Source organism: Setaria viridis, chromosome 2 (assembly GCF_005286985.2).
Source record: "Setaria viridis chromosome 2, Setaria_viridis_v4.0, whole genome shotgun sequence".
Classification (NCBI taxonomy): Eukaryota; Viridiplantae; Streptophyta; class Magnoliopsida; order Poales; family Poaceae; genus Setaria; species Setaria viridis.
This window is the reverse complement of record NC_048264.2, coordinates 10834442-10903636: the sequence shown is the minus strand read 5'-3', so window position 1 is coordinate 10903636 and position 69195 is coordinate 10834442. Positions and strand designations below refer to the sequence as shown.

Genomic DNA, 69195 nt, shown 5'->3' with positions numbered 1-69195 from the left:
CCCTCCACCACTCTCATAACATTTTCACAGACAAGCCCCTCCACCTGCAGAAAGAATTACAAATAGGTCCCTGGTTTATTACAAATCAGTCCTAAACCTCCTGTTTAAGCCCCTAATTCATGATTAACCCGTCATTTCATGCGCCAAGCTTCCTCCAATTAATCCCAAATTTCACCACTTCATCCTCCGGAATACTTTCGCCGATCCATATCCAAATTTCCCAAAAATAATCCTTCTACCTAATTTCCGTTCGCGTTTTCTGTTCGGAGCTCACGATTAAAAACCGATCTTTCTTTTATTTATTTGTCTGTCCGTTTGTGTGTGCCGTAGATCGCGGATTGCCTGAGGAGGATCCCGAGGAGGAGTTTGACCGCGAGCCCGAGCCCGAGGACCAGCAGCACGAGCCGGAACTCCCGGAAGGCTTTGAAGACGGCAAGTCCAATCTCACCCTTTGATGCATACTTAATACCTAATTTTTTTCAAACACACCCTATTGGCCTGTTTTGTAAAATGCATATTGTTTTATTGCAAGACATGGTTGGATAGCCACCCCTTGATTGTTATGAACATTCCTTGTTATCCTATGGTTATTTCTAAATATGACCCGCTCTATTTAGACGATAACCACTGCTAGAACGCTTAGGAAATTGCTACTTAAACTTCATTCACTATTATAATGGTTTACTTGGAAAATAAGTGTGTGTGTGTGTGTTCAATAGGGAAAAGTGGTTTTCCAGGTTCAGAGGAAAGGAATGTGTAGACGAGATGGATGGGTGTTTCTTGTGTGAAATGCCAGAATGTTGTGCTCGTACCTTAGTGGTTGAGCAATGTCGGGAGATATCCATCTTGTCATGGTTAAGGACCGAGTTGATGTGTCATCTTGCCTAATTCAACCATCGTGCAACCACTCGACCGTTGTATGGGCAACGGCTTAGCATAAATCCCACTAGCTGAACTGTTAGTCTTCAGGGGTGCTGGTGAGCAACGGGAGCCCATGGAAAAGGAGTAAGATCTTGGTGACTTAGGTCCCGGTTATGGTCTCGTGGACGAGCCGTGAACCCATTGGGTGCTCCCGTGAGGACTAGCCAGTCTCACCTAAGGTGGGTAATGGCTTTGTTAGGATCCGCACCGGCACTAAGGTGATCGTGCTGCGGTACCCTACTTGTGGGAAAAGTGTACAACCTCTGCAGAGTTAAAACCTATCCGGGTAGCCGTGTCCATGGCATTGGACGAGTTACGGCGTGGTCACATAACTAGCACTTGGGCATGGATGGTCACGGGTGTGTGTGTGTGTGTGTGTGCGTGCGTGTGTGTTGGATTTTCGGAAGTGTCCGGCAGTTGTGCCGTGAGCTATGATGGACGGGGAGTCCGATAGCAATAAAAATTGGATCCTTTGTGTAGGATCAACCCCAGTCAATATTTCAGTTACTAAGGGAAAAGCTTTACCAAAAACTTGTTTGAAAACAAACTCGTGCATGTGTTGAAAATCTGGCTTTATTGCAAATGAACCTTAGCCTATCCTTGTTATATCCTGTGCATATACTTGTTTGTATCCCCCTCCGTGGATGGGGTTGGACTTGTTGAGTACGTTCGTACTCACCCTTGCTTCGTTGCTACAGAGGAAGACCCGGACTTCATCGCTGAAGACCTTGAGTAGAGGTTGTGTCCGCACCCAACGCTGCCTGGGGTGTTGGCCTTCCCAAGATGCTGCTGCTGCCGTGTAGTCCCGAGTGCTGTCTTTTGGCAGTCGCTTGGTTAGCCGCTGTTGTTTATTTACTTCTTATCGCTGCGTGGCTTTCACGCCCGCTCCCTCGGGAGTTGTACGGTAACTGAATTATCTGTCGAATAAATGTGTTATCAGCCTCCTGGGACTGATATTTGCATCACATTTAGTCTCTACTTATGTGGGGACGCTTCACCATGGCGATCGATAGATCGCATCTCCGCCCCAGCAAAGCACCCTTCCACGGCATCGTGCCGGGGAGACGGACAATGCCCCTCGGGCAAATCGACTTGCCCGTCACCTTTGGGAATCCTTCCAACTTCAGGAAGGAGACCCTCACATTCGAGGTGGTAGGTTTCCGCGGAACCTACCATGCCATCCTAGGACGACCATGCTACGCCAAGTTCATGGCCATCCCCAACTACACCTACCTCAAGCTCAAGATGCCGAGACCCAACGGGGTCATTCACTATCGGCACGTCCTTCTAGAAGGCCTACGAGTGCGACATAGAGTGCTGCAAATATACCTCGGCTATCACTGCCTTGGAGGACCGCGCGGTCCAGCTCACGGAGGACGCCAAGGACTCGCCCGACTCCAAACGATCCTCCAGCTCTTTCGCAGCCACGGAGGGCATAAAGGAGATCCCTCTCGGCCTCGACAGCTCCGACGGTAGGGTGGTGCGCATAGGAGCTACCCTATCCCCCAAATAGGAAAGTGCGCTTGTCGACTTCTTCCGCGCAAATAGCGACATTTTTGCGTGGAAACCCTCAGATATGCCAGGCATCCCGAGGGAAGTCGCCGAGCACTCCTTGAACATCAAGGTTGGATCCAAACCGGTGAAACAAGGACTGCACCGCTTCGACGAGGAGAGGCGCAGAGCCATCGGCGAGGAGCTTCAAAAGCTTTTGGTGGACGGGTTCATCAAGGAAGTGTACCACCCCGAGTGGTTAGCCAACCCTGTTCTTGTACAAAAAAAGAATGGAAATTAGAGAATGTGTGTTGATTATACAGGTCTTAATAAGGCGTGCCCGAAGGATCCCTTTCCTTTCCCGCGCATAGACTAGATAGTTGACTCAACCTCGGGGTGCGAAACCCTCAGCTTCCTCGACGAGTACTCCGGCTACCATCAAATCGCGATGAAAGAGTCCGACCAGCTCGCGACCTCTTTCATCACCCCCTTCGGATCATTCTGCTACGTCACGATGTCGTTCGGCCTAAAAAACACGGCGGCTACATACCAGCGATGTATGCTCAAGTATTTTGGGGACCTCATCGGGCGAACCGTTGAGGCCTACGTAGACGACATCGTGGTCAAATCCAAGCTCGGCGACCAGCTCATCCCCAACCTTGAGCTGGCCTTCGAGAGGCTAAGAAACAAGCACATCAAACTCAACCCCGAGAAATGCGTTTTTGGGGTCCCGAGGGGCATGCTGCTTCGCTTCATCGTCTCCGAGCGCGGCATCGAAGCCAATCTGAAGAAGATATCGGCCATCACCAGCATGGGACCAATCTGGAACCTAAAGGGAGTACAGCGCGTCACGGGATGCCTTGCGACCATGAGCCGCTTCATCTCGCACCTTGGCGAACGAGGACTCCCCCTCTACCGACTCCTGAAGAAGACTGACCGCTTCGCGTGGACCGCCGAGGCTTAGGAAGCACTTGACCGGCTCAAGAAAATCCTGACGAAGGCCCCGATCTTGGTCCCGCAGACCAACAAGGAACCACTCCTGCTCTACATCGCGGCTACGACACAGGTGGTAAGCGTTGCCCTGGTGGCGAAGCGGGAGGAGGAAGGGCATACCCTCAAGGTGCAGCGCCCGGTGTACTTCATTAGCGAGGTCCTTTCTGACTCCAACCCCCGTTACCCCCAAATCCAAAAGCTCCTGTACGTGATCCTCATCACGAAGAGGAAACTGCGCCACTACTTCAGCTCTCACCCTGTGACAGTCGTGTCATCCTTCCCCCTTGGCGAGGTTATCCAAAATCAGGACACGATGGGAAGAATTGCAAAGTGGGCACTCAAGCTCATGGACCAAGGCATCACCTACGCCTCCCGAACAGCCATTAAGTCCCAGGTGCTCGCCAACTTCATCGTGGAATGGACGGAGGTCCAGACACTATCGGCACCGGTGGAGCAGGATTACTGGACGATGTACTTCGACGGGTCACTGATGAAAACTGGCGCCAGAGCAGGCCTGGTCTTCATCTTTCCCCTCGGCATGCGCTTAAGGTATATGGTCCGCCTCCATTTTCCCGCATCTAACAATGTCGCCGAATACGAGGCTCTCGTCAATGGGCTCCGCATCGCCATCGAGCTAGGCATACGACGGCTTGACATCCGAGATGACTCGCAGCTAGTCGTCGACCAAGTCATGAAGGAGTCAAGCTGTCACGACCCCAAGATGACGGCGTACTGCCACACAGTCTGCCACCTTGAGGACAAATTCAACGATCTTGAGCTCAACCACGTCGCAAGATGCTTCAACAAGGCAGCCGACGAACTGGCAAAGGCAGCATCCGGCCGGAGGCCAGTCCCTGCCGGCGTCTTTGTCAGTAACTTGCATAAGCCCTTGGTCCGCTATGAAGAACCAGGAGAGGCCGGCAACGAGCCACCTATCCCGGACCCGGAGGCTGACCTCTCCTACCCCGAGGTTATGAAGATCGACACAGAACCGGCAAAAGGGCCCGACCCTCTGCCTGACTGGAGAGCTCCGTACCTCGACTACCTCATCCGCGAGTCACTCCCGACGAACAAGACAGAAGCGCGGAGGATTATCCATCGCGCCAAGTCCTTCGTCATCATCGACCAAGAGCTCTATAAGCGAAGCCATACCGGGATCCTACAACGTTGCATCCCCTCCAAGCAAGGAAGGTCACTGCTCCATGACATCCACGCTGGGGCTCGCGGTCACCATGTCGCACCAAGAACCCTCGTCGGGAACGCTTTCCGACAAGGCTTCTATTGGCCGACGGTAGTAGCCGACGCCACCCGCGTGGTACGCACCTGCGAGGGATGCCAATTCTACGCCCGACAGACTCATCTGCCTGCCTAAGCACTCCAGACCATCCCCATCACGTGGCCCTTCGCGGTCTGGGGTCTGGACCTTGTCGCGCCCTTCAAAAATGCACCCGGGGGCTTCACCCACCTACTCGTCGCTGTCAACAAATTCACGAAGTGGATCGAGACTCGATCGATTGCGCAGATCAAATCCGAGCAAGCGGTGCAATTCTTCATCGACATTACTTATCGCTTTGGAATCCCCAACTCCATCATCATGGACAACGGCACGCAGTTCACCGGGAAAAAATTCCTCAGTTTCTGCGATGATCACCACATCCGTGTGGACTAGTCGGCCGTGGCACATCTCCGTACAAACGGACAAGTTGAGCGGGCCAATGGCATGATACTCCAGGGTCTCAAGCCACGGATCTTCAACCGCCTCAACAAGTTCGGCGGCCGATGGGTTGCGGAACTCCCCGTGGTCCTATGGAGCCTGAGGACGACCCCCAGCAGGGCAACCGGCTTTACCCCATTCTTCATGGTCTATGGGTCCGAGGCAATCCTCCCCACTAACTTGGAGTATGGGTCGCCGAGGGTCAGAGCGTACGACGAACGAGGGAACCAAACATGCCTCGCGGACGCACAAGACTAGCTGGACGGAGCACGAGACGTTGCCTTGCTACACTCGGCCAAGTACCAGCAAGCCTTGCGACGGTACCACAGCCGTAAGGTACGGGGCCGGGATTTCAACGTCGGCGACTTAGTGCTCCACCTCGTCCAGAGCAACAAGGGTCAACACAAGCTGACCCCGCCGTGGGAAGGTCCATTTGTCATTGCGCAAGTAATGCGACCAGGCACGTACAAACTAGCGACCCACAATGGGCAAATCCTCACCAACGCTTGGAACATCGAACAGCTAAGTCGCTTCTACCCTTAATTGTCATTTCTAAAACTATATACGTACTTCCACTATTTGTTTATGAAAAAAGCTATTTCTGGTCATTTTCGCTAAAGTTTTCTTCCAAGCTAAGGAATATCCGACCCTGGCTCTCGCCCAGGGTCGAATATCCCTCAGGGGCTGTCAAGGGCTCTGGCCCAAGACACTTGGCGTCTTCTCAAAATACCGCTTTTTTCCAAACCGACCCCCTTCCTAAATGTTTGGGCGCGGGAGGAGAAGAGTGTGCGAACGACGCTCGGGCAAGACCAATCAGACTGCGAGAAACCTACACCTCCGACAGCTACAGTGCCTTTGCTCATCGGCGCTTCCCGACCCATCCGACTCGCATTCTGATCTTTCCGAACCTAAAAACATAGAAAGAGAATCGAAAACTTTTTTCGAAAAACTGCATAAACAAAAAGGCCACTCTGGCCAACGCAAAAGCAAGTTTAGAGTTACTTAATCCTTTACCTATTTTTGGGGCACCTCTGCCCAATACAAATTTTCTTCAAGGACGCTCAGGCAGGACGGCCTCCTCCTCCAAGAGCCACGCCAAGGCCTCCGCGGGGGCAGCCACCAACGCGTCGACCTCGTCCAGCTCAGCTTCAGTATAGCCGGAGGCGTAGCCCTCGCTCATCAGCTGGAAGTTGAGGCCGGCGTAGTGGGAGCTGAAGATGCCAAAGGTCCGCTTCACGCCGATGCGGAGCGCGTCCCGAGCAACCTCGCGCGCCCGCCGGTACATCCCAAGGACACGAGCTGCCAGCGAACTTGTCCCCTCCTCCTGGACGACTCCGAGGTCTTCGCAGACCATGCCAACGGCGCTGCGCAGGTTGGCGAGCTCGATGTCCTCCTCAAGGGAGGCGGCTCTCAACCGGGCAAGGTCGCTGTCAAGGCCTACCCAAACCACAAAAATGAATCAGAACCAGCGTTGCGTGCCGGGACAAACAAGAAAAAGGATGACGAAGTCCTTACCATCGGCGCGGACTCGCTGCTCGCGTTCCCAAACAAGCCCTTGGGACACCGCGGCCTGAAGCCCCTGCATTTGCCGCCGGAGCTGGCTAACCTCTTCCACAAGATTGGCCACCACCCGCTCGGCCTCGACCTTCCGACCTTCCTCGAGGTCGCACTCCTGCCAAGCCGCGTCACGCTCTTGGCAGGTCGCGTCGCGCTCCTGCCAAGTCGCATGGTGCTCGCGCCGGAAGCGCTCGACAGTCTTCTGAAGGGTTTCGTGCTCCTTCTTAACCCGGGCGAGCTCCTCAGCATCTTGGTGGGCCTTCTCGGTGGTGACCCGGAGCTTGTCCTCCGCCCTCCTGGCGCCCGCCTGCGCCTCCTTCTCCTGCGCGCGCACGTGAGCCACCGTTCACCAAGGGCGGCGGCAGCCTGGTGGGCGGTAGCGAGCTATCCAGTCAGCTCCCTGTTCCATCGCGCCTACTCAGAAAGGCGTTCCCAGACCCCCCCTCTCACGTCGGAGGAACTCGGACTTCCTCCAGCTGCAGTCCCTAAGGCCTGCAGGACGATCTGTGCTTGAAACTCGTTTGGAGAAAAAAAGGAGCAGAGAAGGGAAAAATGACCGCCGAAAAGGACACCATACCTGACCGGCAGGGGTGACAACATCGCGCAGCCTTCCCACCGCAGAGGACAGGGTGGCATGAACATCTTTCGAGCCCGCCCTGCACCTCCAGCCACCTCTCCTGCTCCCCCCACGTCATCAAGGACGAAGAGGGGCTTCTACGGGTCTCCACGGGGGGCCCAACGCACGGTCGGTCCTCCCGACGCGTTAGGGTCACCTCCGGACCTAACAACAGCAAGGGAGGACTCCTCGACCAACATCGGCGGTCCCTCGACCGACGCCGACGGCCCTTTCGGAGTAGGCACCACTACCTCTGTCTCTGCCCCTAGGGCAGGCGCCGCCGTCTCCGCCTCCACCACCGGAGTAGACGCCGCCGTCACCTCCACCACCGCCTCTATCTCCGCCCTCGGGGCAGGCGTCGCCGTCTCCACCTCCACTGTCGGAGTAGACACCGTCGTCACCTCCCCTCGGTCGCCACCTCGGATGCCGCCTCCACGGGGGGCGCCACGGCCTCACCAACGGCGGCGCCGCTCACGCCCGGCAGAGCCATGGTTGGTCCCGCCGAGGTGGCCAACAACCTGAGCGCCTTCTTCGGCGCCAGCGGCAGGATGGTACCACGCGTAACGCTGCGCGTTAGGCTCAGATGGTTGTACGGGAGGACACGAGGATTAGACTGGTTCGGGCAGGAATAGGCTCGTATGGCTTAGTAAAATTCTTTAAAAAATGTAGAAAAAAAATTCAACACTGAGATTCGAACCAGACCTTTAGGATAAGATGCACACATCCTAACCAGTTGAACCACAACGTGGTTTGTTGCATGCTTCTCGGAATAATTGTACTTGTTTTATTCGAAATGTCAAGAGGTATAGGGTAAAACTGCTCGGTGCCAAGATCTACAACGCCAAGCTTGGCATCAAGTTTGGCGCCACGATGGCTGGCGCCAAGCCCCCCACCACATCGGCATCCGCGTTAGCAGCTGCGCATGGACCTTGGTGTTAGGATGGCTGGCGCCAAGATGTGTAAGCTTGGCGCCAGCGTGGATGGCGCCAAGCTAAGGGTCCAGATTTTGAAATGGTTCCACCAGGGGTGTATTTGTGAGAATCTTTCAAAAAAGGGCCAAAAAACAAAAAAGTCGGCTCCAATTGCAACTCACATGTTTTATCAGAAAAAAGGGTGGGGATTTTTTTATGCGTATACTGAAATTATGTTGAGGCAAGGTTGGCTACCTCGATGATGACGGATTGAAGGAGACTCAATCAATCGAGGACAGGATCTTATGGAGCGCTCCGGGCTGGAGGTAGATCAGCGCGTTGGCGATGAGCAGCGCTGCGGTCACGAGCGGCGCCCGCGCGGCTGTACTCCATCAGCCCCTGGAGCGCCAGCAGGGGCAACATCTCCCTCGACACCGAAGCCGCGCCGCCAACCTCTGCTCATGCTCTCTGCCTACTACCGCGGGGGCCGGCACGCTCGTCCTCTCTATTGACTACTGCCTCCCCCCCCCGAGCACCATCTGCCGGCCGCCATCAACGATGCGGCCGCAGTCCTCCTCTGGCTCCGCGGCCAGATCTACCCCTTCCCCGACATCGGCGCCGACGACGCCGACCCCTGGCTGGCCGAGCTCACCGACCTGGGCAGGGTCTTCGTCATCGGGGAGTCAGCGGAAGGAAAGAGGGGTAGCGACAGCGGCAGGCTTTGGCGCAGGGGAGGAAAGAGGGGCGGCGGCGGGCTTGTCGTATGGGAGGGCGACGCGCGGCGGCAGGCGCGGGGGTGAGGGGAAAGTAGGGGTGGCGAGGCAGCGGAGACGGCGGGCATGGGGTGGGATGGGGGCGGGGGCTGAAGAACGGACGGAAGGAGAGGGTGCGGGACTGCCGAAGGAGATCGGAAGGTCAAAACACGCGTTGCGGGTGGCGCGGATGCGTGTGGCATGGCGGTGAGGAACGACGGACGCAAGTAAAGGGACGGTTCAGAGGGAAGCTGCGGGATCGGATGGAGGGAGAGGGCTACGGTGCGGAGCGGGGGGGCGTACGAAAAAAATCCCCTTTTCACTTTTTTTTAAGTAGTAGAGAAAACCGAGGATGTACTAAATTTGAGGGAACTTTTTAAAGACTACAATGCTTTTGCAGTTTATTAACCTTTCTATTATCTAAACCCTGAACCAGTACACATAAAACTATTAAATTAAAATAAAAGAACTTTTCATCCAAATGGAAAAAGAAAGGAAATTTAACGATGCCATAATAAAGGGCGCCCACGGCCACATCCCGACCTGGTCCTCAAAAGATTTCGAAATTCCAATCGGGCCCCCAGTCTTTCGATTTCCCCTTTGTCCCTTTCCTTCTTCCCCCCGCTCGGCCGCTCCACTCTCTTTCTCCCCGAAAAAAACCCTAAACCTCCGCCCCAACCTCGCCGCCGGCGATCTCCGCCGCCGCCATGTTCGGGACCCCATCCTCCTCTCCCCTCTTCGGGACCCCCTCCTCCACCCCGGCCTTCGGGACCCCCTCCACCACCCCAGCCTTCGGCACGCCTTCTTCCACACCCGCATTCGGTGCGACGTCGTCGACGCCCGCCTTCGGCACCCCCTCGTCGACGCCCGCCTTCGGGACCCCGTCTTCGACCCCGGCATTCGGGACGCCGTCGTCGACGCCCGCGTTCGGGACGCCGTCGTCGACGCCCGCGTTCGGGACCGCATCCTCAAGCCCAGCGTTCGGCGGGCTGTCGGCTTTCGGGACGCCCTCGTCGACCTCGGCGTTCGGCGCGCCATCCTCGACGCCGGCGTTTGGTGCGACTCCGTCGCCCTCGCCCTTCGGGTTCCAGCAGCAGGCGACGCCGTCCCCGTCGCCGTTCGGCTTGCTAGGGGGAGGGGGCGGTCAAATCACTACCCAGATGGCCCCCGTCGCGCCGCTGCCGCTCTCCCCGTCCGACCGCGACATCCAGGTACGCAACGGTTGAATCCCCCTCAAATCCGCCTTGAATTTTGAGGAGCAAGTAGTAATTGAATGTGTTGTTTCTGAATTAATTCAGGCTATTGTGGATGCGTACAAGGAGGACCCTGGGAACCCCCGGTATGCTTTCAGGGTGAGATTTCTTCTAGTTACGCTCTCCTTTGTGTTGCACGAGATTCGGGTTGATGCCAGCTGATCTGTTTGTCTGTTTTGATCTGTGCAGCATCTGTTGTTCAGCGTGACAGACCCTTCGCAAAGGGTGAAGCCAGTTGCAGCATCAGATGTAAGTAGCTGTATAGATTTGTTAAGTAATTTGCTAGCCGTTTTTTTTTGTTGCACTGGTCTCTGATGAAATTTCTTTTCCTCTTTGTGGATGCAGATTATGTGGGCGGAAGCAATGGGGAAGCTTGAGTGCATGGACAGTGCAGATAGGGAGAGGCTGTGGCCTCAGCTTGTGCAGGGGTTTAAAGACCTTTCCCACCGGCTTAAGGTTAGTGTTGGAAATCTTGCTGATATATGAAATCCTAGATCAGTTTGGAATGGCATGTTCTCTGACCATTATAACGAATAGTATTGTGTTCAATCTGTAATATTGACAGGTGCTGCATATTTTTCTAATCAATGTTGTTCATGGTTTCATTTCTCTGAAATTCAACCATTCTGGCTGAGTGATGTGTTGTTTTGACATACTGGGCTTACTAGCTGTGTTACAACCAAGAAGGAAATCAGATAGGTAGCTTGTAGTCTAAATAAAAAAACCAACCAACCATGTCATGTTATACATTTCTATGTGTTTACTGTATTTCACTTCTAATTGATTGTTCACCTATAGTTATTTGTCTAATTAGGTATAACATCAGAAAATTAAAATTATAATCGTCTTGAAAGAATAATAGATGGTGTAGTCTGTCATGCCATGAAGTGTGTGTTTGAAATATGGGCATTCTCCACACAACGATCCATTGTAAATACCATTAACAAGTTTTGTAGTTAATCTTTGTATCTGCCTTTAGTCACCTTAAAAGAATTATCCAATGATATATGATTAATAACCTCATTATAGATACCAAATACGTGCGTGTCACTTATTCCAAACCTGGGCACGATGTCAAGTATGAAACCATACAATAAATGGTCCTGTGGTATTGTGGATCTGGGTAAAGTGCCAAATTGCAGTACCTGGGACCTGACGTTGCTCAATATAGTAATTGATTGGACTCTGTCCTTCCAATTCTTGTAGTTATAATTAATTTGTCTGCAAAAATATTACATTTTGCAAAGGTCGGAGAATATCTGCTCCATCCAATTTATGACAGTGAAAAAAATGGAAACAATATATGTAAAACATTTGATACTCTTTTAATAATTAGGAAATACAGGAGTACATTATTTGATAGAAAGCAACCAATATATCTGCTTCCTTAACTATGTAATGACGTGTTTAGGATGTTATTATGTTAAATCGGTCATTTGAGCAACTCATATTGGATATCTTTGTGTGTCAGCTTTAGAACCGCTAAAGTTATACAATTTGGCGAGCTTTAACTAGAGCTTGATAATTTCCTGTAATTCTCGAATGCATGTTAAGTCTTGACCAAGATGAATCTTTTTTGCTGTACATCAATGGCATCAAATACTATTTGTTTACTTCATAAGAGTTCCTCATATTTGTAATTGCAAATAACAAATTAATGAATTATACATGTACAAACTTTCATAAAAATTCTGGTATCAAGTATAGTATATTGTACCATAATCTCGATATAAAATGAAGTGTTCTGATTGAACATACTGATGTCTCTTGTCTTCACTGCTGTTTGCCAGTTTATATTATTTTTATCCATTCTACTTTGTTCTTTTACCTCTACCTTGTTTGCTTATACTCCTTGCAATTCAAAGAGGTGCAGTTGTTGTGTGTGTTGGGGTGGGTGGGGCACAGAATCACATTGCCCATATCCGTCGGCTGTCTTGATCTAGTTACGAAGATGCAAAACCTCAAATAGTCCTTAATTCTCCCCCACATTGATCAAGCAGTTAAAGTGCAGTTGCACATTTGCATTAGATATTCCTCTACCTGCAGTATATACATATATGTCTTCTATATTCGTGGCATATATTCAAATCTTTAATGGATCTTATTTGTCTTACCCTCTGCAATGCTCTGGGTGAAGCATGCTTTTTCTTTATTGTATTTCTGCCTGAAGATATTTGAAGTTCTTATAGTTAACTTTGCAATCTTTTCAGTAGTTGTGATGGTACTATCTTTGCCATTTTCTAACTTTCTTTAAGGTTTTAAAAATTTAGGCAAGCCTTAGTATTTTTTTTTTACCTTTTCAGCTTCAAGATGAAGTTCTAGTTTCAGATACTGATAGATTGAGCATGACTCACTCTAATGTTAAAAAGGTATGGCTTTGAATGAGTGTTTTCATATGCGCTTCCATGAATCATTTATTTTGCCTCACATGTTTTTAATTGCAGCTGCAAAGGCATTTCCAAGCTGACACATATCCATGGATCCAGCGATTGAAGCAGCAAGAACTGGTTATTCAGAGACGTCTTTTAAGGGTGATATTTTGTCTCCCTGTTTGTGGGTGCCAATTCACTTTTCATGCTTAATTGCTGATGTATCGAACGATTATTTATTATTATTATTATTCTTTTGTGAACTTTTAAAAGTTTGTTAGAATAGTGGAGGCGTTGGAGAATAGGGGTTACCGCAGTCCTTTAACGACGGAGGAAGCTGACTTATATGAAAGATTGGTTGCAATGTTAAAACGGGTTAGTTTTCCCCCATCCATTATTCCTACTTTTCGGCTGATTAAGGATTTTTCATCAATCTTTCTTAATATAATGATACGCAGCTCTCCTGCGTGTTCGAGAAAAAAAAAAGGATTTTTCATCAATCTTACTCCTCTGTTTGTAGCTAAAAGGACCTAGTGCTGATCTGTCTAGGAGAGTTAATACACTTCTTTCGACGTCACGTCTTCTGGCTAGCACTGGTGGTGCTGGTGGTCCTGTATATATTCCTAATTCGGCCAAAGTTGATGAACGGAGTGTTACGGAGCTTCTTGAGGTGAGTAGTGCAGTTTTATCATTGTCCCTGTTAGATAGCCAGGTCTTGTCAATCTGACTTGCAACTTCCTGCATCACAGGCCTTACAGCAACAAACTGAGGCAGTTGCCAAGTTAGGTAATGTGTTGAAGAGGGATATCAGGGACCTGGAGATCATCCAGTCAGAAGACACAGATATGGCTGAAGACAGTGTCGGGCGAAGGGCACTGAAGATATAAGATCGAAGCAAGGTCTTTGACATAGCTCCTATAATAAGCAGAGGGAGATGGAAGGGGAGATCCATCGCCGTGCAAGGATCCGACCCTCCAAATTGTTTGGAGTATCGGCTAGGCATATCTACTGTGCAAGTGGTGCAGGCAAGCTTTGATTATGCATTCTTTTGGAAGCTAACCATGGTCAGGTAGATTGTGTGTCATAACGAGGTGGTATTCTTAGAACTTTGGCCTCGCTCTAACTACATTTGAGTGTCGAGTGTTTGTCATGGTGGAAACTGCACCTTGAGCTGCTGGGCTCTGGTAGCTTCCCCCCGGGATGGTTTCGTTCTATGGGCTGAGCCCTCGACCATGAGTGGATGTAATGCTTGTTGTAAAATACATTCTGGATGCTGTAGATCAACCATGGCTGTAGCCTTGAATGTTCATGCATATTCCTGCTTGATTTCAATTTTTGCTATCTGAAGAAAAAAAAAGGATCTTTGCAAATGTGTATATACTCATTACAAAAATGAACTGCAATTGTAGTAGCTATTCTCAGTGTATGCATCTCCCGGGCACCCTCCACGAGAACCCCCGCGCGCCGCCGCCGGCGACGCGCGCCCTGTACTCCTTCCAGTCCTGGAGCACGTTCCTGAGGTCGAAGAGCTTGTTGTCCAGCCCGACGCAGCAGTTGGCGTGCATGGTGGCCACCCTGCCCAGGTCCTTGCCGTGCTGGCAGAAGCCCCCGAACACCGCCGTGTCCAGGAACCGCACCCGCGCACCGATCCGCGGCGGCACCCCCTCCTTGACGATCCTGTCGAACACGAACTGCTCGTGCTTCCCCGGGAACCGCGCCCGCGACGCCTGCCAGTGCTCGTAGAACGCCACGGCGGCCGTCGACGACCGGACGTAGAGGAGGCCGCCGTTGGGGTAGTTCCCCGGTGAGTCCGGGTTGCCGACGAAGAAGTCCGACGACATCACCACCTGCGCCTCGCCGGCGGCGGCGGGGAGGAGGCGCGGGAACGGGGACCGGAACCAGAGGATGTCCACGTCCGTGAAGAGGAAGCTGTAGCCGAGCTCCAGGACGCGCTGCTGGAGCCGGTTCCGCCGCCACATCATCTCCAGGTAGTCGCCCTTCATGTACTTCTGCTCGCCGGCGAAGTCCATGCCGGCGACGCGGAACCAGTAGCAGAAGGGGTGCACGGCAAGGCAGCGCTCGTAGGCCTTCCCGTCCATGGCCACGATGAGGAGGTGGCGCGGCAGGTCCGACGTGCCCTCGCCGTGCCGGAAGCTCTCCAGGAACAGGTCCAGGAAGGAACCCGGCGACGCCCACGCCTCGTTGATCGCCGTCATCAGCACCGTCTTGTCCGCCGTCGCAGCTCGCCGGAGCAGGTCCGCGAGGTCCTGGGACGGGGTCTCCTCCTGCTGCTGCTTCTGTCATTCATGGTGGGAAGGACAAAAGGATTAATATTATACTCCTAAATATTATACTCCTACCTTGGCTTCGAACGCAATGAATCTGAAACAAGATCAGTAAATTCTGAAGCAAGCACTCTCTGATTGACTAGAGCTAGTTCAATTGTTCTTTTTTCTTTGGCCTCCACTTGTTGTTTAGTACGATATAGTTTCAAACAAATACTAGTAGTGATCATCTTGGTTGGATTGTAATCCTACCTTGCATCCGGCACATGGGAACACTGTCCAGAGCAAAGTCCATACAAAACACTCTTGGGAGCAACAACGATAAGGACGAACAGGAGTGATTGATTGGGTGTTAGTGTCAACTAAACATTATTGGCACTCTTCAATTGTGCACACTAACCCCTCACTGATTTAATCGTTCTTTAGAATAAGAGCGTTAGCTAGCTACTAGCCATGTTACTCTGGTTTGGTGTACCCGATTCAGATTCAGTTGACAATTGGCATCCATACTGTTCGAATGATATGACTTCTAAATAGGGATGGTATGATAGTTTTGCTAGTAGGCTTGGTATCTGTTAGGTACACTGGTAGCCATAACCAGAAGTTGAATTGAAACAACTGGGTTAAGAGTGCTGAATTTTGTACACATACTCAATTTGTGTGTGACGTGCCTGTTGTGCCTCGTGTTTGGTAGAACATTAATTGGACTAGTGATTTGTAATAATTTCATTTGAGACGCCCAAGATAAGCTGATGGATGTGAGCACAAGCTCGAAACGAAGATTTTTCCCGTCTTCAATTAGCAGTTGTGTTTTTAGGGCTCTACAACTACAAGATAATTCAGCTTTTTTTTTGTTTTGTTTTGGGAATCCAATTATAATTAACTGCTAGGTGTCGCAGAGAAATGATGGCGACAGAGGAAGACGAGTCACCTGCTGCTGCGTTGGAGTTGAATTCGCAGGCATCACAATCTGCGGTCGCTGCTTTTTCCCCGTGTCCCGGCCTTTCTCCTCTCTTGATGCGCCGTCGCCATCGCTGCGCGTCACCACCACCTCCTTGGCGACACCTTCTTGTTGCGTGGGGTTGAGGTGCAGCACCTCCCGATCACCAGCGGCGGCGCCCGCCTCGGCTTCCCTCCCACGCTGATGGTCGTCCCACCGCTGCGGCGTCGACCCGTTGGCGGCGCCGAGGTCGCGGCAGAGGGAGGTGTAGAGGAGGAAGAAGGCGGTGGCGAGCGCGGCGCCGAGGAGGAGCGAGGTGGCCGTCTTCATTTTGGCCGCCGTCGCCGGCCGCGCGCTTCCCCCCGCTCCCAGCGACGACCGAACCAGCAGCCCAGCACCCTGCGGCCTCATCATCATCATCACCCGCGGCTATATAAGAAAGAAAGAGGAGCCGGCGGGCCGCGGTGTCATGTGCCGCGGCGGCTGCGATGGAACTACGGATTATGGAAGCTAGCGAGCGAAATGATTGGCGGGACGAGACGAGCGAGCACCGAGGAGAGCCGCGGGCCGGAGGGAGACGGAGGAGGTGGTGGCTTCGCTGGGGTTGGAGCTGGAACGGAACACGAGCACTTGTCCGGGCCTCTGGGGTTGTTGGTTGGGAAGGCAACTCTGACCTGATCGAGGATGCGTGTGGGAATGGTGCGCCCGAGAGCGCGGGGGCGGGAGCTAGTCGTGGAAAATTACACGGCAGGGCAGGTGAGTCGAGGACGAGCGCGTCGACTCCGGCTTGGATCCCCCGGCGAGTGGGGTCGTGGCGGGCTGGCGGCTCCCGGTTGGGACTCGGGGAGTGCACGATACCTGTCAGTCTGGCAACAAGGCACGTGAATTGGTGCCTCAGTGTTCATTTAACAGCCTCATCACACCATAAGGTCTGTTCAGGATTGGGGATTTGTCTTTGGGACATGCATGGTACACAATTTGAGGCCGGACATTGGCAGACTGAACTAGTGCATTTGAGGCTGCAAACTGGAACCACTCCGATGCATTTTTCTTGGTCTCGATACAAAGAAATCCAACCTACGCTTCTCTGATGGCTTTTCACATAATATCTGTAGAAGGACAAAAATGAGCTACAAACTATGAGCCCCCGCCAGGGTCAGCCACGGACCTGGATTCTAGCCTGTGATAACCGGTGTCGCGGTTACCGTACATAATGCCAACCCCCATCTTGAAATGCAACGCATGGCGAAAGATTCAGGCTTCCAGCGCATTTGATGCCCTTTGGCAGTGGCACGCTCCAAAGTCATCACCTCCCAATTCGAGGAACTGCTGTGTTTAGTTCTGTATAAGCCAGGCTCCTGCCACCCAGAAGATGATTTCGTCGCGCTTGGTAGCACGGTGACAATCTGAAACAACAGAAAAATAAAGAACACATTACTTCTATTCAAATTCCTAAAGGCAAAGTTGGGGGAGGGAAAATGTGAGCTTAATAACAAGACTGCTAAAATAAATAAATAAACATCAGTGATGCGATCTCAATTCTCAACTATGTATAACTGTGCACAGCTAAATCTGCATCTAAAATTGCAAAGACTGCAACATAAGCTAAGTAAGCCACTGTATCAATGGATGGAAATATAAGCCTAATGACACTACTGACTGTACATAAAAGTGCACCTTGGCTCACCTAGGAAAATGTGTCTACTAGAAATTCATATCCACAACATACCATCAAACTGAAATTTTGAGAAGTGGGAGTGAATATAACGTTGTTAACACCAACAATGAGAGTTTTGTTTTGGAAGTTGATCGGATATGGCACTTTGTTGAGGGGCTAGTTTAAGTAGCCTTGTTGGGCTCATGTCCTATTCTTTACTGGCGATCGTGTAATTTTCAGAAACCAAGCCACAACCCCTCTGTTCTCCTAAGTGAGACAGAGTGAGTTTTTGTATTTCTCTCTCTATTAATACAAAGATACACAGCTCCCCTGCGTATTTGAGAAAAAAAAGGTGTGGCACTTTGGAAGACAGACAACGGTGGGCTATCACTACCAAAAATGGGAGAAAATGATTGGCTATCACTACCAAAAATGGGTAAGGGTAACATTACAGCATAAGAAATTGGTTTGTCTTATCAACTGCAAATTAGTACACTGACTCTGAAGATTAGAAGTTGCAATGTGAACAAGTTTAATTAATTGGAGTAAATTAGGAAGCCTAATTCTAAATTCTGTCCTAAGGCCTGTTTATACCCTGAAAGCAATTCACATTCTGTAAAAATGTAGTAAGTCCTTTTATCTTGGTTTACTAGCAAACAAATCATCAACAACAGGCTATTGGTTTCAACATTACATAATTTAGCAGAAAATTGGTATGAGATTATTTACTGCTGGATAACTCCTATTTGTAGGATTTGAATTGAAAACCAGTCTTCCTCACATAAGATGAATAAGAAAACCTGGAACTCTATGCGACTCCAGGTATTCAGAGTCATGTGAGGAAGATTGAGCTATTAGATGGCAAGTCAACCTGGAGTTAATCTGTGGTGAATAACGAATTTTCTTGTTTGGGTCTAGCAAAGCACAGTACAAACTTTCAGGCAAGAAACATGTAATGTATGAAAAATGGAAAACAATGTGCAGTTTTGTAACTCAGGGTAGCAATCCTTCTATTTTAAAGCTCATATTAAACAACTTCAGATTTTGTTTTTTATGACATATTTTAAATCCAGTGAGTAAACGGAAACATAGTAACACACAAGACAGGGAATTTACCACACGGAAGAAACATTTTGATCAAGGGAGCTTGGCATTCATGATGGTTGGCAGGAAAAGGTAACCATGGTTTCCAGGTGATCAAAGGGATACAATTAGGCAGTAGCTGCATTGGTTGTGCGGTATGACTGTATGAGTGATATGTACAACCATCACTTGCCACCGAAAGTAATACTCTCACAAAGGAACTCAAGACACTGCTTTGTATTTGCCAATCTAGGGAATATATGTGATGATGATTTGGAACTGAAGGCCAATCATGGCAATATATGTGATGGTTAAAAATCTGTGTCGCTTCGTGTATCCTTGTATGTTGAGTGGTTCATCTTCTAGCACAGTAGCACTTGCGCAAACTGCTTCTTTAAGGACATCCTTTTTTTTTTCCTTAATCCCCATGCTTCATAGTGAAATTTCATTCTAGAGTTTACTAATGAACTCCATTTTACACCAAAGCAGGAACCTTTCTTTCCTGTCCTACAATTACCAGTTTACTCCATGAGTTCCTCTGTGGATAATATGTCCAGATCACTGCAAGCATCCATATTCCTCATTTGTTCAGTCAGTTCATCCAAAACCTCGTAGATTTCTGGAGCTAGTGGGTTGGACCTATCCCCAACAAGAAAGGGGGTAAACCCATTACCAAGATCAGCCCATGCTAACCCAGGTGCTTTTGTGACACCCAGGTCCCTCATCAGCTTTCTGACCGTCGCTAGCTCATTCCAGCAACCTGCAGCTGCATACATGTTAGCAACCAGAACATAGTGCCCAGCATTCTCTGTCTTCATCTCCAAGAGCCTCCTTGCTGATCTTTCACCTATTATTATGTTACCCTGATCATGGCAAGCTCCCACTAATGCTGCCCACATTGTGGATGTTGGAGGGAAGGGAGTCCGATTAAGCAAATCCTCTGCCTTTTCCAGTAATCCGGCACGTGCATATAGATCAACCATGCAAGAATAATGTTCCATCTGGGGCTTTATACCAAATGAATGAACCATCTTGTCAAAAAGTTCTTCTCCTTCATCCACAAGCCCAGAATGGCTACAAGCAGAGAGCACAGTAACCATGATGATGGCATCTGGCATGATCCCACTGTCAACCATCTGGTTGAAAAGGCGCAGGGCAACTGCCCCTTTTCCTTGCATTCCGTATCCTGCGATCATTGAAGTGTAGGATATCATATCACGGTCATCCATGGTATCAAAGACATTTTGTGCCACCGAGAGCCTCCCTGACTTGGAGTACATATCTATAAGAGAGTTCCACAACAAACAATACCCTTTGAAACCATGCTTAACAATGTGGGTGTGAAGCTCCCGCCCATGTTGCAGATTAGCAACACGAGCGCAGAGTGCAAGGTAGGTGACAACAGTAACATAATTAGGCTCCACATCACTGCATACCATTTCACGGAAAAGCCTAGAAGCCTCTTCTGCATCATCCGACAATGCAAAACCAGCTATCATCGTATTCCATGTCACCAGGCCTGGGCACCTCAGCATTTTGAACAGCATGAGAGCACGCTCCATATCCTTGCACCTGGCATACATCGTGATCACCGCATTGCTCACGCTCTCGATTCTGTCGCAGTGCATGCGGACTGCCACTCCATGTATCTCCTTCCCAAGCCTCAACCATCCTGCCCGCGAGCAAGCATTCAATCCAATCACCAAAGTCACAAAGTCAACCCCTGCACCACCTCTTACCATATCACAAATCAACCGAACTGCTGCCTTATAATCACGCATCTGAATGTAACCGCCGGCAATTGTGTTCCATGTCACCGAGTTCACTTCTGCACCCTCAGCCCGCATCCGATGAAATAGCTCCACCGCCTCTCTCCACAGCCCAGATGCAGCATAGCCGGAGATCATCGAGTTCCACGACACCACATCCCTGTGGCCCATTCCGTCGAACACCGTGCGCGCGGCGACGAGGTCCCTGCACTTCGCGTACATGGACACCAGCGCGTTCTGGCAAATCAAGTGCCCGTCCATGCCGGCGTCCGCGGCACGCACGTGCACCGCCCGCCCGAGCGCGAGGTCACCGGTCTCGGCGCAGGCGCGGAGCACGGAGGGGTACGTGAAGGAGTCCGGGGGCACGGCGTCCTTGCCCACCATCTCCTGGTACGCTGCAAGCGCGTGGCGCGGGAGACCATGACTGAGGCAGGCGGAGATGACGACATTGTGTGGCTGGGGGCACGTGGAGCCGGAGGCGAGGGAGGAGGCGGCGGGGAGGAGGGAGGGGTGGTGGGAGTATAAGGAGACGAGGCGGGGCAGGAGGAGCGGGTGGCGGGAGAGGCCGAGGGAGAGGGAGAGCGCGTGGAGCTGGAGGCCGAGGCGGAGGTCGGAGCGGTGGAGGTGGAGGAGGGAGGCGATGGGGCGGAGGAGGAGGTGGGTGGCGGCGGCGGCGGGCGGCAGGCGGAGGCGGAGGCGGGAGAAGGCGAGGAGCGGAGTGGGGAGGAGGCGGAGGGCGGACGGGTTGGAGAGGGAGGCGAGGAGGGAATTGACAGAGTCGTCGCGATCGGCGGCGCTAGGATTTGGCGGCGGCGGCGGCCGTGAGAGCGCCGCGGCGGCGGACATTACTGGAGGTTTTGAACTTGGTACAGAATCGAAGTATGGACGCAACGCAACGCTGGAGACGTGCCAGCCTCCAGTGTTTTATTTTTTTTATTTTTTTAAAATGGGCAGCTGATTCGAATACTACCTCCGTTCTTAAATAAATTACATCATTAACTTTTTTCATTTATTTGACTATTCATCTCTTCTACAAATATTTTTGCAAATAGATAAATCTTAAAGTTAAATATAAAGTATATTTGACATAGATATAATGATCAAAGTTGGAAAAAAAGTCTACGGCATCATCTATTTAAGAACGGAGGGAGTACCAAACATTTTTCCCCTCTCAAATCCTACAATTGCAACGATACTGCTTCATCTATAACCGATTAATTTTGCATATAGCAATGCCAAGTAGGATTTCAAGTGGCCTAATAAATTATTAATGCACCAATGGGTGACAGTTTCTTAAATCATTTCTGTACTAGAGTATTTCTAAGTATTAAGAAAAAACCTTAAATAATGAAATGCAAAATATAAATATAGAATGCACGATAAATTTTGTCTTAGCATGTCTTGCATAAATGTTGAAGGAAAAAAAAGCAAAATTAGTGGTTTGAAAAATGTGGAATTCGTATTTCTTAGGAAAATGTTGAATCACCAAATAAATGTTGATTGAGCGTACCTCTAAATAAAAAATATTGACTCAATGCTTAAAGAAATATTTTTTTTGACCAAAGTCAGCAGAGGAAGTCCCTACCTGTGTTTTTATAATTTCTTTATTCCGGACCCGTATAATTTGCTCCCACGGGGAGTCGAACCCGACTTTACTAGGTGCTACTCAGATGCTCTAACCACTAGGCTAGAGACTCTTTCGCAAAAAAAAGAGTAAAGTGTGGTTGGTCCTTAAACTTGTTTGGTTGTATCATTGAGTTCCCCTTATTCTCAAAATGCATATCTAGCTCCATCAACTTAAGCTCGGGTATCATTTAGGTCCCTATACTCTCAAAATGCATATATCACTCCCTAAACTTCGCTTTGGGTATCATATGGGTCCCTAAACTCTTGAAATGCAGTGCCATCCCACTAATAAAATATGAAAGATCAAATTTTATACTTTAAAGCAAACCGTTACTTTCATTGGCACATTTCCTGACTTGTTTTATTGACCCTTCAGGTTCTCTCAATATTCTCAATATTCGTCCAGTAATTTATCTTATAAATCCCTATTTTAATTTAGTAAGTGTACGAGTTATTCAAATTTGAATAATCTTCCGGAAATAATTTAGCACGCCTGTCATGAGCACCTAGCAAGTTAACATATTGACTCCAAGGCAAAAGATCATCAATACTTTATTTTAGTACAATTAAATTACATCTATGTAAAAATAAGTTTTTATCAATTTAATTGAGATGACAATGCTTTCAGAAAGTATATGGACCTAGATGACATTCGAAGCCAGTTTTGGGAGCTAGATCTGCAATCTGAGAGTATATGGACCTAAATGACACCCAAGCCCAAATTTAGAGAGTCAGATATGCATTTTAAGAGAATGGGAACCTAAGTGATACACAGTTCGACAAATTTAAGGACCGACCATACAAATTACTCAAAGATAAATGGTGATGAGCAGGTTCGCAAAATGTTGAACCAACGTGGTTTAGAAAATTAAAATCTTGAGCCGACAAAAGAAATGTTAGCCTAGAATAAAATGTTGCGATAAAAATGTCTACACAATGAGAAACAATTATACCTCACTAAACTTTGCCAAGTCTACATTTGACACAAAAGAAGAAGGAATTATAAATTGTTAAAATTGTGCCAAAAAAAAGTTGGATTGTAAGGTCCCACTAAAACAACAATTACAAGTATGTTGAATTACAAGATAATACTAAATTAATAAAATAATTATTAAGTCAATGAATCTATAGAAGAAACATCAAAGGAAACGTTGAATCGGGACTACCTTCCCACAACACTTGGCCCAACGAAGGACGCATGCCTGGGCCGGCCCGTGCCAGTACCGGAAGTGATAATAAAAGTAGGATCCCGGTGGCAGGGCAGCTATGGTGAGGACCGACCTGCGCACGGGAGGCCAGGTCGTGTTCTCCCGCGGATTAGGCTGTTAAGCGATTCTGGTAAGACAAATCTATCTTGTTTTATTTATTTCTCCGATTTGGTTGTGTAGTAGGAATTGAATCTGAAAAGCCCCCGCTGATTAAGCTGCTTGCTTAACCAAGGCCAAACGCCAAGCCACCATGGCTGCTCCACCTCCACGGAGAGGCAAGGACACCACTAGGACAGCATGGCCATCATCCCTCTCCCTCCTCCTGCCGCTGGTTCTCGTCCTGCTGATCACTCTAGTTCACTCGCGGCCGCAGGGGCTCACCTCCACAATCTCCGGCCAAAAAGGTAGAGCTTTTCCGATTGATGATCACTCCCCTCATGTCGATTCGTTTTCCTCTTGTTTCCTCGCAGGAATCTCGTTCGTTTTCTGATGCTTCGATCGATTTAACCCGTGATTGAATTAAGGTGATGCAGGCTCTGAATTTCGGGCATGGCGGAGGGATGCAATCAGCTGGCCGGACAGGATGACCGATCTGGCGCCGCCCGCGCCCAAGCCCAACAGCAACGTCCCCGGCGGGCCCTTCGGTTGACGGATCAAGATCAGGTTTCATTTGTGATATGCCCAATGACCATCTTTTGAAGATCAGTATATCGTGCTACGAGGATAGCAACTCGCATGATATTCCTCCATGTGTGTGTGCATTTCTTTTTTTTTTTGGCTATTTTGTTTCCTTGTAACGAACGAACTGGTGAAACTTAAGCATGCATGTCTGCAACGGATCCTGTCGCTGCAAAATACAACTTCTGTTCGTGAGGATACAAACGCTGATGATGTCGATACATTTATGTGGTCGATTTCTATCCTACTATCCAGAAATTAGCAAATGCTCCGGCTATTTTTCTTCTTCTTTTTTGATTGATACACTCCTCTTCCTGTACTCCTATATGGTACATTTGTCTTGTTCTCCTGCCAAAAAAGCGCCATTTTTTCTTTTATATCCAAGTCTGTCTGCCCACGTTGACGACCTTTGAGACGAGATTCCGATCTAGTCACTGTTTTCACACCAAGAGCCATTCCACAATGTTTGACTCAACGAACACAATACGTCTATTATTTCTATCCACGACGAATCTGCTGTTAATCAATGTCAGGTGTGGACCCATCTCAATCAATAAAATACATATACTAGTCCTTTGGTGGCAGGTGACGTGTCCGGTGGCAACGATGCGTCTGTCATGATCTTATCAGTTTCATGGTGCTCATATGACGCACAATATGAAATGTGCTACGGCTAGAAATCTCAAGGACAACAACCGCGTCTATTATCTTTCTCATTCTAAATCTCCATGACGGCTGTGTTGCTATCAATAGTATTGTAATGGGAGCTATAGGGACTAAATAGATGATGTACTCCTTCAATGCTACCGAGCCTTTGATATTACTATATCGATTTGGCCTATATATCGAACACATTTATCATAACAACGTCTCGGTGGTCGGAATCAAAGTAGTATGTTTCAACATACAAAGTCTTGGCTAAAAATAGGAAGTCCCTCCCCAATCAAGCACATAGTGATGAGGTCCTGTACCACAGGTACCCCAAGGACTCGCAAAAAATAAAAGCCAAAAAAGCTCAATAACACATTGGGCCAGAAGCAGCCCAGCTAGCGCAAGGCGTCGACCGACTTAGTAGGGTCGCACCAAGAAGTCACCTCCAACTTTAGGAAGGGGTCTGCCCCCCCCCCCCCTCCCCCTGACTAGATTAGGGATCGGGCGTCCCACTCGAACGTGGACCCCGCAGGCCTGGAGGTCGTACCCCCGATGGGACAACAACTCAAAAGTTTGGTGTCAGACCTTACAGGACACTATTCACCGTACCACACTGGTGTGGCTTGTTTCACCGAACACGCGATTGGGCTTGAACAGTGCCACCACATCATCCTTGACCCTAGATTCCACCACTGATGAGATAAGATGCTGCTACGCAGGAGATGAGATAAGTCCACGCTCAAACACTGACCGAGGGAACCTTTCCCTCGCTCTGAGGGCACATGCCCCCAACTCTTATGTCTCCTTAAATTATTCAATGCATTTTGAGCCTTATTATAGACGTATCTGATCTCACAAAGAATCATGTTTAATTTTTACTATTATTAAATTAGATCAGGCTAGAAGTTTTTACTTCTATGGATAAATTTTGAAACTAGAAATGCTTATAGATATGGACGAGGAGAGTATATATATCGTTTCTCAGTAAGGCAAGTATTGAAAAATGCACGCCGCAGTTCCGTTACTTATCCTGCAAGGGCTGCAGGTTTTTGCCAAGCTATTTGTTTAGCCTAACAGCTGTACGATAGCCCATAGGTGAGCTGACGTGGCAAAGGACTTAGAGATAAACGAAACGAAGCACCCGGGGAAAAAGGGAAAAAAAAACGAAGCAATCAAGAAAGGCAATCGACTCGGAACCGACTCGGGCTGCGCGCGCGCAGCTAGATAGCTTGGGGCTAGGGCCCTTTAAGGAGAACCAGGCCCCCCTTCCCCTTTCCTTGGCCGCTACTCCGATCCGCCGCGGTTTTGCCGTTTCCAGACAATGGCCGACGAAGCCCTCGCAGCGTTCATGGACGTCACCGGCTGCGGCTACGAGGACGCCTTCCACCGCCTCGCCAGCTGTGGCGGCCACCTCGGCGAGGCCGTCAACCGCTTCTTCAACGTCGAAGCGGGGACGTCGGGGATCCTCCGCTCCCCACCACTGCCGTCGCTGCCGCAGGTGATCTCCGATTCGGAGTCGGACGACGACGCGGCGCGCGCTCCGGTCCCGGCGGCCCGCCCTGACCGCCCCGCGCGCGTCGGCGGCGCTCGCGGGAGATGGCCTTCCGGTTCTGCTCCGAGGAGGGTGTCGAGGTGGGATAGCGAGACGAAGGGAGGTGGCGGCAGCAGCAAGAGCAGCCCCCGCCGCCGCCGTGACATGGAGGCGGGCCGTAACCGCGACCGCGTCCAGAAGAAGCGCCGCCGCGTCGGTGAGGACGATGGCCCGTATCGTGGCGGCAGGGGAGCGGGCGACGGCGGCAAGAGCAGCGGTCGCGGGCGGCGCTTCCGTGATATCTTCGCATCAAGCAGCTCCGATGGCGAGGAGGACAAGGTGGAAGCCAACAACAGCCGCAACCGCCGCCGCCTCAATCCCAAAGACGACACCTCCGACGGCGAGGAGGATGTCCAAGTTATCAGTAGCAGCAGCAGCAGCAGCCGCCCCAACCGCGGCGGCAAAGCTCCCACCTCCGGTGCCGCCGCCGTGAAGAAAGAGGACGGCAACAGCAGCAGCCTCCGCCGCCGCTTCCGCGAGACCATCCTATCCGACGACGACGACATGGAGGTGTACGAGGCGCCGCCGCCGCCGCGGGCGAGCCAGTCCGAGAAGGACGAGCTGTTCCGGGTGCCGCACGGGCTGACGTACAAGGGCGGCTTCCACGACGCCGTGGCGCACGCGGCGCGGCGGTGCCGGTGGCTGCTGGTGAACGTGCAGGGCCGCCTCGACCTGGCGTCGCTGGCGCAGAACCGCGACGTGTGGGCCAGCGACCTGGTGGCGCAGTGCGTCAGGGAGCACTTCGTGCTCTGGCAGGCCGACGCCGGAGACGAGGAGATCATCGGCGGCGAGGGGGAGGAGGCCACGAAGGTGCTCAGCTACTACAAGATCCCCCGCGCCAAGCTCCCCGTCGTGGTCGTCGTCGACCCGGTCACCGGCCAGGCCGTGGGCAGGCTGCACGGCACCGACCCCAACGACTTCCTCGTGTCCATGGAACCCTACACGGACAAGAAGCCGGCCTTCCCTGTCGTCGGAGCTGCCAAGAAATCCACTGCATCAGCCGGCGCGCAGCAGAACGATAAAATACCGGCGGCAACTGCTGCTCCGACGAATTGGCAAGGACAGGCACCGACGGTGAGAAAACCGGCTGAGCAGCCGGTTGCGACAGCGGTGGCGGTGGCACCAACGAGTCAGCAGCCGGCGTCGGTGGAGATGAAGGTCTGCAAGCTGAGGGTCCGGCTGCCCGATGGCCGGGTGGTTGCGAAGGAGTTTGGGATCCAATGTGCGGTGGCGGAGCTCTTCGCGTATTGCCGGTCAGAGATGGGCGCAGGAGCGGCCGCGGCGAGGCCGTTCCGGCTGCTGCGCTTCGTCGGCGCCGCAAGGGTGGAAATCGGTAACGACGACGCCTCGTTCGAGAGCTTGAGGCTCCACATGTCAACTGTCTGTGTTGACCTTAGCTAATAATCCTTTTTATAGGAGTTTTAAAGGAAATCTAATATAGCAATTTTGTATTACATACAATTCATTCATAACATTAATATTTTTTAAATGGTACAAATCGTACAGTTATCATCGAAAGATTATCAAAGAGCTTGAAACGTGCACTTTGCCTCGTGCCGCCAGCATGTTAATATAGGCCAGGAATAGCCCCTGATGTGGCTTACAGAGAGGGAATGATGCATGTTAGGAAGGATCTCGAACCATCACGTCCTAGCGCAAATAACGGCGATGGCTCCTTCCAGGTTGTTGCCGTGATCACAGATTACACGGTTCCTATCTTTGGCTATCCTAACTATGGCAACAACCTGAGACCCACCATATACTTTACAAGTATAACAGATTTGTCTAATAATCATATCTTTCTTTGGTTTTGTGATTGGTTGAGGGCTGCTGACTGCCTGTCTTTTGTGTGGTGAGTGGTATTGGAATTCTACAGATCACAAGAATCACACAGTAGTTGATTGGGTTGTTATGAGCTCATGTATACTAGATTAATGCACAATTGACAATAAGTAAATTCTTGATTGCTTCATTAAATTTAGAGTCACTACGGGAAACCTCAAAGTCGCCGAGTGTAATTACTTCGCCGAGTGTATTTTTTCGGGCACTCGGCGAAGGACCGGTTTGCCGAGTGCAATACCAAAAACACTCGGCAAACATAATACACTCGGCAAAGGACCGGTTTGCCGAGTGCCGCCAAAAAAACACTCGGCAAACACCAAAAAGGCACTCGGCAAAGTTGGACACTCGGCAAACTGACGAGCACGTGACTTCCCCGTGCCGCCGCCGTCGCGAGTCCGTGACGGACGTTAAGCTTTGCCGAGTGTCTACGGGGGGCACTCGGCAAAGCCATTAGTATGCCGAGTGTCGTGATGGGACACTCGGCAAAGCCAGTAGTATGCCGAGTGCTAGGGGGCACACTCGGCATACTATAGGGTTTGCCGAGTGTCTTTTGACACACTCGGCAAAAATAATTTTTTTTTCCCTCCTCCACCATCCAAACTTTTTACACTCTACATGTATGGTATTTGGCACTGCATGGTAGAAGGTGGACTATTTTTTGACCTGTTTGCTATATTTAATCAATTAATTTCATTTAGACGAGGTGGACTATTGTGCAACAGACCACAGCTAAACATGGCGCCTCCAAGAGCTGGCAAGTCGTGGAGGAAGCCTAAGGCCGATTTCGTTCCGACGAGGGCCCAAAGGAGGGAGGTTCTAGAATGGTTCCAAACATTAATGTTCCCTAATGGCTATGCAGCGAACTTGAAGAGGGGAGTGAATTTAGCAACTATGCGAATCAACGGGCTCAAGAGTCATGATTACCATATATGGCTTGAGCGCCTCCTTCCGGTGATGGTTCGAGGATATGTCCCTGAGCATGTGTGGCAGGTGCTAGCGGAGTTGAGCAATTTCTTCCGCCGGCTTTGTGCGAAGGAGTTATCTCGTACCGTGGTTGCAGAAATGGAAACAATGGCGCCTGTGTTGCTCTGTAAGTTGGAGAAGATCTTTCCTCCAGGCTTCTTCAATCCAATGCAGCATATGATTCTACACCTCCCGTATGAAGCACGAATGGGGGGTCCTGTGCAGGGTCGTTGGTGCTACTCAATTGAGAGATGTCAAAAGGTTCTTCGAACTAAAGGTAAGAATAAGTGCAAAATTGAAGCATCCATTGCAGAGGCATACATTCTGGAGGAGGTGTCAAACTTCACATCGAAATACTACGCAGACAACCTTCCTAGCGTGCATAATCCACCTCCTCGTTACAATGCCAGCGAAGATGAATTAAGCCTTAGCATTTTCCGAGGGCAACTCGGAAGTGCAAGTGGTGCGACCCGCAAGACCCTTAACCATGAAGAGTGGCGCTCTATCATGCTGTATGTGTTGACCAACCTATCTGAAGTGGAGCCGTACATGATGTAAGTCATCGACAAACTTGTTTCGACGTATTAATGGTATCTCTTGCCTAAACGTATCTTTCTCGTTGATATAGGCAATTTCATCGTCAATTCTGGCGTAAATCAAGGCAACCGGCCCCGCACGAAGCTGAGACTCTTCTTAAAGAGGGTGCAGGAAATGGAATGCCCGATTTCATTTCTTGGTTCAAACAGAAGGTACAATTTTATTTCTTCGAACATTCTCGTTCTCGTGCATACGATTAATATAACGAACCGCCCTGTTTGTACTTGCAGAGACGAACCAATGCGTCTATGAATGTCGAGTTGAGACAGGTTGCCGATGGCTGTAACTATAGGGTCAGGTCGTTTGCCGGTTATGACGTCAACGGATATAGGTTTCACACAACAAGGCACGAGCAGAGTCGGCCCAATCGAAGAACCACAAATACCGGAGTTTTCACGCCAGGCTCCGATGGGGTCGAGTACTACGGAAGAATTGAAGAAATATACGAACTCACTTTTCATGGGTGCAAACCTCTTAATCCAGTTATATTCAAATGCCATTGGTTTGATCCATCTGTCGTGAGACGGGCCCCTAACCTTGGGCTAGTCGAAATTCGACAGTCATCCAAGTTACCAGGAGACGATGTCTATATTGTGGCTCAACAGGCCACGCAAGTTTATTATTTGTCATACCCGTGCCAAACCGACAGCCGTCTTAAGGGTTGGGATGTTGTGTACAAGGTATCGCCACACGGCAAACTACCTGTACCAAACAATGAAGATTACAATATAGATCCCGACACATACGAAGGAGAGTTATTCTAAGAAGATGGGCTCGAAGGGAGTTTTGTGATAGATTTAACCGAAGCGATCGGAATGGAAGTAGACAATGAGAGGGTTGCTGCAGAGGACGGTGGAGACGAGGTTCAGAATGTGAAGGACTTAGAATTACTTCAACGATTACAGTTAGCTAATGACAGTGATGACGACATTCCTTCTTCGGAGCACGAGCTTGACTATATCGACACGCGTGATAGTGATGATGAGACTTATGATCCAGCTAATCCCGATCATGATGATTATTTCTAATACATGTATGATTCGTAATAATTTAGCTATAATTTAATTATAATTTGCATATATTTGTAATTATGTTTTGTTTGCCTATGCTGACTCGTGTACTCTTTTTAATTGCAGGTCATTAAGCAATGGTGGGTGGTATCAGGAAGCTCACGTCAATTTGCGAGAGACTGACCGCGGCAGGGACTGGTTCAGGGTCAGGGTCACGTTCAGGGAGCGGTCGAGGGAGGCGTCGAGGCAGGCCTCGACGTAGGGTTGAGGAGGAGGAGGAGGAGGAGGTGGTCCAGAGGCCTCGAGGGAAGGGTAAAGCGGCGAGGCCCCCGTCGCCTGAACCTGAGGTGGAGGAGGAGGAGGAGGAGGTACCTTCCGCACACGCCTCTGGGGACGAGGAGGCGGCGGCGGAGGAGCAGCAGGAGCAGGAGGGGGACGGGGAGGCAGGGGATGCTCAGTCCAAGATATGGTTGCGAGGTCCCTCATCCCTCCCGAAGCGGCCGATACCTGAGCATTTACGCCCGCTCATTAAACCGGTTGGGACCAAGTAAGTAACTTTAAATATTCTTAATATTGTTCTTATGTTGAAAGTTACAAAAACTAATAATTCATATTAATGACTTGTGCAGGAGTTGGGTTAAGCTCAGCGGGGGTGACCACAACCGTAAGGCCAACGGGATCCTTGGCCTTTTGTGCAGGGTTCACTTCCCTAGCTTGGTGGTGTACGCCGGACAGCTGCAGCCGGCCTACACGTGGGACCACTACATCGCCGCCCCCGACGTCCCTGATCGTCAACAGAGAAGATTCCCCAACATAGCGGAGCGGGTCAAGGCCGAGCTGTGGGTAAGTACTCCTCGTACTAAATTGCTCAATACATCAGCTACTTGCGACATTCTTGAAATAATAACTGTATACGCGTGTATATGCAGGACTTCTATAGATGCCAGGAGGGGTTCGAGGCCAAGGCGAAGGCTGTCTGTGATGTAGCCGCCAAGAAGCTCGTGAAGGACATGCATTACAAGGCGCGCATCCAGGCCATCATAGAATTCAACGCTCAATACAAACGTACGAAGGTTAGAAAAGAGGAGGCAAGAACAATGAACATGACTAAGGACCAATTCATGAGGGTAAGTAAAGAACGTTGATGCTTACTATTTCTGATTAATTAGGTTTATTTTCTTGTTCCATATGTCACACGTTTGATGATGTAGGTGCCTCCGTGGTGGTGTCGTGCGCATATGCCGTGCTGGGAGAGGATGGTCGACGTGTGGTTGGAGCCCGGGTGGTTGGAGAACCACCTTGCTTGCCGGCAGCGGCGTTTGCAGATGCCGACTGCACCACACCATCAAGGCAACCTAAGCCTTGATGAATATAGAGAAAAATGGGTACGCAACTTCAATTCTTTATTGTAACCTTCTGATCTACGTAATTTTTAATGATTTTGTATTTTGCCGCAGTCGGCGTCACATGATGGCCGACCTTGCTTCCAGCTCAAGGCATGGGTCCTCTCCAAAAAGGGCAAGGCGACGGCCGATATAGATTTCAACCCAGACGACCCGTCCGAGGCGTACAGCCACCCTAGCATACACAGCCGCGTCAACGAGTATACAAAGATGGCTAGGGAGGTTCACGGGCCAGACTTCGATCCGAGCTCCGAGGACATTGATGGAGAAATCGTGATGAGGGTGGGAGGAGGCAAGAAGCATGGCCGATATTGGATTGGCGACGGCGTCATCGACATGGCCTCTACTCCCACTCTCTCCCAGATCCGAGCTAGGAGCACGGACTCGAGCCCGGCGGTACGCCCACGACCCACCGCTGCACAGTTCCAGATGGAGGCTCTACAGGTTCTTTCTCTTCCATTCATCGTTCGTTGTTGTTATACTTTAGCTTTGCATTATAACATTGCAATGAAATATTGTAGGCCCAGGTGGAAGAATCAAGGAAGGCACAAGAGGAGATTAAGGCGCAGATGGAGGCGCAGATGGAGGAAATGCGGCGGAGGATGGAGGAGGAAAACCGGATTAGGATGGAGCAGATGTTCCAGTACATGCAGAACTTTGCTACGAGCATGGGACAGCCTTTGCCTCCGCCACCGCCGATGATGTTCCCTCCGCCTCAGCCACCTACGACTACTCCTGTGAGTCACTTGACACATTGTGCTTAAGATTCAATAGTTTAAATTTGACAACTTTAGATGTTACCTCAGAATGTCCTATCCTATGTGCAGAATCAATCGGCGGCTTCGAATAATGAAGATCAAGATTTGTCGCAGTGGTCTCCTTGGCCTCCACGGAAGTAGACTTGGTTGTGAACAATGTGGAAACTAAATTGTGAGAAGAACTTGGATTTATGGATTATTTCGTGCTTATGTTGAATTATGCCTGTGGTGTTTATGAATTATGCCTGTGGTTGTGAATTATCCATGTGGTTGTTTATTACAAATGCCTGTGATATGTGTATTGTGAATTGAGAGGGGTCCGTTATACGTGGCAAAATGTCGAAAAAGGGGGGGGGGTTCTGGTCACTTTGCCGAGTGTTACACTCGGCAAAGAGGGGCCTTTGCCGAGTGTTTTGGACTTAACACTCGGCAAAGGGGGCGTTCCCAGGTGCAGGAAAGGTACCTTTGCCGAGTGCTAGGGTCAAGGCACACGGCAAAGGGGCCGGCTTTGCCGAGTGCCTGGGGCCCGGCACACGGCAAAGGGGGCCGGCTTTGCCGAGTGCCTGGGACCCGGCACACGGCAAAGGGGGGCGGCTTTGCCGAGTGCCTAGGACCCGGCACACGGCAAAGGGGCCGGGTTTGCCGAGTGCCTAGTGGGTGACACTCGGCAAAGGCCCGGTCTTTGCCGAGTGTTGGCACTCGGCAAAGACCCGGTGTTTGCCGAGTGCCTCCCATCTGGCACTCGGCAAACCCGCCGTTACCCCGACGCCGTCATCCCGCATTTCGCCGAGTACATCTTTTCGCCGAGTGTTTTTTGGCCGTCGGCAAAATGTTTGCCGAGTGCTCGAGTTTTGACACTCGGCAAACTAGTCTTTGCCGACACAAAATTTGCCGTGTGCGCTTTGCCGAGTGTTACACTCGGCAAAGCCTTTGCCGAGTGTTTTAAGGCCTTTGCCGAGTGCCTGGGGCACTCGGCAAAGGTTCTGTTTCCCGTAGTGAGTAGCATGTTGAAAGAAGTGAATCATTGCCTCTTATCTTCATATGACTTAAATAGGAATTGGTACATGTTTCTCATGTCTCAAGCAGTCTCGTAAGCATTAGTCTTCTGTTCATCTATGATTTACTAATGTTGGAACTCTTAAGAGAAAAAAAAAAACTATACAGTAATGTTCTGGAACTCGGGAGTAGCTTTTCCACATTCTTGAGCACATGCTGATAAATTGCTACACTTTTAGTTCAATGTGGTCACCAATGAATATGGCAGAGTAAGTTTTTACTATATACCTACTTGACAAGGAAAGGAAGCACTAAGCAAAGTTTTCTTGTGACCGCGTATGGAGTGTGGATCCTTTTTAGAGCCACGGACCTTGCGGGCTGGGCGTCGAGCCAGCGCATGACGGGCCCCACGCCGCCGCCGGCGTCCTCCTCCTCCTCGCCGCCGCCTCCGCCGCCAGCGTGGGCGGCGGCCAAGACGGCGTCGTACGGAGCGAGGAGGCCGGAGGGCACGACGGGCTTTCCGTAGAGCTCGCGGAGGAGGGCGCAGGCCGCCGGGCCGTCGACCTCGCGGCTGCTACGGCAGACGAGGAGCGGGCAACGCCGTTCGGTCTCCCAGAAGCGGCTCATGTCGGAGGTGCCGGACGCGTTGGGGTGGAACCCGCCGGCGATCCTCTTGGCCTCGTGGAGGTGGAAAGCGGGGGTGGACGACGCGGACGGGATCCATGGCGGCGGGACGGTGAACTGCTCCGGCGCCGTCCTCGGGTGCGCGTCGTTCGCCGCCTTGGGTCCCATGAACGCGACAAATGGCGCCGGGAAGATGAGAAACAGAGCGCACGGCACCTGCAACGCATCAACGATGACGTCACAATCATAACCAGCCATCATACGAGGATCGGAGTTCGTCGGCGACGACGTGCCTTGTGCTGTTCGGCGATGGGTGGGAGCCAGTTGTGGGCGAAGTCGAGGATGATCCAGTCAGGCCTCTTGGCGTGCCCCTCCCCGCCGGCGCCGGCGAAGGCCTCCGCGAGGAAGGAGGCGACGGGGCCGGCGAGGCCGTCGAAGGCGAGCTTGAGGAGCTCGACCTTCTCCGGCGGGACGTCGGCCGTGGACTCAGCGCCATCAGGGAGTCCATCCACGGCCGGCAGGGGCAGGGACACGAGGCGGATGCGCGGGGAGAGCTCCCGGGGAAGCCTGGCCACGTTCCTCGGGGCGGAGACGAAGGTGACGAGGTGGCCGCGGCGCGCCAGCTGCCCGGCGAGCTCGAGGAACGGGACGATATGGCCGAAGGCGAGCCATGGGAACACCACGACGTGGAGGGGCGGTTCTTGCGTGGATTCTGCCATGACCATGAATGGTGCGCAGCTGCATCCTCGAGGATCTAAGCTAGCTGGAGTCTTATTGCAGGAGCGGGAGCTTGCTGACAAATGCGACGCCATTTGGCTTTGCTTGTATAAACCAACTACGGATTCGATAAGATCACAAGAGAGATTGGCAATCGATTGCTTAATTATTGTTATGTTGAGATGATTGATACATTTCAGTGCCCGCGTCAATTATGCTAATTCTTTTTTAGTAGCGTGCAGAGAATAGATCAAGATTTTAAGACTCAACCTTTCTAAAGCTACTTCATCAGAACACAAATAACACCAGGTGTTTCCAGTTGTCCTAAATCAAATCCTTTTCTTAGCTTTGATCAGCAATAGCTAAAAATATAAATAGTTTTTACAACACAAGGTTGATGTCATTAAATTCGTTACGAAAAGTAATTATGTATTTGTTTCTATTTAAAATATTATTATATAAATTATATTCTAAATTGTTGATGTCCCATAGACTATAGTACTGTGCATATATATTTTGGTGCCCTTGAGACGATAGAAGCAGGAACATAGATTATGATTGCAATTAAGGCAATGGCCCCGCTGGGTCTGGGTGTGACTATTTTCATGTGCTTGAATTGTTTTCCACTCGCATAGAAGACATCTAGATCAACACCAAGGGACACGCAAGCTTACCCCCAAAAAAAAAGTACAAGTAAGCTTACCTGCAAATGTAATCGACTACATTAGGTGGCCCAGGAAGCAATAATACCCATGGCCATGGGCCGGTGGGAGAGCTGGACCAGGCCAGGAATATGAGAAAAGAGGAAAAAGAAAGTGGCTTAGCCCATTAGGTGGGAACTAAGATAAATGGGGAAAATGACTTATGGGCCAGGTTTAAGAAGAGTTTTGGCCTAGGTATTAAACCAGAAATGATTTTAGAACTTGTTTCAATGGTTTTGGAGCTTTGGGTCAATTCGGATTCGAATAAAATTCTAATATCGAGGAGTTTCTAGAAGGTTTAGAATTTGGAGCTCACAAATCTAACACACATGTGCGATTTTTATGCAAGTCAATTTCGAAAAATAATTTTTATTTATTTCTAATTAATTAAATAGAGATAATTACTTGGGATTTGTTGTAAAATTCAAAAAGTTACAGAACGACTCACTAAACGAGTTAGTAACTTGGAATATATCTACTAACAGAAAATCAATACATGATATGGTTATTCAAACTTTTGTGTGGGTCTTCACGTCTTCACTTTGTTCCAAAAAAGATATCCCAAATATGTCCAGTTAAATCCTTCCTCGGCTGTTTATGTGATGTCCGATCATAAATCCTTCCTCTACCACTTCTTCGAAGGGAATATTAAGCCTATTTTCATGACTTCTGGCGGTAGAACAAAACATGGCTTCTTCTTCGGTTATTTATGCGATCTAAAGTTTCTCTCTTTTAATTTCACGGCAGTAGACAGTCATCAATAATCCGTTTTCTTATCTGGATTCTTAATCAGATAAATAAGTAGCAGGTTATTTGCTCCGTCGAATTTGAAAATTAGTCTTTTGTTGTTGGATAACGATAGTCTTGTTTTTTTTTTCCGCAAGGGATTCCCTCTACAGCCAATGCCAAGGAATTGAAGCTGGACAGGGCCCTTCGGGTGAGTCTACATGTCGCTGAAGGCGACAGTTCTCCTCCTATCTCCTGAAGAACGGCCCAGCAAACGACCACCAGGACGTCGGCATCTTCACAAAGCTGACACCGCCGGCGCTTCGAGCTTTCCCGTGCTGCCTCCTTCTTCAAATCCCGCCGCCGTTCACGCCCGCGACACCCTCCAGGCAGGCCCGTACCTACGTTTTTTTGCCTGGTGCAAAATATAAAGTGGAGCCTATATTTATAAAATGCAAATAGCTAAAATGCACGTAAGTCCTCATGTAATACCATAAGTATTCATGCAAAACGATTAAATGACGAATCTTACTTACTGATAAGTTCTTAGCTTCCATTAAAAAGCATCATTCTTCTAGTATTCTTCGAAATAGGCACAGTATTACATTACTTGCACCTTCTCAGCGAATCACGTGATCACGCCTTCACGCGGTAGCTTCTGTTGTGAAGAAGTCAGGCCTGCCGTCAGAGCCCCAGAGGTGGAGTCGCTGCCTGCATGCAGGCTTGATTGCGGCGGTAGCTTCACAGAATCGCAGTTCGCGCGCAGCTCGGCGAGACGGCGACTCGGCGAGATTGCGGCGGCTGGCGGCGCTCACGTGATCTGGCGATTAGATTTAGATTCCTAATCGGCAGACGTCAGGCGACAGCGGCAAGCCAGGCCTGCTAATCGGAGTATCAGTCTATCAGACGGTTATGGACTCCTGGTCCGGCAACACGCAATGAGCCAATGACCCAACAGATTCTCCAGGCCAAAAAATCAAAAAGTTGCATGCAGGCCTGGTCCGCTGGTTGCATGCAGAATTGCAGATGCAGGCAGGAACAGAGTTATAGAGGCCACCAAGCACCAGACTACTAGAGGAAGATCGACACATGGGGGACCCAAAATTTTGGAAGCCTGGTGCAGTCGGCCCACTTGCCATGGGTGATGTACGGGCCTGCCTCCAGCAACTCTTGTCGTCAAATTCGACATCGCCGACCGCCACCACCCTAACCCAACTTTTTCGGGGTGTCTTCGTGATGCCCCCGTCGCCTTCACCGCCCACCAGATGTCCTCTACCGCCGGCAGCTGGCGCTATATGCCGTCTTACCACTCCACCCACAACCCATCATCACCGCCGGTAGCCGCCGCCCAAGATCCTCCCTTGATACCCGTGGTCTCGCCGGAGAAGCCTCTACCCAAGCAGCTCCGAACCCCGTAGCGCCTAACCCTAGTGCAGCGGCGAGGTGGCGGAAGATGCCGCATTGAGGAGGAAGAAGCGACTCGTGAAGGGAGGAGGAGGCCGGCCGAAACGCGCGCTGGCCCATCCATCATCCTTTAGGTTAGGTGACAGCTGCTTAATTATTTGCATCATATGCGATACATAGATTTCCCCGGGTCCTTCTCCTGGACTTGGCGGCACACAAGTTGGCCGGATTCAAAGCCTGCAGATTAAACAAAACGAACAGATTTCAGTTCGGACTCCAACGGGAATATCTAGAGTCATATCGCTGAAAGAATAGCAGGCCTACGGGAGCCTCAACCCGTTCCTACCTGTTGCGTGGAGACACCTGTCTCGCGTGGATCACCCTGCGCAGCGCGTGTGCCCGTGCCCGCGACCGTGTGCTGCATTTGAGCCTGCCGGCCGGCTTCACGTTGTTGGTTTTGCCGGCTCCTGTCCTGTGCCGTCTGTGCCTCTCCTTTTTTTTTTGGCCACACTTCGTTTGTTTGGGCTTCTTTCCATCTTTTGCTTGGGCTAGGCTGCCGCCAACGTTCTCTCAAAAATAAAACACCGCACTGCTATCAATTGCTAAGGTCAGGTGCAGGCATGCAGTCTATCAGAGATAAAACAACACACACACGACCTTGCGCACGAACTTTCAGTAATCACTATCAAAGCAAACAAACTCATCAGAAAAAACTATGCTATACATTTCCACAACAAAACAATAAAATACGTGAACAGGCGTCATGGTATCGTTGATTGATCACTTCAGTTTATACACAGCCACAAAGAGCACATGCAATATCTGTCTCCTTCGCGGGGAAAAAACACAGTAAGCATGACATTTGGCAAAGAGTTCGTTGTACCTCCACACTCATCTCCCTTACCATATTTACATAAGATGTGCATGTACAGCCTTCTACAAAGACAGGCGCATCAAACTGAGAGTCATGCACCAACATGCTATTGCTTCATCTGCAGTCCCAGCCTCCTATAACAACGAATAAAGATTAGCTCCTTCAGGCTGCATCATGTAGACACCACACCATACTGGATTAGCACAAACCCATCCATGCTTATCCAGTGTATAAGCTGCCTTCAAGCACCACAGCAAAAAAAGACGACCTCACCAAGAAGAGGACATGAGAATAGGACCAACTGATCTACGGCCCACAGGCATATGTGTATATAGAAGACATTCAGCTGACCATAAAGCAGCCACGTTGCATCGGTAAATGACGAGGCCCATCACGAACGGGCCACTCACGATGATATCACCGGTGAGGCCCATTTGGAGAAAGCCCAGTACAACCCAAAAAAGATCGATCCTAGCCATTATCTCTATCGAACGGGGGGAGCGTCGTCGACAGGCGCGGCGTAGCGCGCCCCTCTACCTAGTCAAGCAAACCGACCCTAATAACTCCAACTCCTGGATGTGTTCTCTATCTTGTTGCTCTGCAGCTAGCTTTCCTGTTCATTCATGAAGCACGTGAATCACATAAGTGGAAGCTACAACTCTGCTTGGTACAGTGCCAATCATATTAGAATTTGCGAACTGAGCTACGTAAGATTTCTTATGGTGGAACCTACCTACCAGAATTCGAGTCCTCGACTTTAGCACTACTGCTCACATTTTCCTAGATTTATTCTATGATTTTACCAGGTAGGTGACATGCCTGTCGACAGCGAGACGCTAGTGGTAACTTCGTCAATCTTGAGGATTTGCCGGCTCAGTCTCTCGAAGATGCTCATAGGGGTAGGATTGCATGCGTGTGTTCTTGTGCGAGCGTCCGCGTCGGTGGGATTCGAAAAAAAATCATATTAGAATTTGTTTGAAAATAAAACCGTCGTGGTATTGTCCAGAACTACCGTGAAAAAATAATGACGGAATATATTTTCACGATATTCATAAGTAAGCCTAAGCTAATGTACCAATCTCTAATATACGAAACGCGGGTCGATTCCGCGCGCGGGTAGCGGGTCCACGTCGCCCGTTAACCAGCAAGCCATCGGATTTGCCCAGCTTGCGATGTTGACCGTCCGATTGCGGGTCCATCCGGATCCCCGCCCGTTAATCGTGCACCCGCGCTCACGAATCGTCAGGAACCCACCCGTCCCCTCCGCCCCTTCGCCTGCCGCGCCGCCCGCCCCTCCACCGGCCGTGCCTCTCCAATCCTGATTCCCGCATGCCCGCGCGTCCCTTCTGATGGACCCAATACGATGTCGTGGCCTGTTTTGAAATATTGGGGGCACTTTATTAGCGATCTGCTATGGATAGATATGTTTTTGGAGGAAATTTTTTTAGGAGAACCCCAATACATAGTTTTGGGGAAGAATTTTTTGGGATACTCTTGGAGTTGCTCGGAACGGAAGGTGGAAAATAAATGGAGAAAGAAAAGGAAAAAAATGAGAAATTGTTGATTATGGGTTAAACATATTTTTAGGAGATTAAATATTTATTAATCATTTCCATTTCGTATTGTATTATAAATTGGGAGAAAATATAAAATTCATCTATCAATACTTAGGTTCATATCGTACATTGGACCCTTCCATTCATTCATCAAAATATAAGAGATGTCGTTCTGCTAAATATTTTTCAAAACGATTTTATCTCCACTACACTAAAGAAGGAGGAGCTAGAGACAGAACCATTTTATTTGGAGGGGAGTCCTACCAAATTGGCCGAAGTATCGGAGTTGCTACAGTAAGGGTGTTGGCCGAAGTATGATATGCAAATGTAGCCTCGATCACTCAAATCAGCAAGGGCCAGGCGCTTGAGAGCGTAAGTGGCACAAGGAGCAGCTGCAAGTAGAAATCAATGTCGCCCCTGTTGACGGGTCCCTGCAATAATCAGCTGGAGCGAAGGAGTGTTCTACGATAGGCACTTGGGAGAGCAGCAGCCAGTTCTCCCACCGTAGATATTTCTGTCTCTTCCTTGAATATATTGAGCAAGAAAAACTGGTAGAAATATCCAATGAACCAGTAGAAGAAGATTATACTCTCTAGTAGAAATAACACTTAAAAGTACAGCATCATTACATATTTCCCAATAACACTGAAAAATAGTACCAAAAATATATCTGGGCGCTCCGGAAACATGCCGCCGCCGCCGGCGGCGGGCTGCTCCCGGCCGGGTTCGAGCGCCGCGTCGCCGCAGCCGGGCGCGGGGTGGTGCGCGCCGGGTGGTTGCCGCAGGTTCGCGTGCTCGCGCACGCCGCGGTGGGCGCCTTCATGACGCACGCCGGCTGGAGCTCGCTCGTGGAGAGCTTCCTGCTCGGGCACCCGCTCGTGATGCTGCCGCTGGCCGGCGACCAGGGCCTCACGGCGCGGGTGATGGCGGCGAGGCGGGCCGGCCTGGAGGTGCCGAGGGCGGCGGACGACGGGTCGGTGGCCAGGGACGACGTCGCGGCGGCGGTGAGGAGGGTGCTGGTTGAGGAGGAAGGGGAGGCGTTCGCGCGCGCCGCCAGGGAGTTGCAACGGGTGCTCTGGGACAGGGAGACGCAGGAGGGGTACGTCGATGACCTCGTCCACAACTTGTTACTCCAACGCCGCAGGGAATAGGCTTTATGGGCCAAGGAGCTTCACTTGTGTGTGTGCAATCGTTCTCGTTTACTTTGGTGTACTGTATAGTTTCACCTTGCATGGTGTTTATCTAGAGTACTGTTATTTTTTTTAGTAATCCCTTTTCTGTCATTGCAATTTCTCACAATCCCTTCTCTACCACCATCAGTGGCACAGGTGGCCCCATGTACCACTGTGACATGAATGGCAAATAAGGGATAGAAATATTTTGCAATGTAAAATTGGCGACTGCCCTTGTTTTTATTTGCAATAATTTTGTATTTAAAATATTGATGTATGTTGTGCATGAAAAAAACCCGCCTCGGTTCAAATCCAATGACCACACAGGTGGTTATTTATCTGTAGATTTTAAATAATTTGATTATTAACTTCTTACTTGCTTCAAGTTGACGATAGAACTTGAGAATAATTAAAACCCACTAACAAATTATGTCCTTGCTTGAGAACAATCCGAAGGACAGGCGGGAAAGATGAGATTGTGAAAGGATTCACAACATCACACACCACAGCAGCACAGCTTCATGTTCAAAAAAAAAAAAACAAACATCACAGCTGGGAAAGAAAAGGGGAAAGAAAAGGGGAAAGAAATACCAGCAGGAAAGGGGGATTTAATTCAGGCAAGTGGGCTGTAGTCCAATACGGGTGTTGGGCTGCAAACGGGTGCAACACACAACCCAAACATGCATGGTGCTTAAACATCAGGTGAGCCCGTGTTACCGATGAAAGTGGGCTATGGACAAAATTTCAGCTTTCGACTAGGAACAGTACTGTCTTAAAAAAAGTGTAATATTTTGAAAGTATTTTTTTTTATCATCTACAAAAGTTATTTTGAAATATTCAAAGAAATTACAGTCGAAACTAAAATGTGTCAACTACATGTATATATATGTATCAAAAGTTCAAAACAATAGATATTTGGAGATTGGAGGGGAGCATATTGATTTTTTTAGGTTAGTCCTCCATGTTTCTCGATCTGTCACCGTCGCCGCGATTCCCAGACCACCACCCATATCGATTGATAGACTTGTGCAATCGTCCCGCCGCTCGTGGACACATGTATGCGAGGACCTCTAATTTGGCCTTTCTGCGCATAGGTTTCTTCCTGCCGACACATTTCTTTGTCACCTCCGCACTGAACTGAAAGTGAATGATCCAGTTAAATTGGAACTCACCTCCTCCTCATGTATAAGCAATCAGAGCAGCCCAGCATCGTAAGCACACATGCACAGTTATTCGGGTCCAACACGGAAGCAGAAGGCACCATGGACACACAGCAGCCTCTTCTTCCTCTGGTGGTGGTCCCACTCCTCGTCGTCCTTCCTCTCCTCTACCTGCTCTTGTCGTGGAGGAGGAAGAAAGGAGCAGCCGATGATGGAAGGAGAGCTCCGCCGCCGGGGCCCCCGGAGCAGCTGCCGGTGCTGGGCAACCTCCTCCAGATCGGCAGCCGGCCGCACCGCTACTTCCAGGCGGTGGCGCGGAGGTACGGCCCCGTCGTGGAGGTGCGGCTCGGCCGCGTGCGCACCGTGGTCGTCTCGTCGCCGGAGGCCGCCAAGGACCTCCTCCGGACCAACGACCAGCACTGCTGCAGCCGCCCCAACTCGCCAGGCAAGTATATTGGCTACTGATGCCGAATTATTATGTTCTAGTGTCTGTAACTAGCAAATTAACGTACGTGCTCCGGGTCGAGGTCCATTTTGAGATTAATTATACGGTGGTTATCCAAATTATTGAACTTGTTTTTTATAAACGTTTGACCAATATGAAGAAAGAGAAATTGGCATCCAAAATTTGCTTCCACGAGAAATATAATCTGGCACCGGACCATGGTCCTTCCCAACCGCATCCATTATTGCCATGCTCTACATCATCCAACCCCTGTATAGCTCTTGCTGCATTAGTGTCTTACTTTTCTTATAGTCAGAGTAAATTGAAGTGGTGCACTTGCCTTATGATTGCGTAGAGTTTAGTCATTACGGTAAAATATGAATATATTCGTTGTTTTTTCATTTTTTTGGCACTACTAGATAAATGATCTCTCATCCTGAGGCTTAGTACTGGTCACCTTTTGGCTTGGTACTAATGCTAACATTAGTACCGGACCTTCCGATGAGGCCTCCGTGATCTCCTTTAAGGTCACGCTTTAGTACCGAGTGGAGCCTCCATCCGGTACTAAATCTTCACCTGGTACTGAAGCGTGACCTTTAGTATCGAGTGGAGCCCCCATCCGGTACTAAAGGGTTTCCCGTCCACGTACCGCAAGAACTTAGATTTTTTCACATGATTCCACGCGCCGCCTGCCCCCCCCCCCCCCCGCCCCCTCCCTTATCTCCTTCCGCTATCTTTCTCTCCTCCCCACTGCTATCTTTCTTTCTCTCCAATGCTATCTTTCTCTCCTCTATCTTCTTCCTTCCGCTAGCTAGATCTCCTTCCACTGCCTCCCCTCCCCTCCCCCCTTCGCGAGCCCCTCACCGGTAGTGAGGAGCAGCGGCGGGGCGAGGTGAGCGGCGGTGGCGACGGCGGCCATCGGGAGCGGCGGGGCGGAGGCGGTGGAGCAGGCGGGTGGATGGGAGGGGGCTGGTGGGGGCAGAGGCGAGCGGCGGGAGGGGGCCGGTGAGGGGGGCGGCGGGGGGAAGGAGTGGGAGGGGGGGCTGGGATTCATTTATTTTTATTTTTTAATACGTTTTAGTACCGGTTATCTCAACCGGTACTAAAGGGACCCTTTAGTACCTAATTCCCAGTTGTGGAATCGGTACTAAAAGGTTCCCAACCGGTACTAGACGTGAATTTCCTAGTAGTGAGGGGTGCATTAGCACCCTTAATTACTATATACCTTCGCCTAGTTACTACCGTGCCGGAGAGGAGGAAGAAGCTAATGCGGATCTAATAAGAACATCCACAGTTGTAGTGGGAATCCATGCTTCATCTTTCTCTCCTATTGTGGGTACCAATTCCAGCAAGAAAAAAAGCAGCCCCCGGGGTGAATATATATGCATTCATGCCCATTTCAATTATTGAATAAAATATTATTTTATAGAATCAAGTCGGCCACTGGCCAATACTTTAGTTACATGCAAACAAATTTAAGCTATATTTGTCCACAGATGGGCCCATGTTACTTTCGACATCGATGTTGCATGTTGTGGTGGAAAACGAATTGAAGCATCGTCTTGACGTGGCAATGCAATGTCATTTCTAATCAAATTCTGAAAAACGAATTGAAGCATCATCTTATACAAATCATCGATTTTTGTATATAAGGAAAGGTCTCGTCAGAGCGTTCGCCGCCTTAGAGATAACTCTGCCAAATTCTCACACTTCAAAAATAAAGTTATAGGTTAAAATGAAACGCAGATAAAAAAATGTTCTACCATACAGCAACTTTGAGCTAACAAGTTGGATCTTTAAACTTTTTTTTTCAGTGTTTAAACACGAAATTTGAACTCTCGACCTGGAGTTATAATTTTTTGACTAAGATGAGTACCAACTAGTATAAATCACTAACACCACACTCCTGAACATCTAGCTCGTTGAACATTTTTGTTCATCAGTAAGCACACGAAAAATCTTCAGGTCCCAGGGTGCTGAGCTACGACTTCCTGGACGTGGCCTTCAGCCCCTACAGCGACTACTGGCGGGAGATGCGTAAGCTCTTCATCCTCGAGCTCCTCAGCATGCGCCGCGTCCAGTCCTTCGCCTACGCCCGCGCCGCCGAGGTCGACCGCCTCGTCGCCTCCCTCGCCGCCGCCGCTGGCAGCTCCTCCTCCCCTCATCATCCGGGCGCCCCCGTCGTCGACCTCAGCGAGAAGCTGTACGCGCTCTTCGACGGCATCGTCGGCACGGTGGCGTTCGGCAAGATGTACGGGTCGGCGCAGTTCGAGCGGAGCAGCTTCCAGCGGGTCATGGAGGACACGCTGCGCGTGCTGGGGAGCTTCACCTTCGAGGACTTCTTCCCGGCGTCGCGCCTCGCCCGGTGCGCCGACGCCCTCACCGGCGCCGCCGCCCGGAGGCGGCACATCTTCCGCCAGATCGACCGTTTCTTCGACTCGGTCATCGATAAGCACCTCGAGCCTGAGCGGCTGCAGGCTGGGGTGCAGGAGGATATGGTGGACGCGCTGGTGAAGATGTGGAGGGAGAAGGACGACGAGGCTGTTGGGCTGACGCGCGCCCATATCAAGGGAATCCTCTTGGTAATGGTTTTTGTCTTTTTGGTTGTAATCCATTTTCTAATTTCTATTAGTACAAAACATAACCATACAAAATGCTAATGTTCATGCAAACAACCTCGATCAGGATACATTTTCAGGAGGCATCGACACTTGCTCGGTGACGATGATCTGGATCATGTCCGAGCTCATGAGGAACCCGAAGGTGATGCGGAAGGCGCAAGCCGAGGTCCGCGGTCTGGTGGAAAACAAAACAAGAGTGGATGAAGAAGATGTCAAAAAACTCAGGTACCTAAAGATGGTGGTGAAGGAAAACTTCAGGCTGCACCCACCGGGGACCCTGTTGATCCCAAGGGAAACCATGCAGAGGTGCGTGATCGGCGGCTACGACGTGCTTCCGGGCACAAGAGTGTTTGTGAACGTTTGGGCCATGGGGAGGGATCCTAGCATTTGGGATGACCCGGAGGAGTTCAGGCCCGAGCGGTTCGAGGGGAGCCATGTTGATTTCAGAGGCTCGGATTTTGAGCTCCTCCCGTTCGGTTCAGGGCGAAGGTCATGCCCTGCCGTGGCCATGGGCGTCGCCAATGTGGAGCTTGCACTGGCCAACCTGCTGTATTGCTTTGACTGGGAACTTCCTCAAGGGATGAGGGAGGAGGACATTGATATGGAAGAAACCGGGCAGCTTGTGTTTAGGAAGATGGTGCCTCTTTGTCTTGTGCCTATCAAGCGTGTATAAGTTGTAAGATTCGAGAGTGATGGACTACTACATTCTTTCAAGATTTCGTCCTAATAAATTGAACTATTTTACGTAGTTTGCTTGAGATAAATGTTTCAATCTTGCACTATTCATAATACCCATCGGTATCGCAGGGCAAATCCTCCGTCCAGCACCAAATGGAAGGAGCTCAAAATTGAATCCTTGGAAATCAATGTCAACATCTTCAAACCTCTCAGGGCAAAACTCCTCAGGATTCTTCCAACAGGTAGGGTCCCTTCCAATAGCCCAAACTTTCACAAAAATCCTTGTCTTGGGAGGTTTACATGCTGCAAGGTCTCCCTCGGGAGAAGGAACGGTGCCGGTGGGTGCAATCGTAATGTCTACTTGATAACCATCCTAAGGTACTTCAATTGAGAAGTGTCACTTACCTGTAATCTTGGCCTGTCATGAGCTAAACTCCTTATCTCAAACTGGACCTTGTTCATCACCCGTGGGTTCTTGATTAGCTCAGACATTGCCCATAACAATGTAACTGAGCTTGTGGATGTGCCACCAATAAATGCATCCTGCATAAAGAAAAAAAAATCAACATCAACACCCCTTTAACTGTGTGTGAATTAAGAGCCTAACTACATCTGGCTTTACATTAGAAGTTACCATAATGATTGCCTTGAGATCATCCTTCGTGACCGCCAGCCCCTTGCCTTGACTTCCAAAGACCGATCAGCACAGTCTCAAAATATGCATCTAGCTAGCTCACGGAATATTGTCTGGTACCGTGCGTTTTTATATGATATCAATTTGTTGTTCAGCTATGATCGAGTTTCCCTAAACCATTCTAACTCTCACTTGAATTAATAATGTTGCCACCTTTTCCTTAAAAAAACAATTAGCAGTCGTATTATCACCGCCGGTTTGGTGATGGTTCGTCAGTGATATATGATGCTTTCTGTAGCAGTGTTACTACATTATACTAACGCCTATCGGTCCTATTTAGTGCGGAAGGAACTTTTATCCATCCAACTTGCATAGTATTTGGACCGAGGAACAAACAACTGTGGCTACTTCATTTTTTTCCCTGAGAAATCAACTACCAGTTTTACTTACAAGAAATTTCAAGCGAATTAAGCTGGCGTAAGAGAGTCTGTCTTGAGGCCATGGACCCGAAGGCCCAGCAGAACCTGGAGTAGTAGGATATATTGTAACCATTGCAGTCTCATACCTCCCGGCGGACATACGACATACACCTCCCATATTGTAACAACTGCACTTGAAAGAGAACATCACCCTGCATTGCCACATTTTCGGAGGCCTCGTATTCCTGCCATGCCAATCTGAGCTGATTGGAAACATACGGATCGGAAGACGAAAAATCCTAGTTTGAAACTCGCTAGCACCCACGGTATGGAAGCATATTCATATATGACCCTTGCCTCTTTCAGTTTTGTTAAAAAAAAGTCCAAATTATTCCTCTCAAGCTATTTTTTTTCGCTTTACCCCTAAACTTTGTATTTCATTCAGTTTCCACCGTAATTTGTCCTTTTTATTTCTGCATACACAAGTTCAACCTTCATTTAAGATTTTGCAAGGTGGTAGTGGATATCAAAATCTATGTTAAAAAGTATATTATGAATTTTTCATAATTATTTTCATATATTTTTTTATCTCAAGGATATATTTATTATTAAATATCCTACCCTATAAAAATAATAAAAATTCATAATATATTTTTCTAACAAGTCTTATGATGTCTTTTATCATATTGGAAAATTTCAACTGAAGTTCCACTTATGCATGAAGAAACAAAATGACAAATTGTATCAGGGGGTAAATTGAACCAAATGGTATAGTTTAGGGGGTAAACTGATCAAAAAATACTTTAAGTGGTTATTCGGACTTTAACTCAATAATTTGGACCTTTTCCTTTATGTAAAAGATCACTAATGATTAAAGTGGAAGTTAATTTTGACCGTTTATAGAAAAAGTGCACAAATATCTCGAACATAAAACTTGTTTACCAAAAGGAAAATTACCAGATTGTGCAGAGCATGTCCCATCATTAACACATATTTTTTGTTGTATCCATAGTCAAGCGAGTGCATGCGGCGTGCCACGAATTTTTTATGTAAAGGATCCAAATATGCTGATGTTTTGTTCATTGTTATTAGGAGACGCGAATGTCAACATGTAGTGAACGAATGAGGTGGTTAATTACGACGTCAATTTTAGCTAGTCGATAATGCTTCTGAATCTGATTAATTCACTTGTCTCTCTGCGTCAGGAGTAGCGTGTGGATCATGCGAAATGGTTTTCCAGCTGGTAGTGCCCGTGCGTTCTTGGCCTTTGCTCTCAAGGGCGTTGTCCAAGAGCCACACCGGCTTTTGCCATCTTTTTACAGGAGGATGCATTAGACCACGATTACAGGAAGTAGGCACATATTACAAGTAATATATAGCCAAGACATCATAAAGCATTGATGTACGCTAAAAAACATCAAACAAAGAGGGAAAAAGAAGAAAATCAAAATCTTCACTTTGCAGCTTGAGTAGTCATCTTTCGTGGTTTGTTTCGTAATGTTGATGCAAACGAATCAGCTTCTGGGTTAAAGCAGAACTAGAGTATGAGCCCAATCCAACATAGGTGAAGAGAAATTACACTAGATGGTTGAACTCATTAGATGTGTGCCATGCAGAAGTCAATAATGAGAGCTCGAAAAAGTATGTGAAGAAGAAAATTCAAGAATAAACCACTGAATTCCTGATGCCTCACATGCTTATTAGATACCCTCTATGTCTATCTGGCCGTTGCATTCTACCCGTATGACAGGCTAGCGTTTTCCTTTTGTTGTGAGCTGGCCTTCGTGCTAGAGATTATTATATAGGCATGAACGATGGGATGTAATAGTTAAGTACCAAGGTAGAAGTTATTGATTGCATGAGTTTCTCCGGCATGGCTACCATTGTCCATGGCCGAAAACAGGAAGTGGCCCAGCCCAACTTGCCTATCCCGTGATTTGTCGAGGCTAGTCACAAGTGCAGTAGTTTGCTTCCTGAACCAAAGTCTCTAATTTCGTTTCTGCAATTGCACAATTATTCTTCCTCTTTAATTCTTGCTCCACCTATATTTATTTTTATTTTTAGTGCTACTATAAAAGAGCAATTTTTCCAGACGGCTAAATCACATATCTAGAGGCAGTTCACACAACCACCTACACAATTTCCACAGAGGATCTTGACCACATGTGGAAGAGGTTGTCTTAAGAGTAGTCCCAACACAGAGTGTCCAGAGGTGGTGTTTATTGTGCCATATGAGTTTCCATATGCATAGCTTCTTAGCCATTCATCTAAAATTTATCCCCACGAGTTCTCCTCATTGATATGTAATAATGAGATCAATATACAGTTAGTACTTAGGCCTGGGAGGTATGAGGAATGAACGATTTAACTAGCCTTAGAAGAAGCACAACTACAAGTTGCTGGAAGGCGTGCCATTACTGATCTAGCTAGATGGGAGTCTCATCAACTGGCACGCGAGCAACTGCTATGGAAGACTCCAGACCAGTCCATGTTGCACCAGAGCGCATGGTCGGTTCATCACAGTCAATTGAGCTAGAAAGTTGGATCAGCGCAGCTCGTTGCCATGCCCGAGATTAGCTGAGCGGACCAGCCAATGCAAGGAAGGAGCTTCAAACTTTTCACCCGCCCCAACCGTAAGCTAGCATCTGCAAAGATGTAAATGACGATTCCACATCCTATCCACGAGTGCCAAACAAAAATAAACATATCATCCATCAGCTTACCAAACCCTTGCAATTAAGAAAAGCCACAACGGAAATTCGAAAGAAATAAATATAATACCCCTAAAGTTCACTCATTTTGTGTTACCGAAGGATAAATTACCTCATGGCTTCTCTTTATTAGTTATGCAAGATGTGGATTAAGCGCCTAATGGAAGTTATGCCAAATGTGCTCGTGTCTTGCGTATTGCGCTTACTGTCGAGGGCACACGTTACATGTTCCGTGTACGACACGAGTTTGTGTCAACACACCCCAGCGAGGCACGCTGAATAGCATGAACAATGACGGTTATGGCTGCCGGTAGCACTTCCGTTAACGCAAAAATTGGACTTTAGATTTCTGCGTTGAACAATACGGATGGATGATCTAGAAGATTTGCTTAACTTCAGTGTAGCTCCAAATCGATTTGCAAAGGTGCAAGACGTGCCAATCAATTTGACTAAAAATTAACAAGGTAAACATTAGATTCTTAAGCTGATCGGCGGCAAAGCCTTTCGAACTCATGGGTAGGCGTTCTTAGAATAAACACCACGACAGATAGATATTTAATGTAATCATATGGTGTAAATAAATAGAAGCATTAATGGCATTTGCCATCGGTTGTATGAGCCAACGAACTAAGAAGCAATATAAAACAATAGCCATAAAATGAGCCCTTGCCTACCATGCACACATCAGATAAACTAACAAATCTAGTCAATATCTTGATAAGTGTAATTGAACTTGAACACGAATGAGAGGGTATTGGCATCAATCTATTAATCTAAGAGATTAGAACACAACAACAAAGATCTCTTGCCTACCGCTAAGCTAATTAAGCTAATGGATCTAATTAATGTCATGATAAGTATATTGAACTTAGACAAGGTAACATGAATGCGAGGACATTAACTTCGATCCACTTACTTAACAGACAAGCTTACGGCAGCAAGACCTCACATGTTAGGCTATCAGCTCGATGACATCATCATGCTTTTGTGAGATGTGGATAATATCTAGCTGATGCATCGGCTCTCAGCAGTAGCATTCTGACGACAAGGATCCGACAGCTAGCAATACGAGGGGTAAGAGCAAAGATCTATCGTATATAGCATATATAAAGCAATAAATGCATGCAATAAATACTTAAACATGATCAAGAAGCCACTGAGAACAACCTAATCAGATCTAAATCGTTCTAGAACAACCTGCATGCATGCCAGTATAGCTCGGGCAGCGCCGCCAACCTCGCCGGTGGCTATCAGTTCGAGCGACGAAGATCTTTCTCGGCCTCCTACCTAAACATTTCATATCGTACCCATACAAGACTCGCAACAAAGAAGTCTTAAAAACACAATGCGTTAGTTGATGCAGGTTTATATCCTGCTCTGCTCGTGGCTCACAAATATCATTTACTAAAATTGAATGCTCCTAGCCTCCTACTCCCTCCGTTCATCGTTTTAGCTTTTTTATTCATAGATGTTATTATGCATCTAGATATAGTATATATCTAGATGCATAATAATATTTATTAATTTAGAAAAGTCAAAACGATCTGCAATTTGGAACGGAGGGAGTATACAAAATGAAAGTGCAGACTGCGCGCATCAGTTTGATACCAATGCCACTATATATACACACACATGCGTGTGCAGCTAGTATTTGTCCCTCTCTTAAGACCAATGCAACAAACTAATGGTATAATTTTAGTGTCTCAGGAGAGCGTCGGTACGGGTGGCTTCGCCGCCCGGCCTCGCGCGAGCTGGGTGGATGGCGCGCCTGCGTCCGGCTGCAGCCAACCACAGCGCATGGACCCGGTGCAGGAGCAAGCCCGGGCTGAATTCTCTATCTGCGACCGAGGAAACATATATAGTTCCCGCATATGCCATTAGTCTTGAAATCTAATATTTTCCATACCACGAGCATCGTTTAGTTTAGCATCCACCCTTAGGAAAACTTCGAATGTCAATACTGCCCCTATCCCAGCCATCCCCAACTCCCCGTCGTGCCCCGCCTTCTCCCCTTCTAGCTGCGAGCCAAAAGACAGATAATTTAATTCCTCTACAAATAGAAAAATTACTGCTTCTTAATTTTCGCACAGCAACATTGTACAAATGCACTCCGTTTTCTGAGGCAGGTGTAGTTTTAAAACAGAGCCACATGCCTGTACCGATCATATAACAGGGCTGAATGCTGAACATGTTAGGTTCATAGTGCTGTCGTGTTTACATTTATAATCAGCTACCCACTCTTTCTCCCCTATCTATGTAATAAGGCAGGCAGCATGCCATTCCTCTCATTGTTCACACGTTTTGGTTAGACATGCTCAAGTTCATCTTCCATGTAGTTCTGTGGAAATGAGCCATGTGCATAGCTCCTTGGGCATGCATCTCAAACTTATCCCCCGGATTTCCCTCGTGAGACACGATGATCAATACAACTTTATAGTACTTAGGTTTGGGAGCTATGAGGAAGGTACGATTTCATAAGCTTTTGAAGAAAAACGCAACTGAAATTTGTTGAATGGCGTGCCGTAACTGAACTAGCCACATGGGAGGCTCCTGAGCCTTCTCATGAGCAACTGCAATTGAAGCACAATGGCTTACTCGGTTCAGTATCCGACAGTGCTAGAAGGGAGCTCGTTGCCCAAGATGAGCTGATCGGAGCGTGGCTGGGCAACAGATCTTCAAGCTTTTCACACGCGGCAGCCGTAAGTAGAGATGAAAATGATGAGTCCACCTTTAATGCAATTCACGGGGTGCAAAAGAGCTAGTATCACCCACTCCAATTCATGGGTGCAATACAAGCTACAACAGCAATCACTGAGTAGTCGGCGAGCTCCTAGGGCCCTTTCTACTGTTTATTGTCACTGGCATGTGGGCCCTACAGTTTTAGTCTAGAAGAATATGAAATCTCTAGAGGACCTCAACCTTTTCCTTCACCCGTCTTTTGTCTACAGACATGCATATACTTGAAATAGACTGCAGAATTCTGAAACTTTGTTACTGGCACATCTTTGAAGACGGAGGACAACGCACAGACGATGCACATCATTTTTTGGGCAGCATAGTTTTAAAAGAGCTGCGTCATACGGGGCTGGACACTCAAATGGTTAGGTTCGATGTGGTATCATGTATTCACATTTCCAGTCAATTACTCGCACTTTCTGCGCTATAATTAATACAAGACAATTGTCTCCTTGTTCAATTCACACATTTCCCTTACTTCCTTAGACATGCTCAAGTTCATGTTCTATGTAGTTCTGTGTAAATTAAATCAGTCATGTGCATATACTTGGGCATGCATCTCCAAATTCATCCCCCGGATTTCTTCTCAGTGATTCGTGATGATCAATACTACTAGTTCTTAGGCTTGGGAGCCATGAGGAAGGCGCGGTTTAACTAGGCCTTGATGAACCGCAACTGAGAGTGGCTACACAGCGTGTCATAGCTGAACTAGGTAGATGGGAGGCTCCTGAACTGGCTAGTGAGCAACTGCAATTGAAGAGCCAAAGGAAGAGCTTGGTTAAAGAGATACAGGCCATCTTGCGAGGGAGCTTCAAGTTTCATCCAACACCGCCCAGCTGTAAACAGAGCTGTAAATAAAATAATCCACATCTAATTTTATTCTCGGAGCCAATAAAATAAAGCTAGTATCATCCACTCCAAACTAATTGCAATATACAAGCTAAAATGGCAATTACTTAAAGACGTACCACCAAAGTTCATCCATTTTGTTGATAATGTAAGATGAACCTCATGGTCTACATATGTCATTGCATGGAACCAAATACCAACTATGTTCATCCCCTTTGTGTAACAGAAGGTTAAATAATATTAGGGCCTCTCTTCAGTTCTGCAAAATGTGCGTGAAGCGAACCTGAAAACTAAACTGTAAAATGCTCACTACGGGAAAGCTTAACGTCGCCGAGTGTAATTACTTCGCCGAGTGCTTTTTTTCGGACACTCGGCGAAGTACCGTTTAACTTTGGTTTGTGATGGAAGTGATGCACTAAATAGCTTAACAAGAACAATAATATGCGGAGTTAATACAGATAATTTAATTTCTCTACAAATGGAAAAGTTACTTCTTTTCCTGGAATCGTAGAGCGCAATGACGACCATGCACACATGCACATCGTTTTCTAACTTCTGAGGCATGTGTAGTTTTTAAAGAGCCGCATGGATCATTAAACGCGACTCGATGCTGAACTGCTGGTTAGGTTCATATAGTGCTATCATGTTCACTTTTTCAATCAACTACTCACTCTTTATGCCCTATATAAAGAAGACAGGCATGCCACTTCTCTCCATGGGCATTCATCTAAAGTTTATCCCCCGGAGTTCTCCTCAGTGATATGTGATGAGATCAATATACAGCTTTCAATTACTTAGGGCCTGGGAGGTATAAGGAATGAACGATTTAACTAGCATTAGAAGAAGCGCATCTACAATTAGCTGGAAGGCATGCCGTTATTGAGCTAGCTAGATGGGAGGCTCATCAACTGGCACGCGAGCAACTACTATCGAAGACTAGAGATCAGTCAATGTTGCGAGAAAGTTGACCTGGAAAGTTGGATCAGCTGAGCTCGTTGCATTGCCCGTGATGGCCTGAGCGGACCAGGCATGGAGGTAGCATCAAGCTTTTCTCCCGCCCCCAGCCGTGTAAGCTGACAGCAAAGATGTAAATGACAAGTCCACATTTAGGTCATTAGGTGCTATCCATGGGTGCCAAACAAATAAAGCTATCATCCACCACCCCACAAACTCTTGCAGTTAAGACAAGCTACAACAGAAATCCGAAAGAAATACCCCTAAAGTTCACTCACCTCTTGTTAAAGGATAAATTACCTCATGGCCTCTCTTGATTATGCGAAATGTGCATGATGCACCATGTGAAAACTGACTGAAAAATGCTGAGAATACTTACTATTGGCACATAAATACAATATCTACAGAACTCCATTAAACCTCAGCACGATTGCCTTAATCAGACACATTTGTTTCATCAAGCAATTCCTATCCCGTCATTCCTATGAATAGAAGGAAGCTAAGGGGGGAGCAAGGACTTGGTCTCTATTTTCTATTGTGTCCGTCCTTTTAATGCATTTGCATCACATGCTCACGAGTACGAAAACATGGATGGCATACACACATCACATGTCAAATACTCTTGAACATGGGAGCAAAACCAATCTTTTGTAGCGTTCACTGACCAATGATCACACAATTGATGACCAAGGAGAAGTTTTCATTAGGAGAAGCCATTCCGGTTCATTCATATTCATAGAAACAAGCTAAGGGGGGAGGAAGGACTTGGTCGTTATTTCCTATTGTTCTTTTAGCACTTTTGCACCAAATGCTCACGAGTACGAAAACATGGATGGCATACACACACATGGCAAATATTCTTGAACATGGGAGCAATGCAAAATTGATCAATTGTCACGCAACTGATGACCAAGGAGAAGTTTTCACTAGGCAAAATGTCAACGCGTTGGTGTGATGCAACAACTAGCTCAGGAAATCACTGTCATCAAGTTCGTCGTTGCCACTACTATCATAACCACAATTGTCACCACCACCACCATCGGCACCCTCGTCAACACCATCATCTCCATCGGAGCCACCACCACCATCATCGCCACCACCCTCATCAAAATAATCGTAAGCATCAAACATTCCATCAAACTCGACATCTTCTATGATTTCGTCGAGCGGATTCTGAGGGGGTGCTTTCTTACCATGATATGTCCAGATCATGTAGTCTTCAACAAAACCTCGAACCATCGCTTGCGATTTTATTGTAGTTGTGTCCCTAAATACTCTCATGTTCTTGCAGGTTTTGCACAGACAAGCCACCATCTTTGTCTTCTGAACCATTGCATTATTCTCTGCACCTTTAATGAATTTGTTAAGTTCTCTACGGAAATAGGTGTTTGTTCTTTGTGCTTGGTACATCCATATCCTATCCATCTCTCTGAACAGCAAAAAAAATTACACAATATAAAAACACCATATATATACATATATATGATTACACACATGTAGTATTTCCTAATAAACAAATGAAAATATAGAAATCTTGAAAAAAATGGAAAATAATTACTCATCATCCATGTCAACTTGTTTTGTCCCACAAAATCTTGGAAAAAATTAAAATTATATCATGCATGGGTCAATATAGAAAATACCAAATCTTCTTCTCTCTCCTCCATGGATATCTAGGAAATTCATCATTCATGAACGAGGCTAAAACATCAGAGTTGAGTACAAATGATTAGATAATCTTGTTCTCCTACCTAAATAATATAACTTCATCCAAAAGTTTGAGGTAAATGGAGATCCAAATGGCTAATCCACACCTTGGAGATCTAGATCTATCTAGAGGTATATGGAACTCCATTTGAGTCTAAAATCTATGCAATAAGCTTCAAAAAGATAAGAAATTAGCATTAATTTACCTCCTATAAACTCCAACTTGAAGAAAACAAAGTTGAAAACCTTCCCCCACTTTTTTTCTTTTTTTTTCGATTTTTAGGAAGCACCTCCCCCGAGCAGTGATTGTGCTGTCGGGAGGAAGAAGAAGACCAACTAGTTATTTTGTCGTCCATTTCCAAGGGCGGGTCATCCTTTGGCCCACCCATGGAGAACCATTTTTAGGGGTGGATCCGCCCCTGCAAATGGGGGCTATTTCCAGGGGCGAGTGATGCCGTCACCCGCCCCTGGAAATTGCCCCCATTTGCAAGGGGCGGGTGACGTCATCACCCGCGCCTGCAAATGGTTCTCTAGGGGCAGGCCACATGCTACAGTATTGTTCCCCTTTTGTAGGTGCGGGCGGCAATTTCGCCCGTCTTTAGGAAAAAAACGGGACGCTCCTATAAATTGTTTTGTAGTTTCATACGCATTTATATAACAAGGTCACTAAGGATATATTGGAACCAGATCAATAGAAAAGTTACTAGTACTTCTTTACCTAGAATCTTCCAGCAACAATGCACACATGCACATCATTTTTGGGGGCAGGTATAGTTTTAGAAGAATCGCATCGATCATTAAACACGCCTGGATGCTGAACCGGTCAGGTTCCTAGTGCTGTAGTGTTTGCAATTCCAATCAACTACTCACTCTTTCTCATGCCCTATATAAGACAGGCATTCCACTTCTCTCCTAGCTCAATTCATACATTTTCCTTAGACATGCTCAAGTTCGTTTTTCTATGTACTAGTTTTGTTCTATATACATGAACAAGTCATATGCATCTAATTTATCCCCAGTTTTTTCCTCACTGATACGTGATGATCAATACTAGTACTAGTACTTAGGCTTGGGAGCTATGAGGAAGGTACAATTTCACATGCCTTTGAAGAATCGCAACAGAAATTGGTTGGTCGGTATGCCGTAACTGAGCTAGCTAAATGGGAGGCTCCTGTGCTGGCTCATTAGCAACTGCCATTGAAGCAGGAGGGCTTACTTGATTTAGTATCTCACAGTGCTAGAAGATTAGGGACGATCAGCTCAGCTCGTTTCGTAAGATGCGCTGAGCGGAGCGTGCTTGCGCAGCAGAGCTTCAAGCTTTTCACCCATGGCAGCCGTAAGCAAAGATGTATAGTAACTGATGGGTCCACCTTTAATGCAATTCACGGGTGGAAAAAAAGCTACTATCATCCACTCCAATTCATCAGTGGAATACAAGCTACAACAGCAATTACAGAAAGAAATACCTCTCGTGGTCTATAGATGTCATTCCAAATATAACTAAGTAGTTCATTCAATTTGCGTAACCGGTGATGAATAGTAATCTCATGGTCTCTCTTCCATTATTCTGCAAAATGCGCATGATGAACGCACGCACTGAAAAGTTGACTGTAAAAGGCTGAGTGTATTTACTTTTCCTAAGCAGAAGAAATAATATCACATTATGGAACTCCTGCATGTAAACCTCAACATGATTGCCTCATCAAACACACTTTTTTCGTGAATCCATTCTGGTTCATTCACATGCATAGAACGAATGAACGGGGAACAAGGACTTGGTCGCTGCTTTCTGCTGTCACTACATTTTATAAATATTTGTGTCCTTTTAGAGCATTTGCATCACATGCTCAAGAGTATGAAAGCTTGGATGATGGCATACACACACACACACATGGCACATACTCTGAACACGAGAGCAAATAAATCAAGTTTTTAGAGTGTTCACAAACCAAAAACAGTCAAATAATTGATGACCAAGGGACAAGTCTTCAGGACTCTGATTCATCCCATTTCACAATTTCAATTTCAGTGGTCCGTGCATCGAGCTATGCTTCTCATGTTCCTTTCTCAGATTTTGGCTTGGTTAGCCATGATAATGGTAGGCATTGGAAATATCAGTTTACATGTGGCAAGATAAGATAATATTCGAGCGTGTGGTGGTATAGAGTTGGAGCTGTAATAAGTTTCCGCTAGTCCACGATTCGCAAGCCTTTGTTCACCCTAAAGTCCAGTTAATTATTACATTGTTGGCCAAATGAATGAATGATACATCTTCAAGGAGAAACAAATTTGACTAAACTCATGAATTTGGCAGAATAATATCATTTCCCTCTATTTGGCAGCTGGTAATATTGTTTCCATGGTTTCACTGGATTAAATGTGTGAAAATTACTAGTTTATTTCTCTACACATGTGTATATACTTAAAATATGCTGCAGAATTCTGATACTTTGTTACTGGCACTTATCTGAAGACGGAGGACAACCCTTAGCTCATGCTGCATGCTTCGAGATATTACCCAAAACTATGCTAATTATTCATTCAAAAGAAAAAAAACAGTTTAGGAACATGTCCTTAACCCAACAAATGTATTATGTCCAATTTCTGCCATCCACGAGGACTATGAATGTTTTGATCATGAACAATGCATATGCAGCAAGTCAAATTAGTTACATTTAGCAATGCCTTTTGTTCTCACTCATGGTTGCATGCTGTGGCGATCTGGTCAGGTCAGGACCAAGTGCTTTTGTATGTTAGTGAACATCAAACTCACTTTTTGGCCATGTAAATTTAATTTCTCTACAAATAGAAAAGGTACTAGTACTACTTTTCCAGCAATGTACAGCTACAACGCACACATGCACATCGTGTTTTTAGGCAGCCATATATAGTTTTAAAATAGCTGCGTCATAAAGCATGGGTGGACACTCAAGTCGTTAGGGTCGTAGTGATGTCGTGTGTAGTGTGTTTACATTTCCAGCCAACTAGTCGCACTTTCTGTACTACAATATAAGACAGGCATGACACTTCTCTCCTTGTTCAATTCACACATTTTCCTTACTTCCTTAGACATGCTCACAAGTTCATCTTCAGTTCTCCAAGTTCATCCCCCGAATTTCTCCTCAGTGATACGTGATGATCAATCTTACTATTACTAATTGAAGGCTCCTTTTGAAGCCTCCAGGTGAAGCCACCTAAGATTCCTAGGTGGACACTCTAGAAAAAGAGAGAAATTCTAGAAATTCTCACAAAAAAGCAAAACATCCGACCATCAATCGATAGATTCAAATCATCATAGCCATTGGATCTATTATATTTTCTAAAAATTTACCCACCTATGCCATTATGAAAATAGCCTAAAGTAACTCCCTAAATCTATAAATAAATTATCCACCTCTGCCATTATATAAAATAAACTAAAGTAACCCCCTAATCTTCATCAAAATTACCCACTTATGCCATTATAAACAATATTAAAAATAACCCACTAATTTGCAACTGAATTGCCTACCACTATTACTTATAAAACTTAAAGTAATTAACCCTTAAATTTGCATCTATATTACCCACACATGCCATTATTAAAAATAACATGAGGCAACTCTACGTTTGAATCAAATAACCTTAATTAAAAATATACAACAATATATAATTCTAAATCGTCTATATCTTGCACTATTGGTATATGATATAATAATTAAGGTCTATACGCATGATGTATGTCACCATTTATAAGGATATAAAGTGATGAGAATATAGATTTCTATGCTAAAATTGTATCTCAAACTTAAGGTTCATTAAACAAATTCAAGCGCATACCTATGATGCAAAGTGAAAAAGTTAAAGATTATAAATGTGGATGAAAATATTATAGAGTAATTACTAACTAAAATCTACCACAATTGGATGAAGATATTAAGTATATATCTACGTAAGCATTGTGTGTTCGAATATTTAACAAATGAGAGCTAGCTTATGGTAATAGTTTTTTTAGCAATGTAGTCTCATTTTTTTTTCCATTGGAGGCTCCGCATTAGTTCCCATGAGACAAGCTAGAAAAAAGAGACAAATTCTCATAAAAATTAAAAATGTCAAGCACCAATTCTGTAAACTCTAATAATCATAGTCATTGATCTATTGTATTTTCTAAAAAGTTACCCACCACTATTATTATGAAAATATTCAAAAAAGAGCTCTAAACCTATATTTCAATTACCGAGCTCAGCTATTATAAAAAATAATATAAAGTAACCTCATAATCTTCATCCAATTTACTAATACACATCATTATAAAGCATAACTTAAAATATCATTCTAAAATTTTATCTATGTTATCCACGTATGTCGTTATTAAAAATAACCTAAAGTAAACACCTAAATCTTAATCTAATTATCTTCGTGTGCATCATATAGAAATGTCAAAAAGTAAATTAATATATGATTTTAAATTACCTATTTATGTCATTGTTAATATAAAAATACTAAGTTAAAGTATATACACATGATGAATGCCACCATTTAGACCATTTATACATGTATGTGAGGAATCGATGAAAAATATTGATTTGTATGCTAAACATAATGTATGTAGGATTGGAGGTGTGATACAAAATGGAGCTAGGTAGATGGGAGGCTCCTGAACTGCTAGTGAGCAGCTGCAATTGAAGACTCAGTCTATCAACTGGCACGAAGTGGAAGCATGCTTGGTAATTCGCCACCGGAGCGGAGCAGCCGCAGGATGCTTGGGAGCTACTCCCTCCATCCCAACTTACTATTCGTTTTTAGCTTTTCTAAGTACATACCTTTTGCTATGTATCTAGACATAATATATATTTAGGTGCATAACAAAACTAGTATATCTAGAAAAGCCAAAACGTATAGCAATTTGGGACGGAGGGAGTAGCAATCCGCAGGTTGGTGTGCCGTAGCTCTATGAGGCTCCTGATCCGCTGATTGGGCTCGTGGGCAACTGCAATGGAAGACATCGTGTTGCACAAGATCTTGGCTAAAGAGATATAGGCCTTCTTGAGAGGGAGCTTCAAGCTTGCATCCAACCCGGCCCAGACGTAAGCAGACCTGATGAGCTGTAAATAATAAATTGATCCACATCTAATGCTATTCACGGTGAAAACAAATAAGGGTAGTATCACCCACGCCAAAATTCATTGCCATATAAGTACAAGCTAAAATGGCAATTACTTAAAGACGTACCACTAAAGTTCATCCATTTTGTTCAACGTAAGATGAACCTGCAGCCCTGCTTCGAGGCCGGCCATACCATCCTGCGGACAGAAATTAAAACGAAAACATTCTGTCAAGATGGTTAAAAGGGATCCGAAGGTCAGTTTCCCAAAATTTCCATAGAAAGAGTTGATAAGCCCTAATATTTGGTTAAAAGTTATTTAGAATTTTCCTCAAAAAAATATTTATGCTTTATTTTTGTAAACTTTTAGAAATCCGAGTTCACTCCTCCATTACATTTATTTCAGTCCCTACAACAGCATGATGGCTGTTATAGCGGGGGTTCCTATGTAGCTTCCATGTGCTGAATAAGCAACATGGCTTTAAAGCCCATTAGACCCAACTTATAGATAAATAAATTCAACAATTCAGAAAATTACATTCAACATTTTCTGAGAAAAAGATCAACATTTAGAAATACTACATTCAACATTTTTGGAAAAATAACTACTTTGAACAATTTTCACCTCCTACTTCAATATTTGGACAAACCTAGTTCACCATTTTTCCAAACAAGGATCAACATTCCAAAAATTTGTATCTTCTTCAACCTTGAGATAGGTTCTTCCTCAAACTCGATGGAGGGGGCGTGTCCAGAGGCCGAGCACACGCAGGGCCAGTGCGTCCAGGGGCGGCGGCACGCCCTAGCGGTGCACGAGGCATAATGCATGATGCATCTCAAACTTATTCCCCGGATTTCTCCTCAGTGATACGTGATGATCAGTGCTCTTATTGTTAGGCATGGGAGCTATGAGGAAGGTACGATTTAGCTAGCAATTGAAGAAGCGCAACTGCAGATCATGGAACGGCATGCCGTAAAAGAGCGAGGTAGATGGAACAACAAATAAGAGGTGCGACTGCTACTTCCATTGTGATGAGTGATGGTGTGAGAGTTCCTTATTATTTGCGAGCAGCACTTGGTTCTGAAGAGGTTTGTACTACAGTTGTGAATATTGTTAATTGGAGATGGATTATTGGATTGGACTAGATCTACTTGATAATTTGATACTGTTATGCATTATCACTTTGTTTCACATTTGAGAGACTTAAGAGTTTTTTTAGTACTAGTTTCTAAATATATACACAAATGTCTTCATAGAAAACAGGGAAACATTGTCAGGCCAACATCTTTTTAGTTCTATATAGTTCTAGATTCAAGATACACAAAAAGCTATAAACACATTATGGCCGGTACTAACTTCATTTAATCCATTGGCAAGAGAAAGGGAGCAGTGGCGGATTGGGCTACGGCCCTAGTCTTGGCCCAGTTGTGCCTTAGACTCTTGTTGTTCAGCCCAATCATAATTCAATGAGCAAATGAAATCCCCCACTGTACGGCCCTAGTCACTAGAACGGCCCATCTTCTTCTGGCAATTGGCAGTTTGGCACCTTAAGTGAACTTAGGTAATTTCATCTTTTGCATATTTTTTCTGGAATACGCAAGAGAGCTGCGTATCATTGCATTAAGAAAGAAGATAAAATGCTCATATAGCCATATAACACCACACACACCAACACTACACACACCTTACAGGTTCTAGGTTACATACGCGCCCGTTAAAATTTAAAGGTCAACCACCCTTCACCAACGGACGCTGCTAACCCCCAGGTCGAGCAGCGACCAAATCACTAATACCTTTGGCGCCTGCCAGCTTCCAGAGAACAACTTCTTCCTGTGCAAGGAGAAGCACCCGCTTCATCCTAGGTGAGGCACCATTAAACACAATATCATTCCTTTCCTTCCATAGAATCCAAGCTCCTAGCATGACCAGTGAATTGAATCCTCTCTTGGTTCCTTTGTCAAGTGTGCTACCATCTTGTTGCCACCAGTCAAAGAACCCAGTGGAAAGATGGTTGAGGTGCAATATCCGGGAGTCCAAAACTGCGAAGTAGTTGAAGCCAGAATTGCCGAGAGAAGACACAAGAACAGAGGAGGTGCTAAATGGTTTCATCCTCCTGGTCGCATAAGGGGCAATGCTCAGGATGAGGGACACCCCTTCTAGCGAGTCTATCAGTTGTCCAACACCGATTATGTGCCACTAACCAAAGGAAGAATTTGCACTTCCTGGGACCCCAATTCCTCCAAATTAGTGTGCTCGGCTCAAACTGGACTGCTCCAAGGAAAAAAGTCTCGTATGTGACTTAGTAGAGAACTGTCTTGAATTCTCAAATTTCCATTTATGAACATCCTCAGCCTCTGGCAGGAGCAATGTTTCCTGAATCATGTCCCAAATATCCAGAAATTCTAACAGGCCCGCTACCGAGTAGTGCCCCTGGATATCCTTTACCCACTGATTGTCCAGCAATGCTTCCTGTACGCTTCTTAACCCGCCTCTTGGGTACAATTGCAAACAAATTGGGAGCCAATAGCTGAATAGAGGACCCTTGTAACCACCGATCAGTCCAGAACTTGGTGTTCATCCCATTGCCGACTTCTGTAGTTACAACAGCAGCAAATAGGGACTGTGCATTCCCATAAACTATTACCGGGAAGGCTGCCCATGGCATATCAGGTTCAGATTTACTCAACCACAACCAACGGACTCTAAGCGCCTAGCCAAATCTCTGTAGGTCTAAAATGCACAAACCACCTAGCTCATTTGGATGTTTCACCTTGGGCCATGCTATTAAACAGTGACCTTCCTTCACCTCCTTCTGGCCTCTCCACAAGAAATTACGACAAATCTTATCCACCGCCTTTAGGAACCATGGAGGAAGCTCCAAGGTAGTGGCGAAATAGATCAGAACTGAGGTGAGAATCGATTGCACATATGTAGCATGACCAGCTCGATTCATCAACTCAGATTTCCATCATGGCAAATGATCAGCAACCTTCTTAATTAGAGGTTGTAACTGTACCTTAGATAGCTTCTTGATGGAAAGAGGGTGACCAAGATATTTGTAGGGAAACTCTTGAACTACACAGGGAAAGTGAGTCTGAACCATAGCCAAGTCTTCTTCTAAACATTGAATAGGTGAGACACTGCATTTTTGAATATTTGTTCTGAGCCCTAAAGATGCACCAAATAAACAGTGCATCCACCATTTGCAGGTCTGTGGCGACTGAGCAAAGGAACAGGACCACATCATCAGCATACAGGGAGACACGATGATGGATACTTCGAGTGGAAATTGGCTACAACAGCCCTTCAGTGCTGGCCTTTTCAATCAAGCTATTCAGGACATCCATTACAAGGATAAAAAGCATAGGAGAGAGTGGGTCGCCTTACTGAAGTCCATGCCGGTGATATAAAACCTCCCCAGGGACCCCATTGAGTAGCACCCTAGTTGATGATAAGCCAAGCAAGCCACTGATCATATCTTGGCACTTGAGCCCAAAGCCCCTTCTCTGAAGAACCTCCAAAAGAAACGGCCAAGAAAATGAGTCGAAGGCTTTAGAAATGTCCAGCTTCAATAGAATACGTGGCTGCTTTTGTTGATGTAAGAACCTGGCCATCTGCTAGACAAGAATGAAATTGTCATGTATACAACGCCCTTTCATGAAAGCACTTTGATTGGCTGACAGAAGCTCGATGAGTTTCCCTGCCAAGCGGTTAGCCAACAGTTTTGTGACCAACTTAGCTAAACTGTGAATGAGACTAATTGGTGAAAAATCCTTAACCGAGGATGCATCATCTTTTTTGGGCAAGAGAGTTAGCATGGTGAGTTAAGAAGCTGCATGTTTCTAAAATTCCCATGCTGCACCGATGATATAGCTGCCATTAAATCATACCTTATAATTGGCTAGCATATCTTGTAGAAACACCCTGTGTATCCATCCGGACCTGGGGCCTTATTTGGAGGTAACTGCTTCATGGTGTTCCACACCTCATCCACAGTAAAAGGCAGTTGCAGATTGGCAAGATCATGTTGTCTTAAATTCAATCATCCAGGTTGATGGTCAGATCACGCTGGCCACTTGTGCCCAACAACTAATTGTAGAAATCAAAAATTGTTGCAGCCTTATCATCATGGCTAGTCAGCACCTGATCTTCTGCTATTATTTGTGAAATGAAATTTTTCCGCTTCCTATGGCGAGCATGAGCATGGAACAGTGTTGTGTTAGCATCCCCATCCTTCAACCAGCTAATCCTTGACTTGACCCGAGCAATTGTTCTCTGCATAGAACTCAAAGCTAGGGAATGTTTTTTTAAAGAGTGCAACAACCCAAGCTCCCCCTCAGAAAGTTGTCGGCTGTCCTGAGCAATTTCAACTTGATGGATAATTTCTCTGGAAATACCAAGTTGAGAACCAATATTTCCAATGCATTTTTTACTCCAACTTTGTAAAGCACGGGTGAGTGATTTAAATTTTAGTGACAATGTCTTCAGAGGATAAGGCCTTGCTTCTACCGAACCCCAGGCCTGAGGGACCACCTCCTGGAATCCCTCTAGTTTAGGTCAAAATGATGCAAAGTGGAACTTACCCTTCCCAGGCAGCATGTCATTCAACCCTAGAATGAGAGGGCAATGATCCGAATCTAAAGAGGCTGCAGTTTGCAACAAGCAACTTGGAAATAATTTTTCCCATTCTATGGTAGAGAGTGGGCGAATTACCACCGCCACTCCATGTGAATTTGCGACCAATAAGGGGAAGTTCCTTGAGAGCCAAAACATCCAAAGCTCGGCGGAAACGACCCATCATAGCATGGTTGAGATTTGCATTATTCTTATCTTCCTTCCTATAGATGAGATTGAAATCCCCGGCTACCATCCATGGGCCATGGCAGTGAGTGCGGATCAAGTGGAGTTCTTGCAAGAAATTGATCTTCTCCTCATTCCCCTACGGCTCATACACACAGGTGAGCCACCATGGTTCGCTATCAGTGGGAAGGAATTGGACAGAAGCATAGTGAGCATCCACCCGAAAATTCCCAGCAAGGCCAAGAGCTTGCTTCCATGCGACAAGTATCCCTCCACTAGCACCCACCGAAGGAACAAATATTTAGTTTGCTTCCATGCGACAAGTGGACAAAACAAACCACTGAAAAATACATTCCATCTTAGTTTCTTGAAGGCAAACTATATCAGCTCTATTGGACTGGACCAACACTCGAACAGAGTCTTGACGAGCTGAAAAATTCAGACCCCGCACGTTCCAAACGAGAATCTTTGTAGGATCCATAAAACCGATGAGAAATAAGACGACCAGGATGCTGCTCAGGAGAAAGTTACCAGCACTCTAGGGCACTTGTAGCCCTCGGGAGGTGATTAGCCAAAGAGCACAGCGAGGGCCTGAACGTGAGACGTCAAGAAGGGGGCGCTAAAAAGTTTGGCGTAGTCGTCCATTATCTTCTGATTGACATGCTCACATTCCAACTCAATACCAAGGGAGCGCATGACCGTCTTGCAAGAGCCGACATCTAGAATACCAAGGAGCTCAGCTTCCAACCCAGCCATCCTCCTGCTTCTATGAGGAACAGAGGTGGGGGAAGGATCCCACGAACATCTCTTCAGCACGGTGGGCAGCTGGGGAATCAGGCCCTCTGTGTTCTTGGAGAGCTTGTTAATAAATGCTCTCTGTGCAGTGGTCGCTGGAGAATCAGGGCACGGCCGTCGACGGGAGTAGACGCGGATCTCGGGTACTGACGGGTTCGCGTCACCCGATGGCCGCGGAACAGCTGCTAGCCCAGCAGGGATGACCGGCGAACTCTGTGCCTCCTTCATGTTGGAGCCGAGAGCGCATGGCTCGTGAGGACCATCTGCTAGGCTCGCTGTAGTTTTATTGGATAGGGCCCTCTCTGGTGAGACGCACAAACCAGTTGCTGAATCAAGGAGTTGGGCTTCTGGAAATTTGATAGAATCTAGCGATGGGCTTGCTCTGGCTTCACAAAATTGTGCCTCCAGTTCATCAACCTTGGGTAGGCTTACTCTAGTGTCACAGATTTGGGCCTCCAGTACATCAGCCCCGGGTCAGACCAACCTGGCCTCTAGGCTTACAACCGCAGCTGTCGTATTGACATCAGGAGGCAAGTCCCAAGATGGATTCTTCGTCGGCCGCTCCTCGGGGCGTATGGAGTCCTCGGGCTGCCCCCGGCCTCGGACTCATGCACGGGCATCTTGGGACCAGCCGCAGCCATCAACACAGGAGTTGAGGAGGCCCATCCGTCATCCTAGCCACCGCAGGGAGATGAGCGATCCTCCTCGAAACCCGTTGTGGCCACCAGTGCAGGAGGCAAGGAGGCCCGTTCGTCATCACAGCCGCTGTAGGGAGATGAGCGGTCCTCCTCGGAACCTGGCGTGGCTACTGGCACGGGAGACAAGTGGGCCAACGTGCCATCAATGTCATCGCCAGAATTCGAGAAGTTCCGTAAGGGAACAATCAGGCCTAGGCTGGCACACATCGGTCCTCGTGCCAGTGTGGCGCCCTCCTACGCCGCTGCAACCGGCGAGTCGCGCTGCTGTCTCCGCCGCCTACGACGACGACCACCGTCAGCTGGAGGAGGAGAAGAAGGGTGGTCCACCGGAGACTGCTGCTTTGCCACGACGATCGAAATGTCAATTGGGTAGATGAGAGAGCGCTTCGCCGGGAGCTCATCGTTGGCAACTGGCGGCTCCACGATCTCTAAATCTAACCCAGTAGGGACATGCTCCAACAAAGAACACCAAGCAACCAGACGGAATACATCCCGCTGGTCATGAGTATCCGGATAAAGTCCATTGATCCAACAAAAATCATTGAGGAGCTGCACTGTCATCTCCAACTCCCAAGCATGGGTCGGGATTCCACGAAGCTCTAGCTCAACGGCGACAGGGAGGGTTGTCGCGCTGGAGTTGAGGAACCTTGACCAACACATGACGTGTAGGCGGTGGGAGGCGGAGATGATCGGCCGCCCTTCACCGTAGACCCTTCTCACCGACTCAGCATCCGGTAGGATGAGTAGAAAACTTGCTAGGCCAAAACAACGAATTAAAATTTGTGCCTCATCGATCTCAAACTGTTGTGAGACTGTAGCGAGAATGGAGCTCGCTAAGCTATCCATACAGTTGCCAAACACTGAGATGACCAAGGCTCATCCAAGATTAGATTCCCTCTGCGATATGCTGGCTGAGCGATCAGTGATTTTCCTAGGCCTCGCCACAGTGGTCCGACGATCATCGTCGCTTGAAGAGAAGGGAACCTCCCCTGCGTCCTCACCTCGCCTGTCGCTAGTGTCGGTAGGCAGGGCCTGGCCACCACCAGCAGCCTTATGGCGCCCCTGACTCTGGGCACGCCGTCGACGACCAGAAGTTCTAGCCCCTTTTGAAGCTTGGGCATCCACGGTGGCCGAGAGGGGGGTGTAGCAGCTGGAGAAGCTTGCACCGGCCGCCAGACCAAATGCCGACTAGGAGAAGGCATCCGGATGCGACCTCGAAAGCTGACGCGGACAGCCGTACGAGCGATGCCCGACACTACGATAGGAGAAGCAGTGAGGTCCTGAGCAGCAGTCCGCCGTGCGATGGTTAGGGGAGAGATAGTTGAAGCACCTGCCCCGGAGGTCGTTGGGGACCAGTTGACGGGGCGGGCGTGCCTGGCGAAGATGATTCTTGCGAGAACGACGACCCTCTGCCGTCCACCAGTCGTTGGCGTCAGGGCGCCGCACCGGAGATGGGCAGCCAACAGACTGGAGGATGACCTGAGGAGCACGGGGAA

General features: G+C 47.6%; 8 protein-coding genes and 2 long non-coding RNA genes across 12 annotated transcripts; 7 read left to right on the top strand and 3 right to left on the bottom strand.

Moving 5' to 3' along the window:
- Positions 1–3718: 3718 nt before the first annotated feature.
- LOC140221823 (uncharacterized) lies at positions 3719–4777 on the top strand. Its single transcript, XM_072291793.1, has one exon. It carries the CDS (start codon positions 3719–3721, stop codon positions 4775–4777), a length of 1059 nt encoding a protein of 352 aa, XP_072147894.1.
- Positions 4778–9540: 4763 nt separating this feature from the next.
- On the top strand, positions 9541–13909 carry LOC117843840 (nuclear pore complex protein NUP54). Of its 2 annotated transcripts, XM_034724567.2 has the most exons (9): positions 9544–10166; positions 10254–10307; positions 10398–10457; positions 10554–10664; positions 12512–12577; positions 12653–12739; positions 12851–12952; positions 13098–13247; positions 13327–13909. In XM_034724567.2, exons 1-9 carry the CDS (start codon positions 9663–9665, stop codon positions 13462–13464), a joined length of 1272 nt encoding a protein of 423 aa, XP_034580458.1. In that variant the 5' UTR covers positions 9544–9662; the 3' UTR covers positions 13465–13909. The 2 variants fall into 2 exon arrangements, with proteins under 2 accessions (XP_034580459.1, XP_034580458.1); XM_034724568.2 differs by lacking the exon at positions 12512–12577 and having other exon boundaries at positions 9541–10166.
- Positions 13869–16530, bottom strand: LOC117843839 (uncharacterized protein At4g15970). Its single transcript, XM_034724566.2, has 2 exons — positions 15794–16530; positions 13869–14874 (listed from the first exon to the last, which is right to left on the bottom strand). Exons 1-2 carry the CDS (start codon positions 16220–16222, stop codon positions 13996–13998), a joined length of 1308 nt encoding a protein of 435 aa, XP_034580457.1. The 5' UTR covers positions 16223–16530; the 3' UTR covers positions 13869–13995.
- A 263-nt stretch (positions 16531–16793) lies between these two features.
- LOC117844099 (pentatricopeptide repeat-containing protein At1g71490) lies at positions 16794–21207 on the bottom strand. Its single transcript, XM_072292097.1, has 2 exons — positions 18576–21207; positions 16794–17208 (listed from the first exon to the last, which is right to left on the bottom strand). Exon 1 carries the CDS (start codon positions 21155–21157, stop codon positions 19064–19066), a length of 2094 nt encoding a protein of 697 aa, XP_072148198.1. The 5' UTR covers positions 21158–21207; the 3' UTR covers positions 16794–17208; positions 18576–19063.
- Positions 21208–23118: 1911 nt separating this feature from the next.
- On the top strand, positions 23119–24112 carry LOC117845671 (uncharacterized). 2 transcript variants are annotated; one of them, XR_004638112.2, is made up of 3 exons: positions 23119–23275; positions 23378–23549; positions 23679–24112. It is a non-coding gene; the product is annotated as an uncharacterized lncRNA (long non-coding RNA). The 2 variants fall into 2 exon arrangements; XR_004638113.2 differs by having other exon boundaries at positions 23670–24112.
- A 1543-nt stretch (positions 24113–25655) lies between these two features.
- On the top strand, positions 25656–27554 carry LOC117844098 (uncharacterized). The gene has a single exon (XM_034724872.2). The coding sequence runs from the start codon at positions 25796–25798 to the stop codon at positions 27464–27466; it is 1671 nt and encodes a 556-aa protein (XP_034580763.1). The 5' UTR covers positions 25656–25795; the 3' UTR covers positions 27467–27554.
- Positions 27555–32221: 4667 nt separating this feature from the next.
- LOC140221981 (uncharacterized) lies at positions 32222–32855 on the top strand. Its single transcript, XR_011897484.1, has 2 exons — positions 32222–32324; positions 32402–32855. It is a non-coding gene; the product is annotated as an uncharacterized lncRNA (long non-coding RNA).
- Positions 32856–33645: 790 nt separating this feature from the next.
- Positions 33646–35085, bottom strand: LOC117846036 (putative UDP-rhamnose:rhamnosyltransferase 1). Its single transcript, XM_034727133.2, has 2 exons — positions 34552–35085; positions 33646–34474 (listed from the first exon to the last, which is right to left on the bottom strand). The coding sequence occupies exons 1-2, from the start codon at positions 35068–35070 to the stop codon at positions 33923–33925; spliced, it is 1071 nt and encodes a 356-aa protein (XP_034583024.1). The 5' UTR covers positions 35071–35085; the 3' UTR covers positions 33646–33922.
- A 2406-nt stretch (positions 35086–37491) lies between these two features.
- On the top strand, positions 37492–41387 carry LOC117844097 (UDP-glycosyltransferase 91D2-like). Its single transcript, XM_034724871.2, has 2 exons — positions 37492–37548; positions 40893–41387. Exons 1-2 carry the CDS (start codon positions 37492–37494, stop codon positions 41385–41387), a joined length of 552 nt encoding a protein of 183 aa, XP_034580762.1.
- A 971-nt stretch (positions 41388–42358) lies between these two features.
- Positions 42359–46382, top strand: LOC117842426 (4-hydroxyphenylacetaldehyde oxime monooxygenase). Its single transcript, XM_034722881.2, has 3 exons — positions 42359–43013; positions 44979–45595; positions 45699–46382. The coding sequence occupies exons 1-3, from the start codon at positions 42590–42592 to the stop codon at positions 46305–46307; spliced, it is 1650 nt and encodes a 549-aa protein (XP_034578772.1). The 5' UTR covers positions 42359–42589; the 3' UTR covers positions 46308–46382.
- Positions 46383–69195: the final 22813 nt, after the last annotated feature.

Excerpts from the sequence above, each read along its gene's own strand:
- LOC117844098 (XM_034724872.2), top strand. The coding sequence starts at position 25,796 with ATGGCCGACGAAGCCCTCGCAGCGTTCATGGACGTCACCGGCTGCGGC.
- LOC117843840 (XM_034724567.2), top strand. The coding sequence starts at position 9,663 with ATGTTCGGGACCCCATCCTCCTCTCCCCTCTTCGGGACCCCCTCCTCC. Across the intron at positions 10,167-10,253 it reads CGTCCGACCGCGACATCCAG|GCTATTGTGGATGCGTACAA; the intron begins GTACGCAACGGT and ends GAATTAATTCAG. Across the intron at positions 12,578-12,652 it reads CTCACTCTAATGTTAAAAAG|CTGCAAAGGCATTTCCAAGC; the intron begins GTATGGCTTTGA and ends TTTTAATTGCAG.
- LOC117843839 (XM_034724566.2), bottom strand. The coding sequence starts at position 16,222 with ATGATGATGATGAGGCCGCAGGGTGCTGGGCTGCTGGTTCGGTCGTCG. Across the intron at positions 14,875-15,793 it reads CAACTCCAACGCAGCAGCAG|AAGCAGCAGCAGGAGGAGAC; the intron begins GTGACTCGTCTT and ends CATGAATGACAG.
- LOC117842426 (XM_034722881.2), top strand. The coding sequence starts at position 42,590 with ATGTATAAGCAATCAGAGCAGCCCAGCATCGTAAGCACACATGCACAG. Across the intron at positions 43,014-44,978 it reads CAGCCGCCCCAACTCGCCAG|GTCCCAGGGTGCTGAGCTAC; the intron begins GCAAGTATATTG and ends AAAAATCTTCAG. Across the intron at positions 45,596-45,698 it reads ATATCAAGGGAATCCTCTTG|GATACATTTTCAGGAGGCAT; the intron begins GTAATGGTTTTT and ends AACCTCGATCAG.
- LOC117844099 (XM_072292097.1), bottom strand. The coding sequence starts at position 21,157 with ATGTCCGCCGCCGCGGCGCTCTCACGGCCGCCGCCGCCGCCAAATCCT.
- LOC140221823 (XM_072291793.1), top strand. The coding sequence starts at position 3,719 with ATGGGAAGAATTGCAAAGTGGGCACTCAAGCTCATGGACCAAGGCATC.
- LOC117846036 (XM_034727133.2), bottom strand. The coding sequence starts at position 35,070 with ATGGCGTCGCATTTGTCAGCAAGCTCCCGCTCCTGCAATAAGACTCCA. Across the intron at positions 34,475-34,551 it reads CCATCGCCGAACAGCACAAG|GTGCCGTGCGCTCTGTTTCT; the intron begins GCACGTCGTCGC and ends GATGCGTTGCAG.
- LOC117844097 (XM_034724871.2), top strand. The coding sequence starts at position 37,492 with ATGGGGGACCCAAAATTTTGGAAGCCTGGTGCAGTCGGCCCACTTGCC. Across the intron at positions 37,549-40,892 it reads GCCCACTTGCCATGGGTGAT|TACCAAAAATATATCTGGGC; the intron begins GTACGGGCCTGC and ends ACTGAAAAATAG.